We start from the raw sequence: 72,089 nt of genomic DNA, 5'->3' as shown, positions 1-72,089 counted from the left end.
AAGTAATCAGCATAATCAGAAACTCTTCTTGCAGACATCCCTTGCTGCTGAGGAAAATCCAGGCCCTTCCTCTTTGTACACATAACTGGACTTTCATATCTTATGCTGGTGTTATAGCTGTCATAATGGAAGGCAAGGATCTTCCCTCTGATTACAGTAACATCTATCACTACTCAGACAGGTCAGAATCTGGACGCAGGATATGTTTCTTTTCTTTGAATTAGTCCAGAAGTTTGACAGTCTCTTATATATTAAGATCTGCAGAACAGATCACAAGACCTGCGGATACGTTTTAAGAGCCAGCAAGCCTAAAGCTGAGATGTCATTCGCATTACATCAACCCATTCTGGATGTCATTAAACAGAAGGAGTGGGAGGAGTGGATTCTACATTATTACTAGGGAAGGTCCCATCGGCTTTTGCAATAAATTATAGAACTTCTGTTGGAAGATTCTGAGCAATGTATTGTTGCCCCTCAGGCACACACTCACACAAGTCAACCATTTTCTCAGATACCTTAGTTCCCCATGATGCTACTGCCAAGAGAATTGAAGTAGCTCTTCAGAGATTCAATATCTCAATAATTTAGTGACATTGGCCTGGGGAGAAAAATATTCTTGAGAGCACCAGACATTTGCAATTTAGAGTGCCGTACCTTATCTTCTTTCGCTTGTTATTGAGAAGTGGAAGGGACAATAATGAGAAAAAAAAAATCAAAAGTTGTTCCTTATATCACAGCTATCAGGAATAGGACAAGAGTAAACAGAAATTCAGTTACAAATTCAGTAGACAAAGAAAAGCTGTTCCCATTACTGATGTTCCAGAAGTAGGGCACACAGATTTAAGGTTTTGGGAAAGAGGTGGAGGTGGGATGTGAGGAATGACTTTTATACAGTGAGTAATAAAGATCCGGACTTCACTGTCTATAAGGGTTGTGGAAGCTGAGACAATGAGTGATTTCAAATGGGACTTACCTGGACAGATGAGGGAAATGAACTTACAGGGCTACAGGTATGTATCAGGGAAATGGAAGTGACTGGGTTACTCTACAGAGAGCCAGTATGGACTCAATAGGCTGAACAACCTCTACTTGATCGCTTGTAATGACTATGGGCACAATCTAACTAAAAAAAAAGTCTGTTCAGGGTGGGATTAGTGGGGTCGTTCCCAGTGTTTGTAATGTCAGGAATGGCCCCGTTATCTAATGACACTCTGGTTTCTTTACAGCCCCGGCATGGGAATGTCCCTCCAAGGCCACACTCAGCATCATTCCCTGCACTGAGTAACTCTAGCGAGCAGAGCGCCTCCATGCGGGAAGACATCGTGATGTTATTTTTGAATGGTGTTGAAATCCTATGACCCCTAGACGCGACCCCTGGACCCCCAAATGTCCCAACAAACCTATAAGGGGGTCATTGAGCCCCAACCCCAGCACCCCACCTCACACGGGCAAGGCATCCCTGGGCCTGATACAGGTGTGGGAAAAATGTCAGCCTCGCACATTGGCACTGCCAGCCTGGCAGTGCCACATGGGCACCCTGGCAGTGCCAGGCTGGCCCCCGAATGTCACTGCCAGGGTGCCAGGCTGGCAGTGCCATGGTGCCCAGGTGGCACCAGCAGTGCCAGGATGCCACCCTGCCTGGAGGCCGACCACCCAGGGACCTCCGATCACCTGAGTGAAACCCCCCCCTAGGTACCATTCCACCTGGTCCCCGTTTGTGGCGACCGATAATGCATGGCATCTGGCTGGGGTTTCCTCAGCAAGGCCAGTAGATGCTGGGTGGCCCAAAGATCTGTCATGAGCATGGCTAAGTGGCTTCCTAAACTTACTTACCTATGCGAGACTGGAATAGTTGATTAGACCTCATGAGGCGAGATAGCCATTGGAAATCCTGGGGTAGCCTCTGCCAGGATCTACTGGCCGCATCCCACTCCGATTCTGGCAATTCTATCAATGAAGGACAAAATTCCATTTGTCTTCTTAATTACCTGCTGCACCTGCAAACCAACTTTTTGCGGCACTAGATCGCGCTCTACGACTCTAAATTCTATTGCTATTATCTCAAGCAGACCACCTACTGGGATTGCTCAATATGTCGGATTAGTGTCAAAGCTGTGGAAACATATTCCTGAAAAAAAAATGGGTTCTGGATTATCAAAATTTTAATTTCCTTCTGGACAACTTGGAAGGCAGGACTTACATAAGAGCTAGGATCAGGAGTCGGCCATCTGGCCCCTCGAGCCTGCTCCGCCATTCAATAGACCGTGGCTGATTTTTTGTGACTCAGCTCCACTTACCCTCCCACTCACCATAACCCTTAATTCCTTTACTGTTCAAAAATCTATCAATCTTTGCCTTAAAAAGATTCAACGAGGTAGCCTCAACTGCTTCACTGGACAGGGAATTTCACAGATGTGCAATCCTTTGGGTGAAGAAGTTCCTCCTCAACTCAGTCCTAAATCAGCTCCCCCTTATTTTGAGGCTATGCCCCCTAGTTCTAATTTCACCCACCAGTGGAAACAACCTTCCTGCTTCCATCATAACTATTCTCTTCATAATTTTATATGTTTCCATTAGATCCCCCCTCATTCTTCAAAATTCCAATGAGTAGAGTCCCAGGCTACTCAGTATCTCCTCATAAGCCAATCCTGTCAACTCCGGAATCCACCTAGTGAACCTCCTCTGCAGCCCCCCCCCCCCCCCCCCCCACCACCCCTCCAGTGCCAGTACATCCTTTCTCAAGTAAGGAGACCAAAACTGTACACCGTACTGCAGGTGTGGCCTCAACAGCACCCTATACAGCTGTAACATAACCTCCCTGTTTTTAAACTCCATTCCTCTAGCAATGAAGGACAAAATTCCATTTGTCTTCTTAATTAGCTGCTGCACCTGCAAACCAACTTTTTGCGATTCATACAGAAGGACACCCAGGTCCCTCTGCACAGCAGTATGCTGCAATTTCTTACCATTTAAATAATAGTCCATTTTGCTGTTATTCCTAACAAAATGGATGACGACGTTGCATTTACCAACATTGTACTCCATCTGCCAGACCCTTGGCCACACACTTAAACTATCTATATCCCTCGGCAGATTTTCAGTGTCCTTTACACACTTTACCACTTATCTTAGTGTCATCTGTGAACTTTGACACATTCCACTTGGTCCCCAACTCCAAATCAACTATGTAAATTGTATATAATTGCAGTCCCGAAACTGATCCCTGAGGCACACCACTAGCCACTGACCGCCAACCAGAAAAACACCCATTTATCCCCATTCTTTGCTTTCTGTTAGTTAAACAATCCTCTATCCATGCTGATACATTACCCATAACGACTTGCACCCTTAGCTTATGCAACAGCCTTTTGTGCGGTCCCTTGTCGAAAACCTTCTGGAAATTCACATACACTACATCCACCAGTTCCCCGTTGGCCACTGCACCCGTAATGTCCTCAAAGGATTCCAATAAATGAGTTAAACATGGTCTGCCTTTCATGAATCCATGCTGCATCTTCCCAATGGGATAGTTTCTATCCAGATGTCTCACTATATCTTCCTTAATGATAGATTCAAGCATTTTCCCCACTGGTTAAGCGAACCAGCCAATAGTCTACTTCCTTTTTTAAACAGTGGCATAACTTCCCAGTTTATTGCCTTGTAACTGAAACATTGTATGCATTGCTTAATGCATAATCTCTTTTGCTGACCTGAGGTTGGAAAAATTCTAAGTGATGATTTTTCAGCTTTCGTTGCACTCAACCTGATGACATCTCCATTGTCCACTTGTTATGGTGGCCACAATGGACACGAGGGACAATCCTGGCACAATACCTTGTTAAGAAGGAGAGAGAAAGAAACAGTTTACTCACAGCCTTTCAGTGCATCATTCCGATCTCCCATCTCTCTGGCTTGGTAAACAGTGCTTAAAGACCTGCTGGCTGTATATTCCAGAGGAATTTGATTACCATGTCTGCTGTAGTCTTTGATATTTTGGAGCTGGTAATTACATTTTGATATCTCATCTCAAAACTTTTGAAGAGGATAGCATGACAGCCAACAGGAGATGGGGGTCTTTTACACTCCCCAGGGAGTTTTAGGTACCTGTTCCTTTTTCATCCCACTTGAGTGGAATGCAAGTTGCATATTGTGGCTTTACAGCAGTCCTCCATTGTCTTAACAGAATTACAGTTTATTGTTTTTTTTAAACTCAGCCAGAAGCAGAAGAATTAGAAAGCATTTTTTTTACTAAAAGCAGATATTTGTAACACAATCCTACTACTTGTCCGCTGATTCCACATATTTTGACCATAGACATGTGTTTATCATGTTGTAACATATTGCAGGACTTTTGAAAATCCAAATATATTACACTTACTGCATTTCCCAAATATATTATTTTTGTCCCTTCTTTAAAAAATGTAATCAGGTTGGTCAATTCCATTTTCCACTAATCCACTAACTCCAATAATTTCCATTTTGGAACCCATGCTGACTACTCTTTATTATGTTTTCACTTTCTGAATGATTTTCTATTTCATCTTTGAACAAGAATTCTATTATCTTTCTGATCAGTCACTCTGAGCTAATTGGTCCATAGTTGACTGAACTTGTTCTACCTCCCTTTATAAATATTGAAATTGCATTGCTGTTACCAGCCCTCCTCCCTATTCTAGTGATTGGACAAAGTTTGAATTTGTATTTTGCATGTGATTTTTGGAATCATAGAAACCTTGTCAATTGAGCCAAAACTTGCATCGCAGATTCGGTAAAATAGTCAACTCTTAAATCCAGTGAAATGAGTACATGTTCCCATACGAACTTATCAAATGATTTCTGGAAATCCCAGTACAGTACGTCTACGGGCTCCCCTTTATCCACAATGCATGTTACTCGATTAAAGAAGCCCAATAAACATGATTTCCCTTTCATAAAAACATGCTGACTCTTTCTGATTACCTTGGCTTTTTCTAAGTTATGATATCCTCCATGATCGATTCCAGCACCTTCCCCAGGGCAGACATCAAGCTAACTGCCTCCCTCCCTTCTTGAGTAGGAGGGTCACATTTGCTACTTTTTAGTCTGATGAAACCTTTCTGGTATCTAGTGAATTTTGGAGAATTAACACTCACTGTGTCAATAGCCACCTCAATTCAGACCCATTGGATGAAGTTGATCAGAACCCAGAGACTTGTCAGCCCGCAGCTCCATCAGTTTATTCAGTACCACTTCCCTATTCATTGTAATCTCACCAAGTTCCTCTTTGCCTTCCAGCTCTTGATTTACAGACAGACAGAATGTTTTTCGTATCTTCTATATTGAATAATAAAATACTTGTTCATTTCATCTGCCATTTCCTTATTATCTGCTATTAATTTCCCATTCTAACTCTCTGGAGGACCATCACTCACTTGACTTACTCTCTTCCTTTTGAAAGACACGTGGAAACTCTTTTATCTGTTTTTATATTTCTAGCTAGTTTCACCTTAATTTATTTCTGCTGAGTAATCTTTAATCATTCTCTGCCGTTCTTTACATTCCGACAAATCATCTGACCAGCCACTCATCTTTGGGCAGTTATGTTTTTACTTGCCTCAACTTTTGATACTTGCCTTAACTTTTTCAGTTTACCATGGGACCTCCCCTTAGGATTTTTCTTTATGGTAGGAATATACTTATCCTTTCATAGATGGAAGGATGCCAACACTGATGTGTCCATGACTTTTTTTTTTAAACAGGAAAATTGAATCTTGCCCTCTTTAGAGAAAATCATGAATTATCTCTAACAAAATACAGAATTATTTCTGAGTACTCTAACAGTACAGCTTTGATCCATTGCCATCAAGTGCAGCATAGCTTTGCTTATCCCTGTAGGACTCATTCCAGGCCCAGAGATTCTATATAATCATGCAACTTCAAGGTGACTTCATGTGGATTCAGAACTTGGTCTTTTAGCCTTTGAGGGGCACTTCATTATAACTGCCTTGTGTACGCAATGTTTGTGTTCTCACTGTGCTCAGCCATCCCATGCATTTTATCCCCAGATGCAAAGCCCTTTGTTGCTGAAATAATTCCACCTTTCTGTTTAAACAATATTTTTGTTTAAAAAAACGTTGCTGGGTAGGGGGATGGAGAGGATTTTAACCGTGTTCTGCTTCCTGAGTTAGTTTCCCACCCGCCATTGGCAGCAAAAGGCCTTTGACGATTTCAACCATTGGCTTAATTTGAATACCACTTCCCACCCGGAGTTACTAGGAAGTGACTTGCAGGAAAATGGCTGAAGGATGTGTTTAGGAGATCCTCGCAGGCGGTGAGGCAGCATCTGTTGTGATAGAGGAAGTAAGCAAAGCGGTTGAAATACGCGTTAATGCATTTAAACATCAGGATTAGTAGTGATGCAGTCATCCATGTGGAGCTGCAGCTGGAAGAACATGGAAGGATGTTCTCATTGTAAAGCACCAAGTACAAGGGTCTATGTCAGGGGTGGGCAAACTTTTCCGTGCAAGGGCCACATTCAGAAATTCACAATTTTAAAGGCCTGCATAGTATATTAATTAATAGTCCCGGTTGTAACCAATTAGCGTGCGGCATATACCTCAGCGCTCCCCCCGGCGGCATCCTGCCTTTAGCCCTCTTTTTCTCTACTTTTCAAAAATGGCGCTTCACCCGGTTATGATTCTGGGCGCCTCATATAGAACATAGAACAGTACAGCACAGAACAGGCCCTTTGGCCCTCGATGTTGTGCCGAGCAATGATCACCCTACTCAAGTCAACGTATCCACCCTATACCAGTAACCCAACAGCCCCCCCCCCCATTAACCTTATGAAAAAAAATAATAATTTAAAAAAATATATTTAAAAAAAATTTTTTTTTTTAATGACTTGATCTTGGTGGGCCGCATAAAGACCTTTGGTGGGCCGCATGCGGCCCGCGGGCCGTAGTTTGCCCACCCCTGCTATAAACTGTAAAATCGTTCACCTTCTTTCTGACTACAGCGGTAGAATTGGAACCGTTCGACATTCAATATGGGTTTCGGAGAGAAATGTCGCTCTGAAGTTTTCATGAATTCACTGGAGGTCTTGTTTCCTGGTTTTGCTGGGTGAACAAGATTCTGTAGCAGCATAAACGCTGGCCGGGATTCTCCGAGCCCGCGCCAGGTCGGAGAATCGGTGGTGACGCCAGAAATTCCCGCCACACCGTTCCGACGCCGGGACGCGATTCTCTGGCGACTGGAGGATTGGTGCCAGTCGCGCACCTGCGGTCGACACGGTGCCGGTCGGGGGCCGTTGAAAATGTCCCCGTGGCGATTTTCCACGATCGACCAGCTGAGTTCTGCTGGCGTGGTTCTAACCTGGTTCCACCCAGCGGGAGCTCGGACCCGCGGTCATGGTGGCCGTCCTGGTGGTGGGGGGGGGGGGATTAGACACCAGGGTGGGGCCTCTACGATGGCCAGGCCACCAATCAGGGGCTACCGATCGGCGGGGACCTACCTTCTTCCGTGCCAGATCGCTGTGTCGCTACGCCATGTTGTGTGGTGCCGGCACGGAAACGGCCAACACACGCATGTGCTGCCGCGGAAACAGGCATCACACGCATGCACTGGCGGGATAACGGCCACCGTGCGCATGCGCAGACAGGGCAGTGCAGGGCTGCGTATCGGCACCAGAGCTGCGTGCCGGCATGAAACACTCCGGTGTTTACGCCGGCGTCAATACTTAGCCGGTATTTTGGGGAATCCCAGCCGTTGTATGGTCAACTGAGCTCAGAAATATTGTGAGCTTTAGGTACTCCAATGTCTGATTATCTATTAAGAACAATTGGAATCTTTCTTCATATGAATTCCATGTTTCATAACCCTCATCAAACGTGTCCACGGTGCACCTTTTTCCTGCTATTTTTTGGATAGAATCCCTACAGTGCAGAAGGGGGCCATTCAGCTTATGAGTCTGCACTGACCCCTCGAAAGAGCACACTACCCATATCCATTCACCCGTCCACCCCGTCCTATCCCCGTAACCTAATCTGCACATTTCTGAACACTAAGGGACAATTGATCATGGCCAATTTACCTACTGTGCATCTTTGGACCGCGGGAGGAAACCAGAGCACCCAGAGGACACCCACACAGACATGGGTAGAATGTTCAAACTTCACACAGACAGTGACCCAAGGCCTGAAATGCACCTGGGCCCTTGGCTCTGTGAAGCAGCAGTGCTAATCACTGTGCCACTGTGCCATCCTAGCTCTTAGGGTCTACGCTTCCTCTCTTCCGACTGTGTTGGAAAGTATGGCACAAACAATCCCTCGAACAAGCAATTAGGAAGTTGTTCTCTTTTATGCCTGAGTATTTTGACTTTACTACCGAGTAGTGGTCCATACCCAGTAGTTGGGCAGCACGGTAGCATAGTGGTTAGCACAAATGCTTCACAGCTCTAGGGTCCCAGGTTCGAATCCCGGCTTAGGTCACTGTCTTTGTGGAGTCTGCACGTTCTCCCCGTGTGTGCGTGGGTTTCCTCCGGGTGCTCCGGTTTCCTCCCACAGTCCAAAGATGTGCAGGTTAGGTGAATTGGCCAGGATAAATTGCCCTCAGGGTCCAAATTGTCCTAAGTGTTAGGTGGGGTTACTGGGTTATGGGGATAGGGTGGAGGTATGGGCTTGGGTAGGGTGCTCTTTCCAAGAGCTGGTGCAGTCTCGATGGGCCGAATGGCCTCCTTCTGCACTATGAAATCTATGAAAAAAGATCTATGATACCGAGTCGGCAAGTTTTGAAATCCCCATTCCCCACAGCCCGTGTAGCTTCCCCACATGCCTGGTCCCTTCAGCCCAGGCCCCACTCACTTCAATGCAAGCAAGTCTTCCCCGACTGCCAGTCTTCTTACTCGACAGTTTCTGTCGAAAACCTTTGTCAAACCTTCACATCTTTTTTTTTAGAACAGTACAGCACAGAACAGGCCCTTCGGCCCTCGATGTTGTGCCGAGCAATGATCACCCTACTCAAACTCACGTATCCACCCTATACCCGTAACCCAACAACTCCCCCTTAACCTTACTTTTTTTTAGGACACTACGGGCAATTTAGCATGGGCAATCCACCTAACCCGCACATCTTTGGACTGTGGGAGGAAACCGGAGCACCCGGAGGAAACCCACGCACACACGGGGAGGACGTGCAGACTCCGCACAGACAGTGACCCAGCCGGGAACCGAACCTGGGACCCTGGAGCTGTGAAGCATTGATGCTAACCACTATGCTACCGTGCTGCCACAGTGTTTCTGCCGAAATCTGTGTGTGTGTGTGTGAGTGAGTCTGGCCACCAGAATGTTCCGTTATTCCCGATGCTTTCCCGCATTGAGTCAACAAAATCTTCTTTCCAGTGGTTTTTCAACCTCAATGCTCGTCGCCAGTTTCTCTTCTGTTATATTTCTTTGTGGCCGCAAAGAGACAATGTGTGGCGGTGCCCACACTCTGGATTCTTGTAAAACACTAGGAGAGGTTTAGGTGATCTGCACCAAGCCTGTACAAACACTAGGGTGGATTCTCCCCGCCCACCGCCAGTAGCAGGGTTCCCATCTGGTGCAAAATCAAGCGTCGGACTAAAAACAAGATCAGTTCACCGATTCTGTGCCGATGTTCCAGTCCTCCGCTGGTGGCAGCAGCGAGTTACGTGCTCCACGTCAGTGGGAGGTTGCAAATCGGTCATTTACACTCAGTTGAATATTATTAATGTGTTGGAAGCCCAATCTCCATGTCAGTGTGATGCTCCAGGCCTGTCACTCGGGAATCACATAGGTGTGGATTGGTGCAGGTATTTTCAAGAGTGGTCCTGACATGATGGACCCCGTGGTGGGTCAAGGGGATAAATATATAATGTAGGTGCTCCTCAAAGTCCATTGGAGGGCTACCCTCCCCCCAAAATGCAAGTCCTGCTGCCTCAGCTCCTCCATCAGAGTCTCCCCTCCCCCCCATCTGTCCCTCCCATCAGACATCCCCATCAAACTCCCAAAGATCCCCAACAGTGAGCCACCATTAGGCCCCCAACATAGACCCCAAATAGAGACACTCCCCCATCAGCCTCCCTCATCAAACCCCCATTAGAAACCCCCATCAAAGCCCTCATCAGAGACCCCTGCCTGAAAAATTAAGAGCAGTCCAGGTAGCAGAGTGAAAATTACTGCATTTCCAATTACCCTTTCCTAACATCTGCTGCCTCAAACAGAAGTGTTCAAATCAGCAGCTGTTAGAAATGTCAGAGACTTCCTCAAAAGTCCAGTACACTTCATAGGGCTTGAACCTTGACAGCCTTTGAAATGAAGATCTTCCAGTCAATTTCCCACAGAATTATAAATTATATTGCATTAGCCAGTGATAAACAGTTTTATTATCCCTGAAACTGCTGCTTGATGGATTGTTTATTGATATTTCCCTTCACGCTTGAATACATCTCCATTACCCTACTTTGATGCAAACCACAATGTTTGTAACCACTCTCACTATGATTAACAGTCCCTCACTACATCAAAGGCAGTAAAGTGCTTTCTGCTGTGAAAAAGAGGAAGTCAAAGCTTTTGATATGGTGAGGACCTGTCAATCATAGCAAGGATGTTTATAAACATTGTGGTTAGTATCCAAATAGGATAATGGAGATGCATTCAAGTATGAAGGTGAAGATAGATTGGCAAAACACTTTTGTCTAATGCAGCAGATATTAGGAAAATGCAGTGATGTTGGGGTCTCTGATGCAGGATCTGATGGGGTTGGGCCTTTGTTGGGGGGTGCCTGAGGGGGGATTTCTGTTTGAGTCTCTGTTGGGGTCTCTGTTGAGGTCTCTGGGGGAGTCTCTGTTGGGGTTCTCTGCAAGGGGAATGTGATGGGGAGTTGGTGGGGGGGGGGTGGGATCACCTTAATGTGTGCTGTGGGAGGGTGACCTGTTATTCCCATGGTGGTGTTGGGGGGGGGGGGATGATGCCTCTACGTGTTCAGCAGAGGGGGAGGCAGGACTTGCATGGTGGGGAGAGAGAGGCCAGCCGCCGGACCTGAGGCTGCCCACTCAAAATGGTGGCTCGATACCTGGCTTCTGTCGGAAACCTGTGAGCTCCCCGCCATGCATAGATCTGCCTGGCAAAGCAGAGGGCATCACCCCTGGACTCTGCTCCTAGCGCCAGCGGAGACCATGAGTGATTCTGCTCCGGCGGGAACACTTAATCCCCCGCACGGAGAGTCCTGCCCACTCTGCTGATGTCACTACACATCACGTGACGCATAACGAGTGGGAATGTATTCCCAGATATATAACACCTTCACACAAGCTCAGTCTGCCAACTGCACAGAGGCAAGTTCCAGAAATGTTGCTAATCGATCTGCTTTCAATTGCGAACTGCCTTTCTCCCTTCACACCAGTGACAAAACAAAATTCTACAAGCTCAGGAATAGAAAATAATTAAAAAGGCGAATCTGCCTCCGATTTAGAAGAAAGCATTTTTTTCTTGCAGATGCTTTTCAGCTAGATTAAAATAAACACATCGCTCTCAGCTGGAATTTAATTTGGGAAAAGATAGTTTTAATACCACACTTAATCTTCTATAATTAATGTATCTGAGGTACTCAGAAGGAGGAACATACATCAATATTTTTGCGTGCATCATCTTATTGCAAAAACCTATTCATTAAACTTGATGTTCTGTAAACATCTTACATCAATTGTTCATATTCATAATTGGTTTTACTTGGAAGCTCGAGGATTAGGAAGTCAAAGATACTAATATTTCAACAATAATATACAATTCAGGAGGCTACTTGTTAATGAAGACGTTTACAATTTGCCAATGTATTTCTGCTTCAGGACTTCAAGAAAAATTACTTTGCTACCAAATATGCCCGAAGTAAGCAAAAATAGCATAACATGATTTTTTTTAATTGTTAGAGATATTTCTCATTCTGCTTCAACTCATATTTGCCAATATAATTTTCACACCTGAATGGAAATATTTCCAGGCTCTGAATTTGCATCTTTATTAATTAACAATTTATTACTATGCCATTAATTGTTAATACATTTATAGATAAAAGCTCTTTTATCCATCCTGATAAATCCCGAAGAAAGGGACTGCTACTCTTCTGAGTGTAGAAACCAATACCAACAACCCTCAAATGCAGACTTTACCTCCTGGGTGATGATGTGGTGGAAGGAGGCAGGGGTGAAATCTGGCTTGCACTCACAATAGACATTGGGCAGGATTCTTCGTCAGCCGACGCCAGAATCGGTAAACCTGATTGGGCGGAGAATGGGTTCCGACGGAAAATCGCATCAGGCGGCGGTTTGATGCTAAATCACGATTCTCCTTCACCTCCACAGCGGTGAAAATGCATTCTGGAACGCATGTACAGTAAGCACTGGTTGCATGCCATTAGCAGGGCCTGACCGGTATTCTCCGGGGCCTCTGTGATTCTCCGCCTCTGATGGGCCGAGTTCCCAATGGCACGGTTCACGTGTCCTTTCAAAAACGTAAAACCGGCGTGGTGGCAGCTGAGGGGGAGAGGGAGGAGCGAGCATGGCTACCAGACACTGACTGGGCTGGCTGGGGTGGGGTTGCCCTGCCAGGGTCGGGGAGGGTCTGGGAAGGGGAGTGGCCGGGGTGACTCCCCATGGGACTGGGGCAGTGTCCAGGCTCGGACTGCTATTGCCACGGCCTGCAAGGCAGCCATCTTGTTGCACACCCCACTAACACCCATCCTGGCCCCTGGTTCTGCAGAGTGATACTGACCGTATGGGTTCCCCCACCTCCGGACCTCACCCTTCCCCCACCCAACCATCACCCACCAGCAACTCACCCAGGGCAACACCCACATAGATCCCCAGTAGCCTCTACATGAGCAGCAGTGCCTATCCCTGGCAGGGCAGTGCCAGCTGACAGGGTGCAGGGATGGGGAGGGGAGGGACATACAGGGGTGGATCCCACAGTGCCAACTGGGGATTCATGTAGCCTATTGGACCGAGTTCAGCACGGGATTTCACCATGCTAACATGTCGGCCTTTCACCCCCTGCAGACAATGGATATTGGAATACAATCAGCAATGGTGGCCTTCCTGCTAGTCACTGCAGCCTTGGGGGATGCCCTGCAGCAGTAACCAGCGGGCGCTGCTTGAGGAGGAGGAAGCTGCAGCAGCAAAGCAGGCAGCAGAGGGACAGGTGACAATCACGCAGGTTGGAGAGCCAGCTGCACAACAGGCCGAGGAGAAAGAGGTGCCAAGAAGGCGCCACATTAGCCTCGTGTGTACCGGTAGCGCCTGTGATTCTAAGACCTGCTGGACCGGGCATGCCATCGAGAACTCTAACGAGGAGGATGTGGTGGAGAGTGAGGGTGGGAAGAACATGGAGCTCAGGCAAGCATGGGAGGCCGCACGACATGTGCATCAGGGCCAACACGCACAGGACGTTCTTATCGCCTCCAGGTTCACCTACTGCGGGGGGGGGGGGGGGGGGGGGGGGCGAGGGGGGGGTGGACTGGCCAGGGGTACGGACACCTCATTCCAGCCCCACACTCCCTTACTCCCACCCCCACCCCAAGCCCCCCGCAACTCCCTCCGTGATACATACCTGCCGCAGAATCTGGTGTGGGCATTGGCAGTAACATCGTGTCTGGTCCATGGGATGGAGGATGATGACAACCCACTTTGCGATGAGCTCTGGTGCTCCGCGTCATAAGAAGACATCTAACCCCTACCCACGGTAGCACTTTCCACCGTCCACCTGGGTGATCCCTGCATGCAAACTGGCCATTCCATCACACAATCCCACCGGATCCCTGTGGTGGCAGTGGGGGTGACGGTTGGGGGATGGGTTGGGGAACTCCGGCCACCCACAGAGTCCGCCCATACCCTTTCATGCTGTGTAAATAATAGTTATTGTAATAAACCTTTATTTCCTTTCAACAACTCAGTGTGGACTTCCTTCATGGCCTACAAAACTGGCGATGAGGTTTCAACTGGGTTGCTGTCGACACTGCTACTCTGTCGATTAAGCTACCTCCCTAATCCAGCTGGCTAAAGGTTGGAATCCTTTCATTTACCATGCCTCTGTTCAGAAGATTAGATGTGTTTGATGCCAATTTGGAAGATTGGACTCGGTATGAGGAAAGAATGTGCTACTTTTTCCGGGCCAATAGTATCACGGAGAATGATTGCCATCCAGTTATTTTACTAACTGCCTGGGGTGTACATACTTACAGTGTGATACGGAGCCTCACCTGTCCTCTAGCACCTTTCACTCATACTTTTGAGCAGCGAGTAACACAAGTGAGGCAACATTTCAATCTAAAACCATCCATGATTGTGCAGAGGTATCGTTTTAATACAGCAGAAAGGACCCCGTTTTTATCGAGATTACAAAAGATAGCTAATTCTGCAAATAAGGCAAATCCCTGTCAGAAATGCTACGCGACAGTTTGGTATGTGGTATCAATAATGTGGCCCCTCGAAAGGAATTGTTGGCCCAGCCATCATTAAACGGACAGCAAGCTGTGCTAATTTCGCTATCTCGCGAGAGCGCTGAGTTGAGGTTGCAGAAAATACAGGGAATGGAAGAAAATGCCTTAGGACGCGCCCGCTCTCGGCGATCAACCCCTCCCAAGGATAGTATCCATACCTGCTGAGGTTATTCATACAGGCCTGCCTTCTCAACCTTGCCCCTCGCCTGACTTATGGTGTTCCTCAGGTTAAATCACCACTAGTCAGGTCTACCCCTCAAAGAGGAAAGCACCTGGACAATGCGTGAATCACTCTGGCCCCGGTGGTCCTGGCGTTGAAGCCAGACAAGACGGTCTGGTTAAGCAAGGATCACAAGCTGACGGTGAATACGGCTTTGCATTTAGACCATAAGACATAGGAGCAGAATTAGACCACTCGGCCAATCGAGTCTGATCAACCATTCAATCATGGCTGATATTTTTCTCATCCCCATTCTCCTACCTTCCCCCCATAACCCCTGATCCCCTTATTAATCAAGAACCCATCTATCTCTGTCTTAAAGACAGAGGTAGACCGCTACCCGATGCTCCGCATTGAAGACTGTTACGCTAAATTAGCAGGTTGACTCTCATTTACGAAACATAATATGAGTCATGCATATTTGCAACTCGAATTGAACTCGGCCTCACGCCGTTACGCCACGATCAACATGCACCGCGGCCTGTATGAATACACCCGGTTGCCTTTTGGCATGTCATCTGACTGTGCCATATTCCAGCGGGTGATGGAGAACTTTCTGCATGGATTATCAGATGTAGCAGAGTGACCGAGAAGGAGCATTTGGAAAACCTGGGCCAGAAGTTTTTCGAAGTCTGGCATCTGCCTGCGGAGAGCCAAATGTGTTTTTCATGCAAAAGAGGTACCGTAACCCACATGGGACTTACGAGGTGGCAATGATTAAACTCCCCATGAGCCACGCTTAATATGAGCTCCCCCGTTAAAGGGGGTGGGGAACCCTAAACCATATATTGCTATCTTCTGTATAAAGTCAGCCAGTTTGGGTACCGACAGGAGAGACCCGGCTGGAATTTTTCGTGCTGTGTAAATAATGGTTATCGTAATAAACCTTTATTTCCTTTTAACAAACTTGGTGTGCGTTCCTTCGCGGACAGCAAAAAAGATAGGCAGGTTCCACTCATACCTGCAGGCCCAAAAATTGCACTAGATATCAATGGGGCAAATGAATTGCCCCCCACCCCATCTTTCATTGCCAACTACCGGCTTCCTCACTGATGTACCAAAGTTTCCCCTCTGATCAGCTTCTCTAGTGCTTCTTATCCTTTAAGACTCTCCCGAAAAAAACATCTCCATGAAGCTCTTGGTCACCCTTCCTAATGTCTCCTTCTTTGACTTGGCATCCATTGTGCTTCTGAAAAGTGCCTCATAACGTTTCTCCATTAAAGGGGCTGTGTCAATGTAGCTTTTCTGTTGAAAAGCATTTCTGTTTACCCTTCCAATTTCAATTAACATCCATGAGTTTGGCTTTCGCTCTGGCTCCACGTCTCGTTGGTCGATAACTATTGTTTCGGGCATTTGCCTGAGATTTGAGATATGTCATTACATCAGTCGGAGCGATGTAATGTTACAGAATTCCAGATGACATAATGGAATCCGTAAGTGGTTAATAGTCATGTATTCAAAGAATCATTGCATCATTACTGATGGCATGAAAATGACAAGGAATGAAATGAGGCTTTAACTGGCAGGCGCTGTTATTCATCCTGAAATGCACAGACTGTAAAGAATTAAACAACAGTACATTTGCTTAATAAGGCTATAGTTAATGATCCATCAGTTGAATACTGGAATAAGAGCTTGAGCTGATTAAACGATGATGCGACAGCCAATGAGTTCAACTAGGTTGAAGCTCCCTAATTCTGGTGTCGAATTTGCTGCATTATTCACCGTAACCATTGGAATACAGTCATGACAGGTTGCTGATCAGCATTTGCCCTTTTAGCTATCCGTCTTATTCACTTAAGAAGTGTTTTTCGTCTTCTGACATTTTAACTTTACTCGTCACCAATTCAAAATTTGTTATTCAATCTAACTGTGTCCGTTTTAGGGCAGCACGGTGGCCTAGTGGTTAGCACAACCGCCTCACGGCGCTGAGGTCCCAGGTTCGATCCCGGCTCTGGGTCACTGTCCGTGTGGAGTTTGCACATTCTCCCCGTGTCTGCGTGGGTTTCGCCCCCACAACCCAAAAATGGGCAGAGTAGGTGGATTGGCCACGCTAAATTGCCCCTTAATAGAAAAAATAATTGGGTAATCTAAATTAAAAAAAAAAAAAAAAACTGTGTCCGTTTTGAGCTAAAGTGCTGGTCTGCAAAACCCCCCTCCCCCACCCCCCGCCTTGTCAGCGATTTTTGTCTAATTAATTCTATCTTCCTGTTAGCGACTACTTGAATTGATTAGACCATGTAATACATATTTAAATGAACAGATTGCGCTCTGCCGAAGTGAAAGTATTTGTCACTTGCTGATATTAAAAATTAAAAATCCTGTCAGCTTTGTTGTCGAACAAAAGGACAATTGTAAATTGTTAACTGCCATGGTGAGTGGTGACTGACACCAGACGCTATTTCTTTTCCACATTTGGAGCCTGCGCCACAGAGGACTTTAATCTCTTCAACATGATCAGTGGTTTACTGGAGTCAAAGGCTTCATAGTGGTATTTGCACAATGATATACAGTATGTATATTTATTGTTCAAAGGCAAAGACCTTGCTTAATCCCCTTAGTTGCCCGTTTAACTTAGCAGATTTCTTTAAATAGAAAAAAGTGGTAAGGTACAATTATTAATTCATCTGAAAAGAAAATCCCGTCCCATGTAATTTGATAAACCACACCATTCTCTGTAATGAACAATAATCATCCTTCCAGCCTCCCATGCTTCTATAAATTAAATCAGTAATTAATGAAAGGATAGAGAACTTCAATATCCTGTGCATTGATGTTAACTGTCAGCTCAGCAAGTGAATAGATCGTCTAAACATTTTAAGCAGTAGTTAGTGGAAGGGCAGGTGCTGTGAGAATTGAAAATAATTTTAAAGTCGTCCAGTTAATGGCCAAATGTTGTTCATTCTAAAATGTTTTATCTTGCTTCAAAAGATACAAACAGCAGTCAAATACTAGCCGTCATTCACCACTGATCTGTCCCCTCTTAAACTCATCATTTAAATGTTCGACAGGACTTTGTTTCATGCTCCAGATAGAAACAGGCCAGTGTCGGACAAGAATCTGTTTTGGCCCAATCTACATTGTCGAAACCAAAAACTAAAGCAGATGAACACTTCTTAGCAATGAAAGGCAGAATTATTATTTATGTTTGGTGTTTATGCAGTTAAAACATTCTAGATAGAGCTTGTATTGAAGCCCTTTGTTACAACTTTTGGCTTTGTACTAAATATACACTGGGACTTAGCATTGTCTGTCTCTTTTGTAAGTGTCTCTGTATTCTTTCTGATCAGTTTAACTTTAATGCCCAAAAGCTAACAATATAATAGCAAATCAAGAGGGTGTTCACAATGACATGCTTTATTATGTGAACCAAATACTGAAATTGCACACAAATCTAGATTTGAGAATTTCCCTATCTTACATAAGGCTATTAGAAAGAGCGAAATACTTTCAATGGTGTTATGCCTTTCATAACCAGAAGCTGTCCCAATGAGTTTACAGCTAGTGAAATGTTATTGAAGCGTCGTTGCAGTAGGACAGTAGGAATCACAACAGCCAATTTATGCACAGTAAGGTTCCTTCAAACACGTTGGGCGGGATTCTCCTCTACCCGGCGGGGCGGGGGGGTCACGGCGGGATGGAGTGGCGTGAACCACTCCGGCGTCGGGCCGCCCCAAAGGTGTGGAAGTCTCCGCACCTTCAGGGGCCAACCCCTGACATTGAGGGGCTAGGCCCCCGCCGGAGTGGTTGACGCCCCGCCAGCTGGCGGGAACGGCCTTTGGCGCCACACCAGCCAGGGCCAAAGGGACTTCGCCGGCCGCTGACGTCATCCCCGCGCATGCGCAGGGGAGGGGGTCACTTCCGCCTCCGTCATCATGAAGACCATGGCGAAGGCGGAAGGAAAAGAGTGCCCCCATGGCACAGGCCCGCCCGCCGATCGGTGGGCCCCGATCAAGGGCCAGGCCACCGTGGGGGCACCCCCGGCGCCAGATTGCCCGCGCTCCCTCCAGGACCCCGGAGCCAGCCCACGCCGCCAATCCCGCCGGTAAGGTAGGTGGTTTGATAAACGCCAGCGGGACCAGCATGACAGCAGCGGGACCGCGGGCTGGAGAATCGCCGGGGGGGAGGGCGCCGACATTCCCGCCCCCGCCGAATCTCTGGTGCCGGAGACTTTGGGACACGGCGGGGTTGGGATTGATGCCGGCCCCTGGCGATTATCTGACCCGGTGGGGGGTCGGAGAATCCCACCCAATGTGTTAATGATCAGATGATCTCAGTAATGTAGGTTGAGGGATAAATATTGGCCATGACACCATGGAACATTCCCCTTCTTCCAAATAGTGCCAGGGAGTGTTTAGCAGCCACCTGAGTGGACAGATAGGGCCCTGACTAGCAATTCTCTGGAGCCAAATTTGAGAGGGAAGCTGAGTGGCAGAAATTGCTTATCATCATGGGCGGCATGGTGGCTCGGTGGTTAGCACTGCTGCCTCACAGCGCCAGGGACCCGGTTCGATTACCGGCCTTGGGTGACTGTGTAGAGTTTGCACTTTCTCCCCCTGTCTGCGTGGGTTTCATCTGGGTGCTCCGGTTTCCTCACACAGTCTAAAGATGTGCAGGTTAGATGAAATGGCTCTGCTAAATTGGCCCAAGTTGGAGTTTAGGGATAGTGTGAGGTTTGGGCCTCGGTAGAGTCAGTGTAGACTCAATGGGCCGAATGGTTTCCTTCTGCACTGATAGGGATCATAGGGATTCTATGATTACATCATTATCCAAACTGGCTCACCAGCCCCATTGATCTTCGGGGAGCAGATGGCAGGACCCAAGATGAATAAAACCCCCTGTTATAACCCTGCATGGGACCCATCCAGCTGGGGGTGATTGGTCCCTAGTGCTGATTGGGCTATGAGTTAACCAGCACTAGTATAACAGGTCAGCTGAAAGGATTGAGGGCTCTGTATACATACTGCTGTTATATTGAATAAAAGTTTTCTTATGAACTCTTTGGACTCACTGTGCCGTTTACTTCAAAGAAGCTCCTGAGATCCATTCGAAATTAGAATCAACTCCAGTATTTTATCATGGTGTTGGCAAAATGATCAATCTTTGAAACATGTCGAAAATACCAAAAATTAGTCATTAAATAGAAAACTTGGTGTTGATTTTAACTTACGTCACTATCATTAGCAGCAGAAATATGTTCAAACTGAGGAGGGTAGACTTCCTGTCCTGCAAGACGGAATGATGCAGTTGGTGCTATTTTGAAAGGGGCCTGTCTACACCAGGCATTAGGCCCATTTTAAAGTCAGAGTCTCTTTATTCTGCCATTTCAGGTTGAAAAGGTAGAAGCCTGCCTGCCTCTTCTGTTAGAAAAGAAGGAACCCAATAAAAGTAACTGTCATAACCTGGGGTTAAGCAGGTCATAGGTCACTAACAAAATCTTATGGCGGTCATGGGACACTTATGAGACTGGGGGATTGATATTCTCAAAGGACTATGGGGAATATACACTCCCCCACCTGAGGGTTCGTGTGCTCCCTTCTGTTTCCGGTATAAAACTGGAGGGCCATGAACTGTGAGTGGACTTCTGTAGTAAAGTAACTGCTCTGTACTCTTGTTCTGTTGCATCAAACCATTTTCCTTTTCTCAACCTGTCTGGTTCAGTGTGGACTCCTTTCTGGACCTTACGATAATGGCGGCGAGGAGTAAACTCTGGTCTCTGGTCAACGCTGACACCTTCGGCCTCCACCGCCTCCAAAGACCCGAGTTCCGGTTGGGTTCTTCTGCGCCCTGGAATGGCGTTGTTTGGTCGGTTGCATCCGTTTGATGTTGCTCAGGAGAGTTAGGTCCACTACGCTGAGCACGTTTGCTTCTTCTTTCGGGCCTGTTGTGGGAGCCACTGGAATCCCATTTGGCATGGACGGACAGGGAGCATAGAGGCTTTGCCGGGTGCAAGTCACTGATGCGACAGGGCTGTAGTGTCAAGTATATGATCCAGAATGAAAGTGGGGGGTGGGGGAGGTGGGACTGGGTGACTAGCTGTGGGGGAATGGTGAGGGTAGTTGAGCAGTCAAACTCAGGATAACCATGTACCTTGGGGGGTTTGGATGTCAATGAAAGCCTCACCTTGGTGACAGCCTCTGTCTCTCCCCCCGCACAGAAATTGAACTTGGAAGTCAGCCTGCCATGCTAGCTAACTGCCTCGGCCAAGTCCCTCACTGCCTTGGTCATTTTTCTCACCGCCTTGGCCATGTTTCTCACCGCCTCAGTCATGTCCCTAACCGCCTCGGTCACGTCCCTCACCGCCTCGGTCACGTCCCTCACCACCTCGGTCACGTCCCTCACCGCCTCGGTCGTGTCCCTCACCACCTCGGTCACGTCCCTCACCGCCTCGGTCGCGTCCCTCACCGCCTTGGTCACGTCCCTCACCGCCTCGGTCACGTCCCTCACCGCCTCGGTCGTGTCCCTCACCGCCTCGGTCACGTCCCTCACCGCCTCGGTCATGTCCCTCACCGCCTCGGTCATGTCCCTCACCGCCTCAGTCATGTCCCTAACCGCCTCGGTCATGTCCCTAACCGCCTCGGTCACGTCCCTCACCGCCTCGGTCACGTCCCTTACCGCCTCGGTCACGTCCCTCACCGCCTCGGTCACGTCCCTCACCGCCTCGGTCACGTCCCTCACCGCCTCGGTCACGTCCCTCACCGCCTCGGTCACGTCCCTCACCGCCTCGGTCGTGTCCCTCACCGCCTCGGTCACGTCCCTCACCGCCTCGGTCACGTCCCTCACCGCCTCGGTCACGTCCCTCACCGCCTCGGCCACGTCCCTCACCGCCTCGGTCACGTCCCTCACCGCCTCGGTCACGTCCCTCACCGCCTCGGTCATGACCCTCACTGCCTCGGTCACGTCCCTCACCGTCTCGGTCGTGTCCCTCACCGCCTCAGTCATGTCCCTCACCGCCTTGGTCACATCTCTCACCGCCTCAGTCATGTCCCTCACCGCCTCAGTCACGTCCCTCACCGCCTCGGCCACGTCTCTCACCGCCTCGGCCACGTCTCTCACCGCCTCAGACATGTCCCTCACCGCCTCGGCCATGTCCCTCACTGCCTCGGTCACGTCCCTCACCGCCTCGGTCACGTCCCTCACCGCCTCGGTCACGTCCCTCACCGCCTCGGTCACGTCCCTCACCGCCTCGGTCACGTCTCTCACCACCTCGGCCACGTCCCTCACCGCCTCGGTCACGTCCCTCACCGCCTCGCCCACGTCTCTCACCACCTCGGTCACGTCCCTCACCGCCTCTGTCATGTCCCTCACCGCCTCGGTCACATCATTCACTGACTGTCTCGGTCATCTCCCTCACTGCCGGACTGATTCTGCAGCTGCTACGTGAGGTTCCATAACGGTGTGGGCACACGTAACCCACGCCGTCGGCAACTCGGCCGGTCGGGGATGGAGCATCGCGGGGCTGGCCTCAGGTAATGGCCTGAGGCCGTGGATAATTGGCGCAGCTTAACATATCCTTGTTTTAGACGGGACAGAAGGGAAAACAAAAGAGGTGGTGGAGTTGCTGTAACAAGTCCACGGAGGCAGAAGTCCCGTCACCAGAGTTCCTTTTATTTACAAACTCAACAGCTGAACAACCATGACCATTCAGTCTGCCGTCTACACCGAGTGCAAAGGATCTGACACTCCCTGTTATATTCACAGAAAGGGGTTCCCTGATTGGGCCACTAATCAGGGAACTCATTTTCAAATTGGCCAATCTCAAAGGCCTGGACTAAGTCATTTCACCTTTCCCCCCCAAAGTCCGAGGAGCCCCCATGTTTCTCGTGACTCACGGGTCTCCTGCTTTGTTTTTGTGCCGGGTCCAGCTCCTCCACTTCGGCCTCCGACGTAGGAGGGGTATGACGGCTAGGCGGCCATCTTCTCCGATGTGAGTGCCTGAGGGGCGGTTCACCCCCTTTCCTCCGGCAGCAGGGGGGCAGCTGCGGCATCATCCATTGTGTCCATGTCCGAGTCCGATATCCTCACCAGTGGTGCCAGAGATTCGTGAATCGTTTTGTCGGGGAGGACTCTCCACGGTCCTTGGTATGCTGGTCTGAGTCAGCTCCAGAGGACGAAATGAATCTGAGGCCCAGATTCTTTATTACATGTATCCCATATGACACAGGTACTGTCCTGGCCTTGACTGTTCCTGCTACCCATGTGGGACCATTTGCTTAATTTCTGACCCATACATTTTCACCCGCATTGAACTGCCTTTCTTGGCGAGTGTTGTCGTGGTCCCTGCATTGGGCCTCTTGGTGTAGATCTATTCTGCCACCTAAATTAGGGAATAGTAGACTCAGCCGGGTTCGGAGTCAGCTGCCCATGAGTAGCGCCGCTGGTGCTATTCCCGTTGTGGCATGTGGGGTTGTTCTGTAGTCAAATAACCAGCGCGACAGTTTAGTGTCAAATGATGCCTCTGGAAAAGTGAGACTGTGCCTAATGGCAAAGGCTGCTGGCCCACATGCGATCAGCAGAATGACCTGTTGCTTTTCATCTGGAATTATATCGTTTGCTTTAAAGAAGTACTTCATCCTCTCTACATATTGGGCCCAGTCTTCCATTGCAGGGTCAAAAGAGTCCAACGTTCCAAATAAAGGCACTTTGTCTGTCAGTGGCTTAGCCTCAATATGCGGCAGCTGCTGACGAGCAGGTTTCTTCAGGTCGTTCCATTTTCCTCATCGCCACTGTAACAGGTCCACGGAGGCAGAGGTCCCGTCACCAGAATTCCTTTTATTTACAAACCCAACAGCTGAACAACCATGACCATTCAGTCTGCCGTCTACACCAGGAGTGCAGAGGATCTGGCACTCCTTAGTTACTGATTGGGTAACTAATCAAGGAACTTGTATTTTAATTGGCCAATCTCAAAGGCCTGGCCTAAGTCATTACAGTTGCATTGCTGATTAGGGAGCAGGACACAGCTGTGTTGCGGGAGGACACATTGGAGGGATCCTGTAGTGAGGCATTGTTGTGGAGCTCAGGAATAAGAAGGGTGAAATCACAATGTGGGGAGTGTAGGATAGATCTCCCAACAGCCCATAGGAGATAGAGGTGCTGTTGTGTAGTCAGATACTGAAAAGGTGTGAAAAAAGCAGTGTAGTTGTGATGGGTGACTTTAACTTCCCCATATTGACTCGGAATCCCTTACAGCCAGGGGCTCAGGTGGAGAGAAATTTGTTTGATATGACCAGGAGGGCTTTTTTGATACCGTATGGTTTTTTTTCTAATTAAGGGGCAATTTAGCATGGCCAAGCCACCTACCCTGCACATCTTTGGGTTGTGGGGGTGAGACCCAGGCAGACACAAGGAGAATGTGCAAACTGCACACGGATAGTGACCCAGAGCCAGGATTGAACCTGGGATCTCGGCGCCATGTGGCAGCTGTTTTAACACTGCACCACTGTGCTGCCCCTTGATACATTATGTTGACAATCCAAACAGGGAGGATGCCTTACTAGACTTGGTATTGGGGAATGAGCCTGGCCGGGTGATTGATGTTTCAGTGGGAATGCATTTTGAGCTGAGCAACCATAATTTCATAAGATTTCAAGTCGTTATGGATAAGGACAAGAGTGGCCAACAGGCAAAGGCCAATTCCACCCAAATTAGACAGGAACTGGGGAATGTAGATTGACAGCCGATATTTGAGGGCAAATCCACATCTGACATGTGGGAGGCTTTTAAAGGCCAGTTGATTGAGGTGCAGGACAGCCATGTTCCTGCAAAAATGAAGGAAAGGAATGGCAAGGTTCGGGAACCATGGATGACAAGGGAAATTGTAAGCTTAAGTCAAAAGGAAAAAGGAAGCATATGATAGGTCTAGGCATCTAAAAACTGATGAAGCACTTGAGGAGTACAGTGAAAGTAGGAAGGAACTTAAAGGTGGAATTAGGAGGGCTGAAAGGAGCCATGAATTGGCTTTAGCAAACATGGTCAAGGAGAATCCCAAGGTTTTTTAGGCAGACATTAGGAGCAAGAGGGTAGCAAAAGAAAGAGTAGGCCCACTCAAGGACAATTATGTGTGGAACCACAGGAAGTGGCTGAAATCCTTAATGAGTACTTTGTATTGGTATTCACCAGGGAGAAGGACATTACAGATGTTGAGATCAGGGTTAGGCGTGTGAACGCTCTTGAGAATGTCAATATATCAAAGAAGGAAGTGTTGAGTATCTTAAATTGCATGAAGGTAGACAGGTCCCCGAGGCCGGATGGGATCTATCCCAGGTTACTGCGGGAAGCAAGGCGAGAAATAGCTGGGGCATTAACAGATATCTTCACATCTTCTTTGACCACAGGCGAGATTCCAGAGGACTGGAGAATAGCCATTGTTGGTCCATTGAAAGGAAGCAGGAATAATCCAGCAAATTATCGGCCGGTAAGCCTGACATCAGTGGTGGGGAAGCTTTTGGAAAAGGTACTGAGGGATAGGATTTATGCACATTTGGAGGAAAATTGAAAGTTACTGACAGCATGGTTTTGTACGGGGAAGGTAATGTCTCACCAACGTGATTGGGTTTTTTGAAGAGGTGACAAAGAAAATTGATGAGGGAAGGGCTGTGGTTGTAGTTTATATGGACTTTAGTAAGGCGTTTGACAAGGTGCCACATGGCAGACTGGTACAAAAACTAAAATCACATTGGATTCGGGGTGGGTTGGCTAGATGGATACAGAACTGGTTTGATTATAGAAGACACAGAGTAGTGGTGGAAGGGAGTTTTTTAGAATGGAGATCTGTAGCGAGTGGTGTTCGCAGGGATCATTGCTGGGACCTCTGTTGTTTGTAATATAAATAAATGATCTGGAGGAAAATGTGGGTGGTCTGATTAGTAAGTTTGCGGATGACATGAAGATTGGCAGAGTTGCTGATAATGCTGAGGATTATCAGAGGACACAACAGGATATAGATAGGTTGGAGACTTGGGCACAGAAATGGCAGATGGAGTTTAATCCGGACAAATGCGAGGTGATGCATTTTGGAGGATCCAATCTAGGTATGAGTTATACTGTAAATAACAGAACTCTTTGGAACATTAACATGTAGAGGGATCTGGGCAGTCCACAGTTTCCTAAAAGTGGCAACACAGGTGGCCAAGGTGATTAAGAAGGCATATGGAGCATTGAGTATAAGAGTTGGGAAATGATCTTGCAGCTGTATAAAACCTTGGTTAGACCGCATTTGGAGTATTGCATGCAGTTCTGGTCACCACAATATCAGAAGGACGTGGAAGCTTTAGAAAGAGTTCAAAGAAGGTTCACCAGGATGTTGCTGGTCTCAAGGGTGTTGGCCATGAGGAATGGTTGAATAAACTATGATTGTTTTCATTGAAAAGAGAGGCCGAGGGGATACCTGATAGAGGTCTGCAAAATCATGAGAGGCATAGACAGGGTGGATAATCAGAGACTTTTGCCAAGGGTGGAAGTGTCATTTACAAGGGGGCACAGGTTCAAGGTGATAGGGGAAAGTTTAAGGGAGATGTGGGGCTAAGATTTTCACAATAGCAACATTTAAGAGGCATCTGGATCGGTACATGAATAGGGAGGAAATAGAGGGATATGGACCGAGTAAGGGCAGAAGATTATTTTTAGTTATGATATCATGATCGGCTCGGGCTTGGTGGGTCGAAAGGCCTATTCTTGTGCTGTATTTAAATGAAATGAAATGAAAATCGCTTCGTGTCACAAGTAGGCTTCAAATGAAGTTACTGTGAAAAGCCCCTAGTCGCCACATTCTGGTGCCTGTTCGGGGAGGCTGATACGGGAATTGAACCCGCGCTGCTGGCTTTGGTCTGCTTCACAAGCCAGCTATTTAGCCCACTGTGCTAAACCAGCCCCAGATTGTTCTTTGTTCTTTGGGTCTTATGCTGTACTGTTCTTGTTCTTGCGTGTTGCTCTTCATAATGAGGCTGCCAGCACTCACAACATCTATCACCTCATTCCAGGCTTGATTCATTACAGCTGGCTGTTGTCTCCGCCCCACCCTGGTAAAGAGGGTGTCCTCCTCTCGTCATCGGTGCCCAACATCCTGTGGATGTTCGCATCAAGCAAGCGTGGTGCAGGTCTTTTAGCAGCCATCTTCTTGGCTGGAATGAGAGTCTAGGGTGAGTGGAGCGCTTAAAAGTTGCTCCAGCGAGTCAGCTTCTCAATGGGATTCCCCAGTGAATCACACCCGGGAAATCGGGACTTGGGCGGGATGCACCTAGGTCGTGTGCTGGCCCATTTGCATAGACGGAATCACGCCTCCCCGGCGCTCCTAGCGACAGCAGGAAAATGTTCTGATTCTCTGCTGGCGGGAGCCCTCAGACTCTGGAATGGAGAATGCTGCGCATACAGTCAAAGTTTTTCAACCTTCACCCATCAGGACAATGCCTCTACCAATCAAAGTTCACTTGCCAACCAATCAACACTCTCTTCTCATGCAATCTAAATTGTTGTTTCCTTTTACTATTGGTGTATCTTACCTCTGATGAGTGCAAGATGAAAATCTTTGATAGAATGGTATCTTTCAACTATACTTAAGTTTTGAATTACCCACAACTGTTTGATAATGAAATTGTGTTTCAAAATTCAATGCAACATTTTAAGAAAAAAGTCATGATAAAAAAATCTCTGTCCGAATCTAGAATTGACCTTGAAAACTTCTGATACTCTATTTTTTCAGAAATTGTCCCTATCTGCCCACTCTCTCACTGTTATTCACCTGTTTCCTCTCTCTTCAGCAATCTGTCCAATTGATGCTTGAATGGATTAATGTTGACTTTGATGGTAACCTGCTCCAGAACACTATTATCCTTTGGGTGAAAAAACTCTTCTTGTTCACTTTCCTTCTTAATTGTTATGACTTCCTACCATTCCCTTGGCATTTGAACTCTTAGGTAGGCATCAATTTAGTCAGCTTCTTTCATATTATTGAAAACTTCAGCTCAATCATCTTACTGTCTCCTTTTATTCCCTTCCTGCCTAAGGAAAAGGCCCAATTTCTTGAACCTTACAACTTAAGTTCCTGCTGACCTGAATGATCCATGTTTCCCTCAACAGCAACATGTCCTTCTTTAATGATCAGAGCAGTAGAACTGTACACAGTTGTTACAGTCCGCACAGGTCTTACGGGGTGGGAATGATTAACTACCCCATGGAGCTTGCAGAATACGAGCTCCTCCGGTAAGGGGTCAGGGGGACCTCGAACAATGTCTGGCTGTGTGTGAATAGAGTTGACCAGTAAGGCACCGACTAAGGAAGACCCAGTCATCAACTACTGGAGCCGTGTATAATAGTACTTGTAAAAGAAAGTAAGTTTTGTTGCTACAAAACTCATTGTGGACTCTTTGTGGTCTTATAAAAACAGTTCTCCAGATGGGGGCTGGCCACCTCCTATCACAGAAACCATCATACATCTGCTTTGATTTGATAGAAGCCCCGTTTCTAGACGAGACCCTCGAGACGGTTTTAAGGGCTGTGATGGAAAAAATGTGAGCACATTTCTGCCGGGAGAGAACGGCCTCAAATGCGCTCAGCAATTTATTATGGAAGCTGCTCACTGTTCCCTATTCAAAGTAGCTCACCCGAGGTCCAAAACAAGTTGTGCAATTTTTAATGTGCACAAAGGTTGTTGTTACATTGTAACAGGGTAGGAGTGAAAACAGAAAAATTGTGAAAATTACTTCACACAGGTGCAATGGGAAAAACAATCCACTCCAATAAAAATTGCTTGTGGATCCAATCAAATGCCTCAAACAACGTTCATTTTCGTGGTTAAAGGCAAAAAATTGACAAAAAAATCAAAGGGAACAGAATAGACCATATAGTTGGGCAGCACGGTAGCATAGTGGTTAGCACAGTTGCTTCACAGCTCCAGGGTCCTAGGTTCAATCCCCGGCTGGGTCACTGTCTGTGCGGAGTCTGCATGCTCTCCCCGTGTCTGCATGGGTTTCCTCCAGGTGCTCTGGTTTCCTCCCACAGTCTAAAGATGTGCGGGTTAGGTGGATTGGCCATGATAAATTGCCCTTAGTGTCCAAAAAGGTTAAGTGGGGGTTACGGGGATAGGGTAGATACTGGGCTTGAGTGGGGTGCTCTTTGTAAGGGCCGGTGCAGACTCGATGGGCCGAATAGCCTCCTTCTTCACTGTAAATTCTATGATCTATGATTTATGATCTTGACCTTACAATAGATGAGGAAAGAACATCTGTAGAAATGTTGTGCTGTTAAATGACAAAAATGATCATTCAATGGCTTTGGTAGCATTGGGCAATGTTATGGGACTGGGCCAATGATCCATTCCCACCCCAGCACCTGGGGAGTTTAAATTCAGTCAATTAATTTTTTTAAGTGTCCATTTCTGGGATGTGGGCATCCCTAGCTCGCCCAGCATTTATTTCCCATCCCTAGCTGCCCCTGAGAAGGTATTTTTGAGCTGCCTTCTTGAACTGCTGCAGCCCTTGAGATGTAGGTACATCCACAGTGCTGCTAGGGAGGGAGTTCCAGGATTTTGATCCAGCGACAGTGAAGGAATGATGATATACTTCCAAGTCAGGAGGATGAGTGACTTGGAGAGGAACTTCCAGGTGCTGGTGTTCCCAGGTATTTGTTGCCCTGGTAGCAGTCATGGAATAGGAAGGTATAATAGCTCCATGGTGCCTCCGGGATGGGAATGATTATCTTCCCCATTGTCCTTGCCGAGTATGATCTCTTCCACTAAGGGTGGGGGGTCTCTAATAACCTCTGTATAAAAGGTTGGCCAGTAAGATACCAGCCAGGATAGGAAATAGATTCCATTTCCGGCAATAGACTATCCACTAATATCCACTACAAGCCCATTGACTCCCACAGCTATCTGGACTACAGCTCTTTGCACCCTACACCCTGTAAGGACTCCATCCCTTTCTCTCAACTCCTTTGCCTCCATCGCATTTGTTCCGGTGATGCCACTTTCCAAAATGGTGCTTCGAAAATGTGTTCCTTCTTCCTCAACCGTGATTTCCCGCCTACAGTTGTGGACAGGGCCCTCAACAGTGTGCGGTCCATCTCCCGCGCCAATACCCTCGCCCCCTCCACTCCCTCCCAGAATAAGGATAGAGACCCCTCGTTCTCACATTTCATCCCACCAGCCTCCGTGTGCAAAGCATAATCCTCCGCCATTTTCGCCAACTCCAGCGTGATGCCACCACCAAACACATCTTCCCTTCACTCCCTCTGTCAGCATTCTGCAGAGACCATTCCCTCCGAGATAATCTAGTCCACTCCTCCACCATACCCAGTACCTCTCCCATGGCACCTTCCCATGCAATCGCAGAAGGTGTAACACCTGCCCCTTTACTTCTTCCATGCTTAACATCCCAGGCCCTAAACACTCATTCCAGGTTAAGCAGCATTTCAATTGGTGGACTTCTGCATCTCTTCCAATTTGGTCTATTGGATTCGCTGCTCCCAATGTGGTCTCCTCTATATCGGAGAGACCAAACGCAGACTGGCTGATCGTTTTGCTGAGCATCTTCGATTTGTGCGCATTCAGGACCCTGACCTTCCTGTTGCTTGCCATTTTAACAAAAGACCCTGCTCCCATGCCCACATGTCTGTTCTTGGCCTGCTGGAATGTTCCAGTGAAGCTCAACGCAAACTGGAGGAACATCTCATCTTCCAGTTAGGCACGCCTGAACATCGAATTCAACAACTAATGGAGCAGGGTAGCATGGTGGTTAGCATAAATGCTTCACAGCTCCAGGGTCCCAGGTTCGATTCCCGGCTGGGTCACTGTTTGTGTGGAGTCTGCATGTCCTCCCCGTGTGCGTGGGTTTCCTCCGGGTGCTCCGGTTTCCTCCCACAGTCCAAAGATGTGCGGGTTAGGTGGATTGGCCATGCTAAATTGCCCGTAGTGTCCTAAAAAAGTAAGGTTAATGGGGGGGGGTTGTTGGGTTACGGGTATAGGGTGGATCCGTGGGTTTCAGTAGGGTGATCATGGCTCGGCACAACATTGAGGGCCGAAGGTCCTGTTCTGTGCTGTACTGTTCTATGTTCTATGTTCTAACTTCAGATGATCAGCTGTACCCCACCTCGACCCATTTTTTCTCATCCCATTTCATTTCATCTGTCTTTTACCATTTCTTTCTTTCTTAATATATATTAAATCCCCTCCATCTTATCCACCTTTGCTTAACTTTTCTCCTCTTTGCTTCCCCCTTCCCCTCCCCCCACATCTACAGTTCATCCTCTGATGTTAGTTTCTCTGCTGTTTGGCCTTTCACGTCTTTTCTTTTCTCTGGGGACTGCCATTAGCACTCTTTCCCCTTGGTTTCTGTGGCCATTAGCACCCAGTTTCCCTGGGTGTCTGTGGCTATAACTCATCATTCATTCTCACTCCACAGTATAAATATTTCCCACTTTCTCTGTCTGTTAGCTTTGACACCGAGTCATCGGACTCGAAACGTTAGCTCTTTTCTCTCCCTACAGATGCTGCCAGACATGCTGAGATTTTCCAGCATTTTCTCTTTCATTGTGACCAAGACAGGAACCCGGTAGGCATCTACCAGGCAGTGTATATATTGTGGTGTAAATAAAACAACGTTTCTTTATCTTAATCGGTGTGGACTCCTCATGTCCTTATTACAGATGGTGCTGCTTAAGGAGCCTTGGCGAGTTCCTACAGTACAGCTTGTAGAAGAAAGACTCTGTTGCAACTGTGCGTACGTGATGGAGGGAGTGAAAGAGGAAAATTCTTTTTACACAGAGGGTGGTAATGCACTGCCTGGGAGGGTGGTAGAGGCGGGTTGCCTCACATCCTTTAAAAAGTGCCTCAATGAGCACTTGGCATGTCATAACATTCAAGGCTGTAGACCCAGAGCTGGCAAATGGGATTAGGTAGGCAGATCAGGTGTCTTTAATGCATCGCTGCAGACTCGATGGGCCGAAGGGCCTCTCATGCACTGTATTATTCTGTGATTCTGAATGTTTGTGGAAGGGGAAGCAATCAAGTGGACTACTTTGTCCTGGATGATGGTGAGATTATCAATGTGCACTGAATTAATTAAAATATGGTAATTCTTATGATTATTTTACAGTCTGTGATTCATTCATTGTGCTGAAAAGAAAGCTTGACTTGTATAAAAGATGACCATTTGAAGCATAAAGTTGCTTTCAGGATTCCGTGAAGGGGAGGGGACAGTGATGCTATTTCCTCGCCATTCAACAACATCAGCTAGCTTGGGGGCTTTGAAGAGGACTTTGTTGATCAGAAATGGGGATTTGAACGAGCAAGAGGTGGTACTCATGATTGGGATGAACTTTGATGGGACAAAGGTTAATTGAGGAGCTGAAAAGAAATGTTCAGTGTCCAGATTCGTGCAGTAGCGAGCTGGGGGAGTGCGGGGGGGGGGGGGGGGGGGGGCAAATGCCATAGAGACACAGATGTTCTCAATCTTGGAATCGAAGAAACCATAAACATTTTGCAATTAATTTTAGAAATGAAGTGGGGATGTCAGGGGAGCGGAGTTTAAAGAAAGTGGCTTGGAGCAAGAGAAAAAAAAAGTTTATTCTGAAATAATTGTGGGTATTGTTGTGGTTGGAGAGTAAATGATGATAATTCTTGATGTCATCACGCTCGATGTGGTAATGGATGTTTTCCCGAAAACAGTCTTTTCAGGTAACATCATAAATATAGACTTACTTAAAAATCAGATTCCACCTTGGTATATTTGCCGTGTACTATATTCACATTTTCTATTAAGCTTTTTAGATCAGAAGGCCAGCCAACCATTTATCAAGGAGAAATAAAACGTTCAGGCAGAAATAGAAACCAAAAATATTTTTAAAAAGTGTTTAGATACTTGTCTGAAATAAATATCGGTGTCCTTAATACATTTAGTTATTTGCCTAATCCTTTTATTGCTGTGCAAAGCTACTCAAGGGACTCATGTTGGTGTTATAAAACAACAGAGTGCATTGTATCTCTAAACATAATACATTTTCACTAAATAGTCATCAGCCTTCTCGAAGTTAAATCTGTAAAGGCAGTTCTCTTAATCTATATCGATGATGCTATTTGAAAGCAGATGCCTCTGATTTTACTTCACATATAAATTTCAAGTTTAAGTATCTAATACTCATAACCTTCCTCAAAGCCACATGGTAAATATATATGTATATACATTAAAAAGAGCTTTGAGACAAAAAACGAGTTCAATTAATCTGCGGGACTGGTATAAAAATATCAAACGATCTCTAATATTTTCATTGTCTCTTGAAACTATTTCAACTGGTTGTTGAGTCAATCACCAGAGGCGTCCAATTATAACATTCCCCACAGGACAAAGTGAGCTGTTAGGGAATTATTTGGATGTGAGATGCTTTTCCAAAACAATGTTGGATGCGGAATTCATAATAGGTCTTAAAAAGGAAAGAGGCAAGTATTTGAAAATTTTGCAGAAACATAGAGAATGTTCGGGGACTAAATTGATAGCTGTATCAGAGCAGCAGAAAAGTTGAATTAATTTTCTAGCAGCAAAGGAGTGCGATCAGGCTTGTGATGTAAGAATGCAGCCAGAATTAAGGTCAACTAATTTCCAGAGCAATCCTTCCCAAACTATTTTCCACTGTGATCTCATTTTAACGCTTGAAAATTATTGTGACTGTCCAGATACCAGAAAGAAAAACATAACAGCAGCATTGTAACATCAATATTTAACTGTTAAAGGTTGCATATTAAAGATAAATATACATATATCTCTGTTTATAAAGTACTTGTAAAAATGTTCTTGTTTGACGTGCTCACTGGGCGCACCAAGACAAATGGGCATGTGTGTTGTGGCATAGTGGGTGGAATCTTCCGATACTTCGTCAAAGTGTCAGTTTCAGTGGAGAGTCCCCACAAGCATCGGGGTAGCCCCCCCCCTCCCCCCCAAACACACATAAGGGGGCCCCACCCCCCATAGGGTTCCCCAGAGGGCCCCCCCGATACTGCCATCCTGGCACCGCCAGGTTGGCAGGGTGCCAAGGGTGAAGTGCCAGGGCATGTTCCTCTCACTTTGGGGGCTATACGTACCTTTGCACACCTGGTGGGTTCCCCTCGGATACGTCAAGTTTTTAAATACCTGTTGTAAACTTCACTGACGTGATGTCACATTGGCGAGGTATGAATATTAAGTAAGGTGGGGGGTGTCAGATTGCAGGGAAGCCTACACTGATATTCAAAACTATTAACATTTATTGAAATGCGGTTCCCGCCTTTTGCAGCCTCATTACGTTACAGATGAGGGGCTTGGAAAATCGGGAAACAAGATCTTGCCAGCAAGAATCTCATTTCCCGACTCTCCTGAGATTTTGGATCTGCGTCTCCGTTTACGCTGACAGCTAACTCAGGCTCAGAATCGCCCGCATTCTCTCGGTGGAATGTCACAGAGATCAGTGTTGGGGCCTCTGATATTTATGATCTATGTTAATGCCTTGGATAAAAGAATTAAGTATATTGCACCCATATTTACTGACCATACAAAGATAGGTGTTGTGAGGAGGATAAAAATAACTTGCAAAGGGATATGTGGCAGATGGAGTGTACAGTGGGAAATGTGAGGATGTTCACTTCGGGAGGGGGAGACAGGAAAGTGGAGTTAAGATTACAATCAGAAATGGGAGGACGACCTGGGGATGGAGATAGGGTGGGGACTCTGGAGCGAAGCACTGCATAGGGTCAACTCCACCTCCACGTGCGCAAGGCTCAGCCTGACGCAACTAAATGTGGTACATAGAGCCCACTTAACGAGAAACCGTATGAGCAGGTTCTTCCCGGAGGTGGAGGACAGATGTGAGCGGTGCCAAAGAGGCCCGGCCAACCACGCCCACATGTTCTGGTCTTGCCCCAGACTTGTGGAGTACTGGACAGCCTTCTTCGAGGCTATGTCCAAAGTGGTGGGGGTGAGGGTGGAGCCATGCCCGATAGTGGCGGTCTTCGGGGTTTCAGACCAGCCAGATCTATTCCTGGGGAGGAGGGCGGACGCCCTTGCCTTTGCCTCCCTGATCGCCCGCCGTAGAATCCTGTTTGGCTGGCGGTCAGCAGCACCGCCCAGAGCTGCAGACTGGCTGTCCGACCTCTCGGATTCTCTCCAAATGGAGAAAATCAAATTCGCCATCCGAGGGTCGGACGACGGCTTCCACAGAACGTGGGAGCCATTCATGCAATTCTTCTGGGACCTGTTTGTGGCCAACGTACAAGAGGAAGAATAGTCGGGGGAAGGTAGCCGGCGGGGAGGGGGGGGGCTACGGGCTCGTTACGGGGGTTTGATGGCTAGCTAAGGCCCAAAACCAAACTAAATAAATGCCAATAAACATGTTGGGGAATGTAAAATATGTATGCCGGCAAAGAGGGGGAGGCCACAGTTATTACTACGAAGATGCTCACCTGTAAGTATATATGTTAATTTTTGCGTGTTTTTTTTTCTCTCTCTAACAATTTGTAATTTGTTCAATATAAAACATGAAAACTGAATAAAAAAAACATTTATAAAAAAAAAAGATTACAATCAGAACAACCATGATCTTTCTGCATGATAGAGCAAGTTTAAACAGTCAAGTGACCTGGCCCTGCTCCTATGTCTAATGTTCGTATGGTTGCTTCTGCGACACTCACCTTTTCGATGTTGTTGGGAGCTGACTGCCGTGACAACAGTGGTCTCGGCTCCCGTTGGTGCTGCTAAGACAAGATAACTATAGACCATTTGATTGGCCAGGAGCTCACAGGGGTGGGACTTACCCTGAGATGGGGGTGAACGTTAAACGGTTGTGGCACAAGCCTACCAAATGCAGGTGGCCTCGTCCCCGACTTTTACACCGTGAAGGGAAGATGTGGCCACTTACTCCACAACATGAGGAACAGCTCAAAGTGTGACTGACCATCCAAGTCAGACCATCACCTAAACACTGAGCTTTTGCCCTGGGAGTGCCATTTTGCGTGACCATCTTCATTGTATCAGCTGGTGCCATTGAATGGATTGTTCACCAACAAACTAACAAATTCCCTGATATTGGATGTAAAAAAATTGAAATCAGTGACAATCAGGGTAAAACTTCCCATTGGTTGGAGTCAGACCTAGCACAAAAGAAGATGGTATTATTGTTAGAGGCCAATACTTTTAGTCGCAGGACATCGCTGCAAGAGATGGTAAGGGCTTGAGTCAAAGGTCCAACCATCTCCAGTTGCTTCATCAATTACTTTGCCTCCATCATCAGGTCTGAAGTGGGGACGTTCACTGATAATTGCACAATGTTCAGTTCCATTTACAGCCCCTCTGATAATGAACAGTGTGCCCCATGGTATTGTCAGAAAATTGAGTCACCTCAGAGGAAAGAAAACAACTCTAAGGTAAGCCATTAATGAGGCATGACTGTATCTTTCACAACGTTGACTGTTGGTGACAATTTGTAATTATTGGACATAAATAGCACAGACTTTCAACAGAAATATTAAATGACATGTAAAACTGATTAACTCCATTTGAAGCATTTGAATAAATATCTGGCTACAAAAGAGAGATGAACTGTTTCCCAGATAGCGCTGGTATCAAGTATTCAAGAATGAGACAGTTAATTTCCTATGTCTGACCATTGGAATGTCAAGTGGCAAACAGCAACTTTTGGTCAAAAAGTTGTACAGTTTATTATTCTCTAAGTCTTATTTCCACATCTCCTTATTGGGTTAAGCGAACCAAGGAAATGCCATGATTCAACTTATTGTACATCATTTGCTGTAAAGTCCAAGGTGAAGGACCCAAAACCCTCCTCATGTCCTTTACTGTCTGATGTTCTCAGACACAAACTCCACTATTGCATATGGCACATTTTAATGTTCTCATTTTTGCATTTGTTAACATATTGTCCAACTGTTTAAATGTAACTGAAGAAATGTGTATAACAAGACATCAAAGTATACAACGTCACAAATGTGACATGACAGCAAACATGGGAAGCCTGGGTTTTTAGTACGAATTCAGATACATTATGAAGTAGTGTAATATTGCACATCACAATTAATTAGTTAATGCAATTTCTTATAAATATCTTGAAAGATAAGCAGTGGAAGATCAGTGGACCAAAATACTTGCCGGAATGGAAGGAAATAAAAATAAATAGTTATTCTATATATTTGAAAAGTATTTGATCTGGGGACAAGAGACCTGCACTCCAGTCACCTCCTGCCAGTGAAAAAACAAATGCAAAACCTTCACAAGATGTGGAAAAGAGCAAAATTCTCTCAATGCAGTTGATGCAACGTAAGTCACGACCTTTTTAATGTCAAATCACAAAGCAAACCAACATGAAGCTATTGAGATTGAGTAATTAGTGGGAAATGTAGCTTTCTCCAGAGTCCAAGCTGTCTGAAATTCAAGCTGGCTGATATAAACAGCCAGGAACCTACTTATTTTTACTCCGTGGCCCCAAAGCGTTTTCAGCATTGATGACTTCTGTGTGGCGCAAATGTAAATGTCTGGCTTGTGCATTTCCCTAATTACAAGTACTTCAGTCGTTCCCATCAGGACTATCATTTTACGAGGTACATTAAAAAAGCAAAAGCTGATACAATGGCTAGTCGAGGCACAAGTGAGCTGCCGTCAGAGCACATACAGCCGAAGATGATCGTAACTCAAGAGCACACTGATAAAGGAGTTTGACAAGAGTCCTCCATTTCCAGAATATGGTGGATGACAGGTTAACCGATGAGGTCATTAACCAATCTGCACTTACCACAAAACTTCTCTGTGCTGGAGGAAGGTTTCAACATATCACTTTGCAAGATGCATTGAAAGCACACTCTCGCCTCCTATTGAAGAACTTATTTGGGTACACCAAAATGTTCACAATAGTTGGAAGTTTAAGATACATAATTTTTATTGTGAGTTTAAAACCGTATGCTAAACACAACTTGCTTAATCAGCAACTGGACTCCCAAATATTGTTACAGGGCAGCACGGTAGCACAGTGGGTAGCAATGTTGCTTCACAGCGCCAGGTTCCCAGGTTCGATTCCCGGCTTGGGTCACTGTCTGTGTGGAGTCTGTACATTTTCCCCATGTCTGCGTGGGTTTCCTCCGGGTGCTCCCGTTTCCTGCAACAAGTCCCAAAAGACGTGGAGTTAGGTCAATTGGACATTCTGAATTCTCCCTCCGCATAACCGAACAGGTGCCGGAATATGGCAACTGGGGGCTTTTCACAGTAACTTCATTGCAGTGTGAACGTAAGCCTACTAGTGACAATAAAGATTATAAAATGACTTGCAATCTGTTTGTTTCTTTAGCATAGGCCAGAATTCTCCAGCTGTCTTTTTTCACAGAGGCGTACAAAATGCGCCCACGGGTTTCCCGGTGGCGTGCGGTGGTTTCAATGGGAAATAACATTGACAAGCAGCAGGAGGATAGAATCCGGCCACCTGCGAACAGCGCAACGCCAAGAAACAGATGCCTGGGGGACCGGAGAATCTGGCCCTAAATACTTACCAATTCAAATCACCCTATTTTTCTGTAAATATAATATTTTAGAAAGCAACAAAGCTCTTAAAAGCACTCTGACTGTTATAACTGGAATCATTTATTACATATTTGTGGTTGGTATAACCCATATATTACTGTACGGCTACAGTGTAACTCGCATGACTACAATAGGGTGTAAGCCACTTCATCACATATCCCTCTTTTCCATTGTAATTGCATAAATTTAGAAAATTCAACCAGGCCAATATTATTATATTGTAAGCATATATTTTGCTGCAGTGAAGCAAACACTGATATAATCTAACTAATGATATGCCAAGAGCAGGAATTACTGCAATAATTCATCCATGCCCATAATTCACCCATACCCACCATCACAGTTTCCGAAGTCAGATCAGCATTCCTGAAAGTGAACCCAGGAAGGCGATGGGCCCAGACGGGATCCCTGGTCGTGCACTCAGAGCCTGCGCATACCAGCTGGCAGAGGTATTCACAGACATCTTTAACCTATCCCTACTCCACTCCGAGGTCCCCACCTGCTTCAAGAAGACCACCATCATACTGGTACCAAAGAAGAACCAGGCAATATGCCTCAATGACTACCGCCCGGTGGCCCTGACGTCAGTTGTAATGAAGTGCTTCGAGAGACTGATCATGAAGCGCATCACCTCCATACTCCCGGAACGGCTTGACCCACTTCAATTCGCATACCGTCGCAACCGGTCCACATCAGACGCCATTTCCCTGGCCCTACACTCATCCCTAGAGCATCTCGAAAACAAGGACTCCTACATCAGACTCCTATTTATTGACTACAGCTCCGCCTTCAACACCATAATCCCAGCCCAGCTCATATCAAAGCTCCAAAACATAGGACTTGGCTCTCCACTCTGCAACTGGATCCTTGACTTTCTGACCAACAGACCACAGTCAGTAAGAATGAACACCAACACCTCCTCCACAATGGTCCTCAATACCGGTGCCCCGCAAGGCTGCGTACTTAGCCCCATACTCTACTCCCTGTACACACACGACTGCGTGGCAAAACTTGGTTCCAATTCCATCTACAAGTTTGCTGACGATATGACCATAGTGGGCCGGATCTCGAATAACGACGAGTCCGAATACAGGAGGGAGATAGAGAACCTAGTGGAGTGGTGTAACGACAACAATCTCTCCCTCAATGCCAGCAAAACTAAAGTGCTGGTCATCGACTTCAGGAAGCAAAGTACTGTACACACCCCTGTCAGCATCAACGGAGCCGAGGTGGAGATGGTTAGCAGTTTCAAATTCCTAGGGGTGCACATCACCAAAAATCTATCCTGGTCCACTCACGTCGACGCTATCACCAAGAAAGCACAACAGAGCCTATACTTCCTCAGGAAACTAAGGAAATTCGGTATGTCCACATTAACCCTTACCAGCTTTTACAGATGCACTATAGAAAGCATCCTATCGGGCTGCATCACAGCCTGGTATGGCAACTGCTCAGCCCAGGACCGCAAGGAACTTCAGAGAGTCGTGAATACCGCCCAGTCCATCACACTAACCTGCCTCCCATCCATTGATTCCATCTACACCTCCCGCTGCTTGGGGAAAGCAAGCAGCATAATCAAGGATCCCTCCCACCCGGCTTACTCACTTTTCCAACTTCTTCCATCGGGCTGGAGATACAGAAGTCTGAGAACACGCAAGAACAGACTCAAAAACAGCTTCTTCGCCACTGTCACCAGACTCCTAAATGACCCTCTTATTGACTGACCTCATTAACACTACACCCTGTATGCTTCAACCGATGCCAATGCAGTTGCATTGTAGTTACATTTTATATCTTGTGTTTCCCTATTATGTATTCTCATGTATTTTCTTGAAATTTGTTTAATTCCCTTTCCTTCCCTGTACTGAATGATCTGTTGAGCTGCTTGCAGAATAATACTTTTCACTGTACCTCGGTACACGTGATAATAAACAAATCCAATCCAATCCAATATTAGCCATGTTCAATTGAAATTTACACTAAATCACTCATTTTCTCTTTAATTTTGTTTCAACTTTATACCTTCCAACTCCGTCCAAGCTATTTCATCAGTCATTTGTTCGGCTGAATTAGACCTGATTCTGTAAAATTTACTCAGGCTGAACTTAACCATGACTTGATCAATTTTGGAAGTTTCTTTTCAGTGGTGTGCGAGTGGAAGAAGATGGCAGATGAATGCTGAGTAATAGGATGCATTAGTTAACTGGCAGTTCCGGGTCAGGCAAAGTACAACCTGCAAAATAAATGGTGAGATTCTCCATCACCTGACTCCGGAATCGGGAAAGCTGATTAGGCGGAGAATCGGTTCTGACGCTGAAATTGTGGCGGGCACCACTTTCACGCTAAATTCCAATTCTCCGGTGCCTCAACAGCGGCGTCAATACGTTCCACTCCGCACATACAGCAAACACCCTTGGCATATCATTAGCGGGCCTGACCTGGTATTCTACGGGGCCTCCGCAATTCTCCGCCTCCACTGGGGGGAAATTTCCGACGGCGAAGTTCACTTGTGCTTTTACAAAATCGAGAAACAGGTGCCGTGGGTGATGAGGGAAAGAGAGCAGGAAGTGATGTTTTGGGCCGGCTGGGTCGATTTGGACTGCACTTGATGCAGTGTAGCGAGAGACAGACTTCCAACACTTGATGAGATGCAACACGATTGTATTTAACATCTAAATTATTATACATGTTTAACTGTGGGTTGACACTATGCTGACTTGAATGGGGACCTGACACTAGCCTGACCAGACTAACTGACTGCCACATGGTGTTTGCACTGGTTAGCTCACGGGCTCTGACTGTCTCAGAGGCTTGGTCCCAAGAGAGCGGGAAAACTGGTGCCCTCTGGCTTTATAGTGGTCGTGCCGTGTCTGGTGATTGGCTGCTCTGTTCTGTGTGCTGACTGGTCATCCTGTGTGTCAATCATTGCCTGTCTGCACTCCATTATATACATAGATGTATTTATGACAGGAAGGATACAGAAAGGCACAACCGTGGGCTGTCGAGCTGGACACAGGCCGGGCTGGCTGGTTAGGGGTGGGCGGCGGTGATGGGGGGATGGGTGTGGGGCCAGGGTGACCCCCACGTGACTGGAGCGACGTCGTGCCTGAAAGGCAGCCATTTTGCTGCACACCCCACTGACCACCCAACTTGGCCCCTTGTTCTGCAGAGTAACACCGGCTCTATGGGTGCCCCATCTCATCATCACTGCAACTCAGTCCCCACCCCACCCTCCGCCATACCAACTGATGTGTTGGGTATGCTGGGTCTGTGAGGACTGCATTTACCATAGCAGTGAGAGACACAGGCTTCCAACACTTGGAGAAATGCAACTGGCCATTCCCTAAATACAAAATGGAGGAACGCAAAGCATATAGGATAAAATGGACAATGTTTGCAGCACCAACAGGCTGCACCAAGCAGGTGTGGATTCTGTCTGCTAAGAGAGCAGACAGCACCGAAACGAACATTCCGCATACTAATGAAGCAATCTCCGGGATAGTTAGCATGTTAATGGAACGATTCCAGAGACAATGGACACAAATGGGGAAGTAACTGCAACATTGTAAAGAATACCAGACACCCAGGCACCAGCAGGGTTCGAAAACAAAGAGCCTAAAGCCCGCCCAGTAGCTAAGGAACAGCCTCAGTATTGGGGGGATTCAAACATATCGATTGGGAAGAGACCCAATCGATTCCAAGCAGGTAAGGGAGTCTGCCCAAAGGGGCGCAGATCCCTGGGACCTATAAAGGACAGGTCCCACACTTGGTTCATTCTTCTTGTCCAGCCCTCCTCTCTCCTTGACCAGCCCTCCCTTGTGGACCAGCACCTCGACCAGTTTTTGCCAAGAAGACCTTGAAGGAGAGAGAGAGAGGTTTGGGACAGCAGCCGCCAGCAAGTAAGTGTCTCACAACGATTGCTACCAGAGATAGACACTCATGACCCCTTTTAACTTATACCAACCTGAAGTCTGCAGACCAAAGCAGAGCAAGAGGCCTTGTTCCCTGACCCGGCAGTTCCTTTGAGATAAGTATTAGTTTATTTAGCGGTAGGAATAGTTTAATCCTTTTAGCGTGTGCATGGGTAGTTATTATAATTGTATTATAATAAACTCAGTTGTTTGAACTTACTAATTGGTGTATGGTTTATTGCTTTGAACTTCACCTTGAACTTGTGGCGGTGTCTTAACGCTACCTGGCGACTCCAGAGCTAAGTAAAGAAACAGCCAAATTGAGTGTTAAGCACACTCACCCAGAACGAGCAACAGTTGGGTATGCTGGGTCTGTGAGGACTGCGTTTACCATAGCAGTGAGAGAGACAGGCTTCCAACACTTGGAAAAATGCAACTCAATTTTATTGAACTCTTAACTGTCATACATACTTTAACTGTGGGTTGACACTATGCTGAGTTGACTGGAGACCTGAGGCTAACCTGACCAGACTATCTTACTCCCACATGGTGAATGTTCTAGTTGTTGCTCACAGGCTCTGGCTGTCTCAGAGGCTGGATCCCAAGAGAGCGGGAAAACTGGTGCCCTCTGGCTTTATAGTGGCCGTGTCCTGTCTGGTGATTGGCTGCTGTGTTCTGTGTTCATTGGTCATCCTGTGTGTCAATCAATGTCTGTCTGCGCACCATCATATACTTGTGTATATATTATGACACCAACTCCACCCCCCAACCGGCCGCCACGCATCATATGGACCACCCAAAGGCAATACCCACAGTAGCCACACCAATTGGGGGGACAGATGGGGGCCGTGGAGCGTACCACTGGCATGGGCAGCCTCAGCTGGCAGTACCTCGGGCAGCAGAGAAGGGCACCAGGGCCAGTGCCAGGCACCGACGGGGCCAGGGGTCTGGGGATGGGGGAGGGGGAAACATGCAGGGGCAGATTCCACAGTGCCAACCGGGCCATTGTGTAGCCTGGTGGAGCTGGAGCTGCTCGACGAGGAAGACCTGAAACTTTCCGCGATGGGTTTCTTCCAGGCACCAAGTGGTGATCTGTCCGGGATCTCACAGAGCTCTGTGCAGAGGTGCATCCGTGCCATCACGGAGGCCCTATATGCCCAGTTGGCACAATACACCCATTTCAATGTGGACTAAGCCCACCAGGACAACCGGGCTGTGGGATTCTCCGCCTTCACCAAGATGCTCTCGGTCCAGGGGATGCATGTTGCTCTCCGAGTACCTGCGGATAACAGGCCACTACACACCAACCGACAAGGGTTCCACTCACTGAATGTGCAACTGGTGTGTGATCATCAGATGCGCATCATGCATGTATGCGGCAGATATTGGGGCAGTGTATGATGGCTTCATGACACAATTGACGATTCCTAGCCTCGTTGAGGTATACCCCAACTTGGGGGGTTCCTGGGCGACAGGGTTATCCAATGCAGTCGTGGCTGATGACTCCTTTCCAGAGGCCATAGACCAACATGGAAATCTGCTACAACGGCGCCCATGCAGCGACCAAGCATGTGATCAAGCGGTGCTTCAGGATCCTGAAGATGCGGTGCATGTGCCTGGACTGCTCTTGAAGGGTCTTCCAGTACGTCGCTGGGAGAAGCGGCTGCATTGTGGGACCTGCTGCATCCTCTACAACATCACACAGCAGAGGGGCGGCGTGCTGGAGGAGGAGGATGAACGCCAGGCCTCATCCGACGAGGAGGATGCAGGGGAGGTGAGGTTGGATACGACATGGGACCAAGACAGGCGAGGCTGCACAACGTTGTACCAGGGCTAAAGTGCATCGAACGCTCTGATCGTCTCCAGGTTCACCGATTGGAGGGGACAGGCCATGGGCACGAACACCACATCCCCCTTCCCACCAACCCGGCAACCACCCTTCCACCCCCCCCCCCCCCCCCCCCACCCCCGTGGAGGTGGCCTGCTTCGATTCCCGCCCTGCGACCTGATTTCCTTTGGCGGATGTCTTCGAGGGCAACCGGGCCTGGATGGGCCCGGTTGCTGCTTGGCTGTCCCAGGTGGCGTGGTGCCTTGTTCTGCCCTCTGTCCACCACATGCATCAGGAACATGTGAGGCAGTAGTATTGTTATTGGACCACAGTAAACCACAGACCCAGAGTAATGTTCTGGGGACCCAGGTTCAAATCCCGCCATTGCAGATGGTGAGTTAAATAAAAATCTGAAATTAAAAGTCATGAAACCATTGGCAATTGCCAGAAAAACCCATCTGGTTTGCAGATTGTCAGCTTCCTGAATGTCAATCGTGAATCCGGCACAGTTTCTCATTGGAATCGATTGTGTTCCAAATGGCGCCGTTTCTAGCCACGTAACAGTCATTGAATCGGCCCAGGTGCAGCACCAGTTTGCTGTCGTAGAACTCTGAGAAATCCTGCCCCGGCGTCAACACTTAGGGTGGGATTCTCCCGTACCCGGCGGGGTGGGGGGGTCCTGGCGGGACGGAGTGGCATGAACCACTCCGCCGTTGGCCCGGCCCAAAGGTGTGGAATTCTCTGCACCTTCAGGGGCTAAGCCAGCGCCGGAGTGGTTTGCGCCCCACCGGCTGGCGTGGAAGGCCTTTGGCACCATGCCAGCTGGGGCCGAAGGGACTCCGCCGGCCGGCGAGTGTCCGCGCATGCGCGGGTGCGTCAGCGGCTGCTGACGCCATCCTTGCGCCTGCGCGGGGGGGGGGGGGGTTCACCTACGCATTGGCCATCGCAGGGGCTGACACGGCCGATGCGTAGGAAAAGAGTGCCCCCACGGCACAGGCCCGCCCGCGGGTCAGTGGGCCCCAATCGCGGGCCAGGCCACCGTGGGGGTTACCCCCCCCCCGGGGCCAGATCGCCCCGTGGCCCCCCCCTCCCCAGGACCCTGGAGCCCGCCCACGCCGCCAGGTCCCGCCGGCAAGGGACGTAGTCTGATCCACGCTGGCAGGACCAGCAAAAAACCCGCGGGCCAGAGAATTCGGGCAGCTCCGGGGCCCATTGAGTCGCGCCGATCCCCGCCATTCTCCGAGGCGAGCGGCTTGGCGCGCGCCTCGCCGACTTTTGGAGGGCTGGAGAATTCGGAAGATGGCGCGGGGGGGGGGGGGGGGGGGGGGGGATTCATGCCGACCCCCGGCGATTCTCCGACCCACCTTGGAGTCGGAGAATCTCACCCTTGGGGTGCGATTCTCCGCACCCGCGAAAAATCGCGAAATTGTCGTAAAAAACGGGCGCGTTTTACGACGGTCGGGAAGGGTCCATTTCCCGACGTATTCACTTCCGGGAAATGGGCTAGTAACGCGGCCGCGTCAATCACGTGCGCGATGACGACGGAACGCGGCGACGACACGATCATGCCCACGTGACGCCGCCCGACGCCGTAAAAAGGCGCGGGCGAGCACAGAATCTGTCAGCCATGATGTCGGAGCCCAGGAGAGCTGCACCTCGTTTTGTGGAGGCCGATGTGGATACGCTGCTCGATGCTGTCGAGCAGAGGAGGGGCATCATCCGCCCGCGGAGAGGGCATCGCCAACCTGCCAGCGCGGTACGCCAGGCCTGGCGTGAGGTGGCTGCTGCCGTCAGTGCTGTGGGGCAGACTCCTCGCTCTGCAGAGCAATGCAGGAAAAAGCTTCACGACCGCACCAGGGCTGCCAGGGTAAGTGCCAAGAAGGTGCCCCCTAGTCACAACCATCCCCCCCCCCCTTTACTTAATCACCCACCTCCCCCCCTGGCACGGGGGGGTGGAGGGGGATTGGGGCAGAGTTATTTGAGGGTGGTTCACAAAGTTGTCACAGACCCAGCGCTCTGGCCCCGTGGAGAGATGCAATCGTCTTATGACAACTTGACCCCCAAACTGTGCCAGCATCTGAACGGACTGCTGATACTTGCCGTATTGTAATGATCTACCTATGTACCCTCCCCCAACAGGCCAAGTCCGCTCACAACACCCGTGAGCGGCACAAGACTGGAGGGGGTTCGCCCAACCTGCACCCCCTCACCACCTTTGAGCAGAGGGCACTGGACCTTGTTCGGGGGTCTGCCACCCGGGATGTCGCGCTATGCGAGGTTGGCGGAGCTGCAACAAGTGAGACAACCCTCCTTGACAAACACCCACCCCTCCCCCATCCTCTGCCCCTTCACACACCCTGCCCACTGGGATACCTCCCCCATCCTCTGTCCCTTCACACACCCTGCCCACTGGGATACCTCCCCCATCCTCTGTCCCTTCACACACTCTGCCCACTGGGATACCTCCCCCATCCTCTGTCCCTTCACACGCTGCCCACTTGGACCGTCCAGTGGCCTGCCGAGCAAATCGAATATTAACCCGTCTCATTCTCTTCCCTAGGATGTGATGCCGAACGACCAGGGCCGTCTGGCTGCAGACAGGCACAGGCATCTGCCACCACCTCACCCGGGGCCGCACGACAGAGGGTTCCCGATCAGCGGGGAGTCCCATCCTCCCCAACCCAATCTGCGGATCAGGACGCCCAGAGGGTGGCGAGACCACAAGCCACGGAAATGGCCAGCGATAACCCTCCGGACTCTGAGCGGCCCCACACCATTGAGGAGGCGCTAAATTGCGACAACATCGGGCTTGCGGGACTGCTATCTCCCACAACATCCATCATCCCACAGACACTCACCCCGGTGGGCCTATTTAATGATGAGTCTCCTGGGTCACAGTCTGGTTGGCACATCACAGCTGAGCAGGTACAGCAGGTGGAGGTAGGAGCAACAGAGGGCCCGGACTCGCGGAGGCCAGACCAGGCCCAGGATGCAGCTGGCTCCCAGACGTTTTTGGAGTTCCTGGAGTTTCTCAACCCACCCGCACAGCCGATGCCTCAAGAAACCCAGGGTAACAATGACGGGATGAGGGCTGTCTTCCAGATTCTGCAGACGCTGTTAGAGGAGTCGAACCGCGTCCACGAGCAGGGAGTGGTGCCGCTCTTGGCAGTGACCCAGTCCGACACCGCACGGATGGCATCCGCGGTGGAGGCAATGGGTCAGGTGATGCAAGGCATTGGGGTTAATGTGCACGCGTCATCCTCGGCCCTGGACAGGGTTGCCCTCTCAGAGGCAGCAATGTGCCAGAGGCAAAACGACATTGCCGGCGCGCTGCGGGCCTTGGCCGAGACTCAGCAGGTCATGGCCCAGTCGCAGCAGTCAGTCGCCGAGAGCATCAACCGCCTGACACATGTGCTGGATGGCGTCGTGCACACACAGGTTGAGGTCGCACAGTCCCTGGCGGGAATGTCTAACTCCCTGGACTCCGTGTCTGCAAACCTTCGGATCCTGGTGGATACCGTTGCAGGCCTCCAGGACTGGCAGCGCCAGGTGTCGGTGGTGCGACGGGGCACCTCCCCGCTCGCACCTCTGTCCCAAAGTGAGGCCCGGGGGCCACCGGGCTCCCCGAGGGAGGAGGAGGTTTCGGGGCCCGTCCCATTAAGTCCATCACGGGACGTCCCGGAATTCTCGGCCTCCCCCCGTCCCATCCCTGGTGCATCGGGTGGGCAGCAGGCAGAGCAGGGTGGCACAATGTCACCCGAGACGCCCGCAGAGCAGCCTGGCCCATCAAGGCCGGGTCGCTCCAGGAAACGCTTGGCCAAGGAGAAACGAGTCGAGGGGGGCGATTCGCAGCAATCCTCCTCCACTCCTGTTGTATCATCTGGGGAGTCACTTAGACGTAGTGTTAGGGCCCGTAAGGCAACTAAGATAGACACTGAGTAAGTTGGCATGGGTGACGGGCACAGTTAAGTTGTAGGGGCTAGGGCACCTGTAAATAATTGTTAATATTAAACGCACTATTCCACCTTACTTGTAATACCGTGTGATTGTTCCACAGCCACAGGAATCGTGATGGTGACCAAGTGTCGCTGGGGTTGACGAGCGGTGAAACTTCGGTGCCGGGTGTGCAGTCCCTGCCCCTCCCCCCACCCCCTCCCACAGCTAGCCCACGCGGGCACGTGATAGAGAGTCAGTGACGATCTCAGCGGCCACCAAGGTGGATGGTTCAGCTATTGCCATGGGTCAGACTCTCTCTAACGATTCTGAGCTCACAGCTCTTCGCAGAGCGGGCTGTCATCATTCCACATGGCACTGATCACACCCGCTGACACAGCCATCAATGTTGTGCCATTCCGTCTGCACCCAGTGATATGGGTGATGTCAAAGTGGAGCAGTGTACACTGAGAGGGGGTTGGGGGGGTTGTGGTGGTGGAAGTTGTGTGTTGACCCTCTGCACGACTAGCGATGCAGGTGGTGGTTTGGTGTTCAGCGGGGACCTCACATGCGACGCGTGAACCGTGCTGCCACCAAGGCGTCGCGTGCCCGCCGCCCTCGCCGGGTCTGTCGTGCCGCCTCCTGGACATCACCAGCACCTGGGTCGTGTCTGCGTGCTGCGCCTGCCACTCCACCAGCCTCCTCCTCCTCCTCCTCCTCCCTCTCCTCCTCCTCCTCCTCCTCCTCTGTGCTGGCACCACTGCCACTGGCTTCTCCCTCCGCCTCCTGCAGCAGGTCATCTCCCCTCTGCATCGCGATGTTGTGCAGCGCACAGCAGACCGCAACAATGCGAGCAACCCTGTCGGCCTGGTACTGCAGGGCGCCTCCAGAGCGGTCCATGCACCTGAATCTCATCTTCAGGAGGCCAAGGCAGCGCTCCACCACACCCCTGGTTGCTGCATGGGCCTCGTTGTATCGTGTTTCCGCATTGGTCTGAGGCCTCCGTATAGGCGTCATCAGCCAAGACCTCAGCCGATAACCCCTGTCGCCTAGCAACCAGCCCCTCAGCCGGGGAGGGCGCCCCTCAAACATCGCAGGGATGAACGACTGCGCCAGTATGTAGGAGTCATGCACACTCCCTGGGAACCTTGCAGAGACGTTCATGATCCTCATGTGGGGGTCGCATACCACCTGGATATTCATGGAGTATGTCTCCCTTCTGTTTGTGAACACGTCTCTGTCCCCTGCAGGCGGGCGCATGGGGACGTGAACACAATCGATTGCCTCCTGCACCCTTGGTATCCCGGCCACGCTGGCAAATCCACGAGCTCGTGAGTTTTGACTTGCTTTGTCCTCGGGAAAGGTGATGTAGCGGTCGGCGATGGCATAGAGGGCGTCGGTCACATCCCGGATGCACCTGTGCACCGATGACTGGGAGATCCCGGAGACGTCCCCGCTCGGAGACTGGAAGGAGCCGGTAGCATAGAAGTTAAGAGCGACCGTCACCTTGATGGCAACCGGGATCGCGTGTCCTCCCCCCGTTCCACGTGGGGCGAGGTGCGCCATGAGGTGACAGATATGTATCACCGTCTGCCTACTCAGCCGGAGTCTCCTCCTGCAGGTGATGTCCATCATTGTTCGGAAAGAGACCCGGACACGGTACACCCTCGGCCTTGGTCGTCACCTCTGGCGCCGTGGCTGCACCCTCACTCTCTCCTCCTCCCCCTCCTCCTCCACCCCCCCATGCTGCTCGACGACTGGCAACTCCTCAGCCCGTCCCTCTGCTGCTGCAGCTGGCCCTGCATCCACTGCGGGTTGTGGGTGTGGATGCTGCTGCATCGCCAAATGCAGTGCAGCGGCCCCAACCACTGCGCAGAACATAGGCGTTCTGTTCACAGACATTGTGCTAACCTACAGAAGGGTGGTGGGGGCAGAGAAACGGGACATGTTAGACGGAGGTTAGTCGACAACTCGGCAGCCGCCAGCCATGGGATACCTGTGTGTCCCGGTGGCCTGGTCGCGCTGCTGACACGCGGTCAGCCTAACCCCTGGTCACTTTTTGCATCCAACGGCCAGTAAACTATGTCCCCCTCACCGGTGCGTCAGTGGCCTGTGGCCGTAAGCCACAGGGCAACCAGCGGCCTTGTCCTCGTGACCGGCACGCCATGGCATGGTGGCAGACATTTTGTAACCGGGGTTGGACGGCTCACTCGCTCACTCTCTGCCCACCCCCCCCCCCCCCACTCCCACTCCTACTCCCCCCCTCCATCTCCCCCACTCCCCCCTCCATCTCCCCCACTCCCCCTCCATCTCCCCCACTCCCCCCCCCCCACCCGGCTCCCCCACTCCCCCCCCTCCGTCTCCCCCACTGCCCTCTCCATCTCCCCCACTCCCCCCCTCGTCTCCCGCACTCCCCCCCTCCGTCTCCCCCACTGCCCTCTCCATCTCCCCCACTTCCCCCCTCCATCTCCCCCACTCCCCCCCGCTCTGGACCCCCCCCCCTCCCATTCTCAGGGATGCCTTCCCCGTTGTGGCCAGACTCGAGCGGTGCGCTGAGCGGTGCACTGAGCGGTGCGCTAACCTCCTGGAAGCAGTTGTCAGCCAGCACAACTGGTTGACGAACTTAAAAAGCAGGTGTGTTTGACGCCGTGTAAATAGTGCGCGATGACGTCGGGACTTCGGCCCATCCGGGCCGGTGAATAGTGGGGGGGGGCAACTTGTAGCGATTCTGGTCGTGTTGGGGGCGTAATGGAGGCGTTTGGCGGGAATGGCAACTCGGAGTTTGTGCGGGGTTCGGAGAATAGCGGGAGGGCGTCGGACCAGCGTCGCCGTAAAAATTTGCGACGCCCGCTATTCTCCGACCCGTCGTGAGTGCGGAGAATCGCGCCCTTAGTCTCAGGAAGAGAAAATTCTGCCACATTTTATTCACAGCCATAGCAGAAGAACAGCAAAATGTATTTTTGTGCCTCCCACACCAGCCACTCTGCTGGATATGCTGAGTGAGGCAACCAAACTTGGGCCAATTTAATGTTGTTAGGTCACATGCACTAAAAATAACAATAATAACGTGTAGACTCCACACAGACCCGAGTGACCGTAGCCGGGAATCGAACCTGGGACCCTAGTGCAGTGAAGCAACCATGCTAACCACTGAGCTACCGTGCCGCCCGATCAAGGACTGAATAGGTCAAGGACTGAATTTTCCAACCCTTAACACCAGTGGGATCTTCCGGAACCACCGATGGTGACCATACATATCCCGAAGTGGCACCACCTTCACACCTCCTCCTCAGCCTGGTGGGCAGTAAGACTCACTGTCTGACCCCTGTTGCTCTGGAGCTGGTTCATGTTGTGCAGGGTCATCCCTGGCCTGGCCCTGGGGCTCTCGCAATTGTGCATCCATGAGGGCAGTAGTGGACAGGTAGATGGCTAGCATGGCAGGCTGACTTCCAAATTCCATTTCTGTGCAGGGGGAGAGACGGAGGCTGTCACCAAGGTGAGGCTTTCCTTGACCATCCAAACCGCACCCCCCCAAATAACAGGGTTATCCTGAGTCTTAGTGCTCCGCTACCCTCACCATTCCCGCTCCTCCCTCAAACTCCTCCCCAGCCTTGTACCCTGCTTTGATGTGCAAAGCTTCTATCTTCTCCAAATGGAGTACCGGTGCCTACCACGACAGGTGTTAGGGCTGGGCTCCATGTCCCATGTCTTGGTTCTCCCAGTGGGATTTACTATGAGTGTTCCTATGGAGTGAACCTTGGAACATAGAACATAGAACGATACAGCGCAGTACAGGCCCTTCGGCCCACGATGTTGCACCGACATGGGAAGTCAAAAACTAAAGGCCATCTAACCTACACTATGCCATTGTCATCCATATGCTTATCCAATAAACTTTTAAATGCCCTCAATGTTGGCGAGTTCACTACTGTTGCAGGTAGGGCATTCCACGGCCTCACCACTCTTTGCGTAAAAAACCTACCTCTGACCTCTGTCCTATATCTATTACCCCTCAATTTAAGGCTATGTCCCCTCGTGCTAGTCACCTCCATCCGCGGGAGAAGGCTCTCGCTGTCCACCCTATCTAACCCTTTGATCATTTTGTATGCCTCTATTAAGTCACCTCTTAACCTTCTTCTCTCTAACGAAAACAACCTCAAGTCCATCAGCCTTTCCTCATAAGATTTTCCCTCCATACCAGGCAACATCCTGGTAAATCTCCTCTGCACCCGTTCCAAAGCTTCCACGTCCTTCCTATAATAGGCGACCAGAACTGTACGCAATACTCCAAATGCGGCCGTACTAGAGTTTTGTACAACTGCAACATGACCTCATGGCTCCGGAACTCATCCCTTTACCAATAAAGGCCAACACACCATAGGCCTTCTTCACAACCCTATCAACCTGGGTGGCAACTTTCAGGGATCTATGTACATGGACACCGAGATCCCTCTGCTCATCCACACTACCAAGAATTTTACCATTAGCCAAATATTCCACATTCCTGTTATTCTTTCCAAAGTGAATCACCTCACACTTCTCCACATTAAACTCCATTTGCCACCTCTCAGCCCAGCTCTGCAGCTTATCTATGTCCCTCTGTAACCTGCAACATCCTTCCGCACTGTCTACAACTCCACCAACTTTAGTGTCGTCTGCAAACAGCAACGGTCCCAGAACAGATCCTTGTGGTACGCCACTCGTAACTGAACTCCATTCTGAGCATTTCCCATCAACCACCACTCTCTGTCTTCTTTCAACTAGCCAATTTCTGATCCACATGTCTAAATCACCCTCAATCCCCAGCCTCCGTATTTTCTGCAATAGCCGACCGTGGGGAACCTTATCAAACGCTTTACTGAAATCCATATACACCACGTCAACTGCTCTACCCTCGTCTACCTGTTCAGTCACCTTCTCAAAGAACTCGATAAGGTTTGTGAGGCATGCCCTACCCGTCACAAAACCATGCTGACTATCCCTAATCATATTATTCCTATCTACCTTGTGCCTTCCCACCTGAACGGTTGCAGCTGGTTATGTGGTGGAGGCATGCAGCTCTATGCTTAGAGACTGGTGTGTGGACACAACCTACAGATGTGAGTCACTGAGGAATGTGTGCCTTTGCTGGGGGTTTGGGCGCAGTGTGATGTGGAGCCTGGATGTAACACAAAGGTTGTGACAGGGAGCTGTTCAGGTTTCCTGGGTGGGCACGGGATCCATACACTCTTACTGTGTGATACCAATGGGGCACAATTGATCTGTGGGGACTGGAGCGGTCATCTGATCCTTACGAGCGGGTTAGCTGATAGCCTCACCAGTGAAGCTGTTACTCTGAGAGGCGCTGTGTGCCAGGTTCTCACAGCCACCAGTGTACGTGTCCTTTGTGTGGAGATTTGGGCTTCCAGCCCGTTAATCACATTCAAATTAACGCCACGTTTCTACAGTTGGCACCTGTCCTTCAAAGAGCTGCAGGACTGCCTCTGCTGCCGTTGACTCTGCCTCATCAAGGAGACCGTTCACCACCTGTGCCGGATGATAACACACCTGGCACCGTGAGGGTTAGGTGGAGGACACCTGCTCCAGGTGGCAGCTAAGTTGATGGCTGCGTTTGACATCTATGCCTCCAGCTCGCTCCAGGATCCGAGCGAGGAACTGTGTGGAATCTCGCACATGTCCGAGCACAGGTGCATCCGGGATGCGACGGGTGCCCTATACACCCGGGCAGCATTCTACATCCACTTCAACCTAGGCCAGGCCCACAAAGATGCCCGGGCAGCTGGACTTGCTGCCATCGCCAGATCCAGACTTTTATTGATGGCAGGCATGTCATCTCGACAGGGGGTCCCTTCATTAACAGGAAGGGCCGCCACTCCCGGAACATGCAGTTGGTGTGCAATCAGCAGCTGCACATGATGCACGTCTGTGCACGATATCGAGGCAGCCTGCACGGCGCATACATCCTGGTACAGTCAGAGGTTCCCAGCATCTTTGAGGCGCTCCCTCGGGTGCTCCCTTGGTCAGTGGGCAGCAAGGTCATGGCTGATGACGCTGTGCAGAGTCTCAGGACTGAGGTAAGGAGGTGTTATAACAACACTCATTCAGCAACCAGGAGCATCACTGAGCGGTCCATCCGTGTCCTAAAGATGAGCTTCTGCTGCCCGGATCGCACATGTTGGGCTCTCGAATATAGCCCCAGAGGGTCGGACACATCGTAATGGCCTGCTGCGTCCTGCACAATATCACGCAGCAGCCGAGTGACATGACAGAGGAGGGGAAAGGGCAGCAGGCCTCGTCAGACGAGAATGGTGTCCAGGATGAACCAGGCGAGAACCCGAAACTGGCTCGACAGGCCGCGCAACAAGTCCTTTTGGGCCGTCGAACCAGGGAGAACCTGATCATCTTGTGATTTGCCAATTAGGAGACCAAAAGACCGGTAACTGCATCCCCATCTACCCCAACACGACCCCCACCCTCCAAGTCCCATTGATCTCCCACCCGGCCACCTTACCCATCGCCTTTTACCCCCATCTCCCCTTTGCCTTTCACCCAACCTTCACCTTAGCAAAATTCCCCCCCCCCCCCTCCCCCCCCCAACGCCGCGGGTCAACACAGCATCACAACAGGCCATGGGTTGGCAGAATAAGCGGGTCTTGTCTGTGGAACGGAGGATGATGACAACTCAGCACCACTCCACCACAGCCCCAACACAACCTTCCCACCTGCGGGACAGAAGTGAGAGGCGGATAGGACAAGTGGTGGAAAAGTGTTTAGTGGTGCATATTAACAGATTGTGTCCCCTTCTCTCTGTCTAACAATGTTCAACTACACCTATGCCAATTTTGCGTCCTCTATCTTTCTGATCTTCCATTGCCTCCCGCTCCTTCTAGGTGTTTCCCCCAGATTGCACATATGAACTGGAGGTGTCCTGTTGCCTGTCTTGCCCTCTGATCTGTAATACCCTTGGCAGCCATCCTGTGGAGGGCCGGGACTTCGATGCGCCTGGCCGGCTTTTGAGTGTCACAAGTGACCCTGCTCTGCCCACTGTCCAGCAGATATGCAAGTGTCGGGTGGGGTGGTTTGAGTAGGGCTGGAGTGTTAGAAAGCCTCCCATTCAGGAAGGGCCCCATCCCTTCCTCCTCCCTCAGGTTGCTCGCTAGCCCCCGGGCTACTCCATGGGATGGAGAGCCAGCTGGGGCGAACTCCGGAAAACTCACTGTCATCTGGTGTTGCCAGTCTTGGTGCCCCATCCTCATGTGAGCCATGGTGTCGATGCCCTCAGCCATGGTGCTCTGTGACTGGGCCATGTTCCTTACCCTCGGTCATGTCCCTCTGTGATAGAGTCATGTCCTTCTATGTCTGGGTAAGGTCAGCCAGCGCCCGCCAATGCTCTTGATGCCCTCAATCATGACCCTTCGTGAATGGGCCAAGATCTGGTGTGCCGCAGCAATGTCCATCTGCGCCTGAACATTACTGCCTATGGTTGGGCCCTCCTCAACTGGGCCTCAACCATGGACAGCACAGTGTGTCCCAATCTTGGATGCCCTGACACATGGCTCTGACCTCTTGTCTAAGCCTTCCACAGTGGACGCCATCTTTTCAGTGTTGGCTTGAGGATCATGCATTGTCAGTAACATATCCTGTACCTGAAGGCAATTGGACTCCTCCAGATGTTCTTGCAGGTGTTGGAATGTTGCTGACCCTCCATTGTGGAAAACCTGGCTCTGAATCCGCATCTGCGCCATTGATGGGATAATCCTTTCCAGAGGCAGCTTTTCCATGGGACCGGTCATCCCTTTGCTGGCCTGGCCCTGCCTCCACCTGATGTGCTACAGTGTGTGTATAGTGCCCACCAAAGGGTGATCTAGGAGGTTGACCACTAATATCTTCCACTGAGGTGATAGTCTCTGTGCTGGTGAATGGTGCTGGTGAAAGCCGTGCCGAGAAGTCGGTGTCTTCCCCAGTGGTCTGCACCAGGGTGTTCTGAGGGTCTGGAGGGGCCACTGCGGTGCCAGATGGCCCAGCCTCATCTGATGGGGAAGACAAAGGCCATGGTTTCAGCTGGTGGGAAGGGCTGGATTGTGGGAGATGAAAGACTCACTTGAGATTAGACATCTGGATAAAGTTGCATTGGACCCTCACTTCTTCGGCGCATGCCGATCTCCATGTCAGTCACAGTTCGTTCCTTGGCCTCTGCAGTGAGTTCCATGGCCCATCTTCAATGGGGGTGTGCACCTGTATGGCGGGCATGACACCACCCATCTTTTGACATTCCCTTTGAGTATTATCCTTGGGGCACAGCAAGGCCCCAGCATATGAGTTTCAGGAGGAGGGTTTCTAGCTCGTGGCATATGTGGGCAAAGCACCTGGTCAAAGAGGGCAGGGCATGAGTTTGGGTTCTTGGTGCGAGAAGTTGTGAGGGGCATGCTGATCGGTGGAGTGTCACTGGCATATAAGGATTTGGGGCCAGATGCCAGGGGTCAAGGACTGGAGTGATGCCAGCATCTCACAGGTGGTTACTCACCCAAGCTGCTCGAAGGAGGTTATACACCTTCTTCCTGCATTGCACGCCAATCCTGTTGGTGAGGCTGCCAGCCCTCACTGCATCTGCCACCTGATTCCAGGCTTGATATATTACAGCTGGCTGGCATCTCCACCCCACCCTCGGAAAGAGGGTGTCCTTCCTCTCCTCAACGATGACCAACATCCTGTGGATGTCTGCACCAAGGAGGCATGGTGCAGATCTTTAAGCAGCCATCTTCTTGGCTGTAATGAGAGTAATAATAATAATAATCTTTATTAGTGTCACAAGTAGGCTTACATTAACACTGCAAGAAGTTACTGTGAAAATCCCCTCGTCGCCACACTCCGGCGCATGTTCGGGTACACTGGGGAAGAATTCAGAATGTCCAAATTACCTAACAAGCACGTCTTTGTAATCTTCTCTGCACGCACGGATGGCAAGGTCTTTGTGGTTGAAGTGCTCAGAGAACATACGGCTTTGTAAATGAACAAAACTGTTTATCAATTGTTTCTAACTCACTAAAGGGTTTCTATGATGTAGGATTGCAGTTGGATAGTATGGCTATATACAAATAACTATGGTTAACTCTTATTAATAACTATTGTCTCAGAAGCTGCTCGATACCCAACTGTTCTCTGTGCTTGTTGTCCAGATTCTTTGTCTGTGTGTTGTTCAAGAGATTACATCCCATCACCAAGAGGCCTGCCTTCTAGTGACCTACTCCTGTCACCACGCCACCTGTGGTCGGATGCTAGAATCTCAGTCTATGCATACGGCACCTATCCGAACTTACAGTTCGGTTATTAAAGCATGCACAAATGATATTCTACATATCATTAGTCTTTTGGGACTTGTGGGCGGTAACCCACGCAGTCTGGAGTGAGTGGAGATTTTAAAATCTGTCCAGCTTGTCAGTCTCTCAATGGGATTCCCGGCCCTAGCGAATCACATGCCTGAGGAATTGGGGTTCGTGGGGGATGCACCTGGGCAGTGAGCTGCCCCATTTACATAGATGGAATCGCGCTTCCCTGGCGTTCCTAACGGCAGCACGAAAATGTTCTGATTCCCTGCTGGCGGGAGCACTTAGACTCCAGAACCAAGAATCACACCCTCTATTTTGAGCTTTGTTTGTTTTTGTGTAGCAAAAATTTGTGCAACACATTTCAGATATTTGCAATTTGAGTGATACTCAAAGTAATATCCGCGGGGCAGGTCACAAATAGCGCTGCTACACTATACCTCTGTGACTTTTTCCACATTGGCCCCAGATGTTTTTAATGGTGCAGGCCATTGGGTTATCAAGGCTACAGGTCAGCCATCAGCTCAGAGTATTATTCAAGTTGCATCTGCTTCTGTGCCAAACCACTACCCAATTAAATCATAACATGAAAGCAGAAAAACAGTGTACGAGAATAGTTATCATTTAGAAAATAGCTCCTGACCTGTAATTGTTTCTGGCCATTGATTGCTTTATCGGAAAAAAACAGCCAGGGTTGCACTCCTTAAAATCCCTTTGAATTAGAATTATTTGAATTTTAAAAAGGACAGACATGGTTTTCTGATTTTCATCGCTGTCCAAAATCACTGCAGCAACAAACTCGTACAGATTCTGACTGAGCTTTTGGTTTTATCTTTTTTTTCAGCTTTTTATATCAAAATTTCCACAGCCCATCTAAATCAGCGATTGCTCCCTCAATCAGCCGCGTTCTCAGCTTTCAAATGGCATCACTTACATTATGAAGCTGTCTCTAGCATTGCCTCTGATTGAATCCAAATTGAATGTTAATGAACACGAATTGCATTTCAAGATAACGCACTTTCAAAGAGGGGGCTATTCATCAGGAATCCATCTGCAAAATAAATCTGGAATGAAAATTATTATTTTGCTGATTATAAAATCCAAGTATGTGATCAAAACAGATAATGGATGATGATTAATTTAACAATTTTATGTATTCAGTGCAAAGCTATTTTAATTATATTATGACTGAGTTAAAGAAGTTCTGAACAAAGGAATAGGAGTGGGAATTAACTGCCTTTGACCCAGAATGATGAAGACCTTTCCAACAACTATCAATTAAGCAGAATTCACAGCATGTATCTTTTAAACTCAGTGCCGAAACAGAAGGGGGCTTTTATCAGTGCTTTCAGGTTTAATGACTTTGATTGCAACTCCTAGTCCACATTTTAGGGTTGTAATGTCACTCAGCAAACTATTATGGGTGGCACGGTGGCATGGTGGTTTGCACTGCTGCCTCACTGCGCCAGGGACCCGGGTTCAGTTCTGGCCCAGGTTCACTGTGTGTGTAAGGAGTTTGTACGTTCTCCCCATGCCTGTATGGGTTTCCCCTGGGTGCTCCGGATTCCTCCCGCAATCTAAAGGTGTGCAGGTTAGGTGGCTTGGCCATGCTAAATTGCCCCTTAATGTCCACAAATGTGCAGGGTGGGTTGGGTTATGAGGTTACAGGGATAGGGCAGGGGAGTGAGCCCAGATAGGGTTCTGCTCCTATGTTCTTTAGAGTGGAATTCTATGGACTTTTTTGATCACTGTTGTGAGGTAACATCAACATTACGGCGATCGCTGCATTAAATGAGCAAGTCTTTACCAGGAGCATTTACCATTCTTTCGTGTAGTTTGGGCACTCAAAACTGGGAGATGGAGGAGAGCTTTCAACTTGAAACAAATGGTTTACGTCCAAAAAATGAGTACAAAGATACAGAACTTCAGGCCTTGCGTTGTGTTTTGGATTTGTCAGTCGACATTTTGGGCAGAATCTCATAGTAGCGTCCAGAGTCCCGATGACAAGATTAGAAACACCTGGGACTTTGGCTCCGAGGTGGTACCGCTGGCCACCTGGTCATATGGTGGCCAGCCAATTAGATATTCAGAGACGTGGGTTGTGGTCAATCCTGCAGCGGGAGCAGGCAGGAGGTCGACGACCCTGCCATTGCTCACGATGTCGGAGGTCTGAGCATCATATTTGAAAGGCAGCCAGATAGACACATGCCCTGCAATTCCAGGGTGTCGAAGTTCGGAGCTTGAGCTGTGAGGCAAATGTCGTCAGCATTTATGAATTTTTGGGAGGTAGTCTTTGGAAGATCATTTGTATACAGGTTAATCAGGGTTGGTGTCAGCACTGAGCCTTGGGAGAGTCCATTGGTTTGGCTTTTCCATGTACTTTTTGCCTGTCCAAGGTGAACTCTGAACCTTTGATTGTTCAATAGTGTTCTGCTCCTTTCATTCGCCTGGGGGTGGGACGGCCCGGGGTTACAGGCCTGTGACAGTTTCAGGAGGAGGGCTTTGCACCAAAAGGTGTCGTAGGTAGCTGCCCGGTTGAGGAACCCAGCACCTGCTTCAGGTTTTTCTGAAAGCCATTTTCAATGGAGGTGGTGAGGACCAGTACCTGATCCCCTGTGCTGCAGTCCTTCTGCAAACCAGCTTGGTTGACCATGATTGGGGATATGCGCTGAAGGAAGAGGATTTAAATGGGAGTGACAGGAGAGAGATTGGATGGTAGCTAGGTGCAAGTATGGGTGTTTTCCAGGATTTGGAATGTTGATGACTTTTGCTGTCTGCCATTTCTTTGGAATGGTGTTGGAATTTATGACCATTGTGTAAAACTGGGTTAGCTAGGCAAGAGTTCAGGTGTTTCATAAATTCTGCCATGATATTGTATCCTGCTGCCTTGCCACACTTCCTGGTGAATGTGTCACAGACACATTGTAGCGGCTGACAGAGGATGTGACGGCAAAAACGTCACTGACAGTCAGAGGACTACTGGAGACCAGGCCCCTGCTGAGCCCCTTGATGATAACAAGCCTCTGGGAACGGCAGCAAGAAACCTACTTGGCAAGGCCAGCGCGGAACATCCGGCAGAAATGCCAGATGGGCAGCCTTTAGTGAACGATGGAGGAATCCATCTGAGTTCTCTACATTTACAATATCAAAATGATCATGATTTTGTCTGCCTCTATTACATCTCCTCTTAACCTCCTGCTCTGAGAAGAGCAATCCCAACTTTTCCAGTTTCTCGTAACCGACATCCCTCATCACTTGGTTAAACTTCTTGTTAAACTTCTGCTGCACCTACCCTAAAGTTGGGACATTCTTCCTAAAGTGTGGTGCCGAGAATTGGCCGCAATGCTGTGCTCAGCTGAGATCTATCCACTGTTACTTTAAGGTGATGAAGAGGAGCAGGAAGAGTAGGAAATTGTTGCTGCCAAATGAAGAGATAGAAGAGAACAGCCGTGAGGAGGCCCCAGCCCGCTTGTCTACAAGCCCAGGACTTCTTTATTCAGCTCACTGTGAGCAACCTGTTTTGCTCTCTCTAGCCGCTATCACCAAATACAAAGTCATGTACGTTCTTGCCCGTGTCTATCAAAGTCACTGTGGCCTTGGGTTTTTATGCCTTGCTGCCATTCCAGTCAGCAGCAGGTGATGCCAGCAACATCAGCCAGTCAGCTACACAGGCCTGTGATCTTGAATGGAGGCCATCCATGGTGTCCTCCATCCACAGGCAGGAGATGTGCCTCGACACGGTCGGAGAGCTTTGACATCCAGGAAACCTGACTCTCTCACATTTAAAAAAAATTCATTTACGGGATGTGGGGGTCGCTGGCTAGGCTAGCATTTACTGCCCATCCCTAGTTGCCCTTCAGAAGGTGGTGGTGAGTTGCCTTCTTGAACTGCTGCAGTCCCTGAGGTGTAGGTACACCCACCGTGCTGTTAGGGAGGGAGTTCCAGGATTTTGCCCCAGCGACAGTGAATGAATTGCAATATATTTCCAAATCAGGGTGGTGAGTGACTTGGAGTGGAACCTCCAAGTGGTGGGGATCCCGGGTATCTGCTGCTCTTGTCCTTCTAGATGGTAGCGGCCGTGGGTTTGGAAGGTGTGCCTAAGGAGCTTTGGTGAGTTACTGCAGTACATCTAGTACGGCTGCCACTGTTCGTCGGTGGTGGAGGGTTTGAATGTTTGTGGAAGGGGGAGCAATCAAGTGGGCTACTTTGTCCTGGATAGTGTTGAGCTTCTGGTGTGTTGTTGGAGCTCCTCTTATCCAAGCACGTGGAAATTATTCCATTACACTCCTGACTTGTGCCTTGTAGACGGTGGACAGGATTTGAGGGTCAGGAGGTGTGTTACTCACCATAGTATTCTTAGCCTTTGACCTGGTAGCCACAGTATTAATATGTTTAGTCCAGTTCAGTTTCTGATTAATGGTAACCCCCCCCCCCCCCCCCCCCCCCCCCAGGATGTCGATTGATTTAAAGCAGGCACAAAACTGAATGGTGCAACTTTTGAGCAAGCAATCTGAAAATTGGCCACACACTTCATACCAGATTTAGGGGCTGGTTTAGCACAGTGGGCTAAGCAGCTGGCTTGTAATGCAGAACAATGCCAGCAGCGCGGGTTCAATTCCCATATCAGCCTCCTTGAACAGGCACCAGAATGTGGCAACTAGGGGCTTTCCACAGTAACTTCATTGAAGCTTACTTGTGACAATAAGTGATTATTATTATTATTATTATTTGGGCGCAAGCTGAAAATTCTTCCCATTGTGTCCACTTAGAGTTCATTGAGGTTTGGCAGACTTGTTCCTCAGCTTCTCAATCAGTTTGTGGCCACTATGAAGCCTATTGCAATACTCAACCTGAATCTTTGTTATATTTATTTGTACAAAAAATGTATTTACTACTTGCATTACTTTCTACATGTTTCAAGGCAGCATGGTGGCACAGTGGTTAGCACTGCTGCCTCACAGTGCCAGGAACCCAGGTTCAATCTGACCTTGGGTGACTGTCTATGTGGAGTCTGCACGTTCTCCCTGTGTCTGTGTGGGTTTCCTCCGGGTGCTCCGGTTTCCTCCCACAGTCCAAAGATGTGCTGGTTATGTGGATTGGCCATGATAATTGCCCCTTCGTGTCCAAAGGTGTAAAGTTTGGGTGGGTTTTGTGAGTACCACAAATAGTCCAACACGAGCTTGTGAGTCAAACAAAACTTCACTTTATTTACACTAATATTTACACAGCACCAGTAGTTCATGAATGGTCTTCTTTCTGGTCCATACCTAATTGGCCGGCTTTATTTATACAACAGAAAAGATTAACGGTTTCCCCACCTCCTTATCGAGGGAGCTCATATTCGCCGAGATCCATGGGGTAACCAATTGTCCCTATCCAATTGGATCTGTGCAGGTTAGGTGGGGTTACTGGGATAGGACATGGGAGTGGACTAAGGTAGGGTACACATTCAGAGGGTCGGTGTGGAGTCGATGGGCTGAATGGCCTCCTTCTGCACTGTAGGGATTCTATGGATTCAATGTGATTAATGTTGTATTGCACGTGGAATTGTGTGACAAGATTATAGACTCAGTAATGTTCATACAATTTCAGCACCTCTGTTTTTCCACTCAGTCAAATGTTTAAATAAATAAAGTAAGGTAAAGTCGCCATAGTCCCAGATGACCAGAGGCTGCTTTCCCCTTTGAGGGGGAGAGCTGACTGGTGGTGATTTAACCTGAGGATCACCACACCTTAGGCAGGGGGCAAGGTTGAGAAGGCGTGAATAGCTTCGATCTGCATGTACTGTTATTTAAAAAGCCCTGATAATCAATCACCCACCTGATTTCAGGAGCGATTCTAGTTGGGACTGTGTGTATTGAGCTGAGTTGTGTCAGCCTTGGTTCAATCAGTTCCATTCTTTTATTCGAATCCCAGTCCCAAGGTGATTGATTCAAGCCCTACTCTGGAGACTTCAGCACGTAATCTGAGCTGCCACTTCAGTGTACTGTTGATGGAGTGCTGCATTGTTGGAGCTGTCTTCTCTTACTTGAGGAATTAAATTTTGGCCTCCCAAGTGAGTGGAAAAAATTTGAATGCCTCTATTCAGAGAGGAATGGGGCAATTCTTCCAGCATCCTGGCCGGCATTCATCCCTTAACCCACAAGTTTGAGAAAGGTTGAGGGTGCTCAGCCTTTTCTCATTAGAACGAAGAAAGATGAGGGGCGACTTGATAGAGGTTTACAAGATGATCAGGGGAATAGATAGAGTAGACAGTCAGAGACTTTTTCCTCGGGTGGAACAAACCATTACAAGGGGACATAAATTTAAGGTGAAAGGTGGAAGATATAGAGGGGATGTCAGAGGTAGGTTCTTTACACAGAGAGTAGTGGGGGCATGGAATGCACTGCCTGTGAGTCGGAAACATTAGGGACCTTCAAACGGCTATTGGATAGGTACATGGATTACGGTAAAATGATAGGGTGTAGATTAATTTGTTCTTAATCTAGGACAAAAGTTCAGCACAACTGTTCTGTGCTGTATTTTTCTATGTTCTACGTTCTATTCCTAAATTGAATTGTCTGGTCATTTATCTATTCTATTTGTGGCCCTTTGCTGTGTGAAAATTGATGTCACACCATTCCACGCGTGATTACTTTTCAGCGTACTTTATTCGTTATGAAGTGCTTTGGTGTATCATGAGGATGTGACAGTTGATATATAAATAAAAATGCCTTCTTTAGCTGCAATCTTATAAATTAAGGAATCATCTGCATCTCATTTGGGCTAAAAGCAGAACATGCCGGGAGCACTCAGCAGATCCAATAACATGTTTAGGAGAGAAACAGAGTGGATATTTCAGCTTCTGACCTTTCATCACAACTGCATTTGGGGTCATATTCAACCTTCAGTTCTGTTCTTTGGTCTTTAGCTAGAAGTGCAATTTGGAAATTGGACCGGGTTGGGGGGGGGGGGGGGGGGGGGGTGGTACGTCGGTCCGGATGGGATCGGACGGGAAGAGTCAGGTTGGACCGGGAGAGGAAGGTGTCGGACCAGAGTGGGTGGGGGGGAGATCGGATGAGGGGCAGGGAGGGAGGTGGGAGGTCAGAGTGCAGGGGGCAGCCAGACCGTAGTTGGCAGGTCAGTTTGGGGGATTAGGCTTGGGACGTGTGTGTGGGGGGGGGGGTGTTCGGGCAAGACAGGGAGGGAGGAGGCCGGGTTAGGTTGATAATGGGGGTGGTGTAGGAAACCCACTGAGGGGTCTTGTGTGTGCAAATCTTTTCCAGGGTGTTTAAATAGTTGCTCTGGAGATGGAACTAATTTTTTTCCTTCTAACTCTTTCAGAGGAACTATCAGGGTAAAACTGGCAGAACCATCCAAAGTTAGTGATTCAAACGGCTTTGCCAGAAGACCATAAGACATAGGAGTAGAATTAGGCCACTTGGCCCATCGAGTCTGCTCCACCATTCAATTATGGCTGATATTTTCTCATCCCCATTCTCCTGCCTTCTCCCTATAACCCCTGATCCCGTTATTAATCAAGAACCTATCTATCTGTCTTAAAGACACTCAGTGAATTGGCCTCCACAGCCTTCTGTGGTAAAGAGTTCCACAGATTCACCACCCTCTGGCTGAAGAAATTCCTCCTCATTTCTGTTTTAAAGCATCGTCCCTTTAATCTGAGATGGTGTTCTCTGCTTCTAGATGATTCCCAGCCCACCGCAACTGTCCAGGGAAGTTAACACTTCTGGGCAATTTCAGGGAACCTCCTTGAGGGATTCCCGCAGTGCATCATTGGGGATCCCTAAATATGACACTGGCAAACCAGCAAGTTATGGGCCATACTATACAAAGAAACACGGGCGGTATTCTCCGCCGGCTCCAAAAATCGCAGAGGCCGTCGTGAACCCGGCCGAGTTTCACGACGGCCTCGGGGCCCGCTCCCCGCACCTAATTCACCCCCACCCGGGGGGCTAGGAGCGGGCCCCCGTCGTTCCCGGCCGCCGGAAATGACGCCCGAACGGCGCTTCGCGGATGACATCAGCGCGCAGACGACGTGAACCCGCGCATGCGCCGTGCTGTCTTTCTCCACCGCCGCCCGGCAAGACGTGGCAGCTTGATCTTGCCGGCGGCGGAGGGGAAAGAGTGCGTCCGTTTTGGACGCAGGCCCGACGATCAGTGGGCGCCGATCACGGGCCTGTCCCCTCCGGAGCACAGTCGCGGTGCTCCCGTCCCAATCGGGCCCCTGGATGCCCCAAACGGGCATCCGGCGCCCGTTTCACGAATGCAGCGACCAGGTGTGGTTGCTGCCGTGGTGAAACGGGCGTGAAGGGTCGGCCGCTCGGCCCATCGGGCTCGGAGAGAGGGGGGGAGAATCGCGGGGGTGCCAGGGGGGGGCGTAAAAAATGTCGGGAGGCCCTCCCACGATTCTCCCACGCCGCGTGGGAGCAGAGAATTCCGACCCACATCTATGTAGTGGTGTCTGATTTTAGTCAACAGCATTTATATTTATGTAGCATTATTCTGAATGTTTTAACTGCAGGACAATGGACAGCAAGACTCTATCATTGTTCCTGTCCATCGCAATCTCTTTCACTCCAGCCCAGCGAGTGGCCCTCACTTGAAAGTCCTCCTTCGACGTACTTCATCAGCTCTTCTTTGGCCAGCACCATCTTCTTTTTCCATCTGGTGGTGTCCATCCTACTACCACACTGGCAGTGCCCACGCCTGGGAGATGAAATATGTGTCCTGCCAGTCTTAGTCACCTCTCTGTCACAATGTCCCGCAGGCGCCTTTGAGCAGTTCTCTGCAGCAATTTGTTGTTGGTGATGTTGTGTCTCCACAGTATGCTCAGGATCTTACAAAGACAATTCTCGTGAAAGACGTCCAACTTCTGTGACATCTTTGCTGTTCTCTTACATGCCATTCAGGCTTGGTTGCAGTTGGCATGATTGCTGTCCGTTAAGGCAGGTGGCTGGCCGACTGGTTCATGATGTGCAGTGATGCCAGTAGCACATGTGCGGCCCCTGTACTGGTTGAGGTTATCCCTGAAGGCACAGCCTTCTCAACCTTGCCTCTCGCGTGAGGTTTGGTGACCCACAGGTTAAATCACCAGCAGTCAGCTCTCCCCCTCAGAGGGGACAGGAGCCTATGGTTCTCTGGGGCCATGGCGATTTTGACTTTTCATTAGTGTCATGTAGTCTCAACTTCATGGTCATGTTGATGGTGCTGGATGTCAAGAGTGTGTGGAGCATTGGGTCCAGTGCAGGAACTGGATTAATGACCTAACCAGGTCAGTCAGAGTGAGTACAATGATGCATTCACCAACATCCTGCTGTGCTACTCTCCCACCCACTCATGGAAACAGATGACAAGAAAATAACTGAGTGTCACATGTTTATTGTAAGGCCCGATTAAACAACCTTGTCGAGCCTGGCTTGGCCATTAAATTCCATGAGAGACCACACTGTGTGGTATCCAAATCTGTAAATTTAAGTGAACAGTTAAGATCACTTCAATATGTCTGTGCCGGATACTTCCAAGGCCCGGGATCGAATGCCCGTGCCTGGGAGACCTCACCATGGCACCATTTAGCACTGGTGCACACTAATGTAGACCAGGTGAATGACACCTTGAGGGTTCTCCCAGGCTACTGCAGGCCTTCACCCGGGTGGTCAGGCTCCAGGCAGGATGGCACTCTGGCATTTCTGCTGGCACCCAGGCACCTTGGCACTGCCAACCTAGCAGCTTGGCACTGCCACTCAGCCACCCCAGCATTGCCATCCTGGCATTGCCGGGGTACTTGGGTGGCACTGCCAAGATGCCCATGTTCCAAATTGGCAATGCCTGGGGTGCCCTGTTATTATGAGGTGGGGGGGGGGGGGCTCGAGGGCCCCAACAGGTAGGTTGGGGTGTTGAGCGGGTCCGTAGGCCAGGGTGGGGAGTCCGAGGGAGGTCCAGTAATCAGGGAGATCAGGGCGGTATTTAGAAATGGCCCCCCGATCTCTTCCTGCAGGAAATGAAGGTAAGTGCAGCCTCAGCTCGCCGAGGCCAAAAATAGTCCTTCTGGGTAGAGGCGTTGTCCTTGGCATTGTAGGCGCTGAGAATCAGCCCGCTATATGCTCCCAAAATGGGACTCTTTTTTTTTCCCCGTTAAATTGTGCCGTAGTATTTCCATGAGTTTTAATCAGCTCCCTCAATGGCCCATGCATTATTGCCTTGCTTTCCATAGTGAGTTTCAGGAAATTCAGGAGCCTTGAATCCAACATTAATTTCAAAACTGTGTTGCATTATCACTCCAATTAAGCCACCAGTATATATTAAAAGGGTTCATGCCTCTCCCAAGTAGATTGCATGTAACCAGCCAGTTAAACGTTGGCCTGTTTGAGCCAGGTTCCCCAGGTGCTCATATTTCACCCAGGTTTACCAACCTGCTATATTTCTTTGTTGCTGCAAAGAGAACAGGAATGGAGGTGCCCACGCTCTGGATTCATGTAAAACACGATGAGAGGTTCACTCAGGGTGTTGCTCATACAATCAAGGTGGTGACCTGCCCAAAGCCCGCATAAACATTCTGCTGACGTCACTACACATCACATGACACATAACCAGCAAGAATGTATCCCTAAATACTTAACAACCTGTCACCCAATCCTGTACCCATACCCATGTAGTCCTTCAGGTTAAAATTCACCCCCAACACTCAGGAGAGTCAAAAATGTAGGTTGCTCCAAAGTGGTACATGGTGGTCAGATATTGCAGATTCATGGCACAGAAACTAATTTAGACCAATTGTCAAACACTGTATGGATACATTGTTGCTATATTTATTTGGTTATAAATATGGCAGTCATTATGGTCGCCTTCCTTAATCCTAATTATGTTTGCTTTAGAGTCGCCAGGTATCTTTCGATACCGCCACAAGGTTCAAACCCGAATACTGATCAAAGAGCCAATACACCAGTTAGTTAGTTCAAAGTCAATACTATTTATTTACACACACAGGGGCTGTTTAGCACAGGGCTAAATCGCTGGCTTTGAAAGCAGACTAAGCAGGCCAGCAGCACGGTTCGATTCCTGTAACAGCCTCCCTGAACAGGCGCCGCAATGTGGCGACTAGGGGCTTTTCACAGTAACTTCATTTGAAGCCGACTCGTGACAATAAGCGATTTTCATTTCATTTTCATTTCATCTCCTCATGCACAAAATACCATGAACTAAACTATCTCAACTCTAAGGCCTATACTTAACTTCGGGTGCCCTAGTCAGAGGAACAATGGCTGTTGTTCGGAACTGAGGCTGTTGGGTTCGAAGAGGTACTGGAGAACAGCTAAGGTCGTCCGTCTGATGGCGAGTGTTGACCTTGGACTTACTTGCTTCTGGTGCAGCTGGTGGACGGGTCTCTTCGCTGTGAGAGCCGAGTCCAAGAGAGCGATTCTCTCTCGGGGCCTTCTTCTTATAACCGAAGGGGCTTCGCGCGCTTTTGGGCGGGCCTTGAAGTTGGCCCCGATTAATTGGGCCGTATCTTGATCACTTGTATTGATCTTGACCAATAAAGGGGTGGGTGCCCTAATGACTGGGCGTGGCCTAGGTGGCCGTTGGCCTTGTTTTGTTTACGCTTTCGGTTTGGAGAACTGGCGCCGGGGTGTCTGGAGCTGGATCGGTTGCTTGAGTGTCTTTCCTTTGTTCCCGGAGATGGGCCATCAATATGTTAATTGACCTACAGTTTCAGTCTCGTCTGGGAGCTGCCTTCTCCAATATGCATAAAGGCTCTGTGACTGCCTGCTTTCCTAACATTGTCCATATTTCCCTCCAGTTATTGCGATCATCCATTTTGTATTCTGGAAGTGGCCATCCCAGATGGCTACACTCCCTCCTTGTGATCCTCAACGCGAAGTGGGAAGGATCAAATTACTGCATCTTCTTTGTTGTCCTCCTAAGTCGGGCACCCAAAAGTAAGGACAGGCCCTACACTACTCTGTCCTATGAATTGAGACTTTTATCTAAATTCCTTTATGTACATACATCATTATAAAATTCTACGGGGCACAATGACATTTGGGCATGCATTACAAAATAAATAACTGGAACCTCGAACTGTCCTTAACTAAACTATCCTTACTCAATCAAAGGAATTTACAACATTTTAAACTGTACAATAGCAGCAACACAAGTCTCTCTGGCTTGGCAGTCAAGCACAGAGTTTCACATTTCTTTTATTAGAACAACAAACAAACAAAAAAACGCATGCACTTTAATTCAGTTAAAGGGGTTGGGGGGTTCGTTTAAGTCCAAAAATAGGGGATCTGAATGTGTATACCGGAGTGCAGGAGGCTTTCCTCCGCCATTTCCTGAGTCTTAGGGTCTGAACGACACTGCAGAGTATCACAAGTACTAATAGTGATTCCACAACATAGGATAGGGAATACCAAGTTATGAACTTGTCACACCAGGTTGATGTATCGGTTACTATCTCAGGGTACAGTGTATGCCAGGGGTGGGAAATGTTCACGGCCTGCGTGGTAGGGGTTTTCCATCTGCGGAAACGAATCCTCTCGATTCCCACAGGAGTAGGAATTCTGTTAAACTATTACAGACATATAAACTGTCAGAATATATGTCGGCTGGGGTCAGGAACGAGTCGGGGTGGTCTAAAATGTACGCTACGGCTGCCAGTTCTGCTGCCTGTGAGCCTAAATGTCGTGGCAATTTTAATGAAATCTCTTCTAATGCGCGTCCCTGTGCGTCCTCTACATATATACCGCAACCGGTAATCCTTTTGCCATTTAAAACTGTGGAGGAGCCATCCACATAGATTCTAAGGGGTGCGCATGTGTCTGCGGGCTGTGGTCTCTGGGGTGTAGTTTTCGGGGGAGCTGACTTATTTATAAAGGATCCTGTATTGTGCCTAGTGGTTATTATTTCACACTCATGTGGGGTGCCTGCATATAGTAAATTGTCAGTAAGGAAAGTGTGGGTCTTTGTCCTCTTAACTGCTTTGTCCCGTCCCTGTAAGAGAAGGGTCCAACGGGCCGCACGGATTTGGCTGACTGTTCCATCTTTAAGTCTACCATCAAGCAGGAGTTGTGTTGGGGTGTGTTCAGTTAGAATGATGATGGGGTTGAGTCCTGTAATGTAGGTGAAGTATTGTACTGCCCAAAAAACTGCGAGCAGGTGCCTTTCGCAGGCAGAAAATCCTTGCTCGACTGGATCTAATACACGTGAGGCGTATGCCACAGGGCCTAAACGATTATGTCTTTCTTGGAGGAGCATGGCCGAAAGGGGAGAACAGATCTGGGACCTGTAACGCGGGGGCTGTGCTGAGGGCTCTTTTTAATGCATCCACGGCATCTGTGTGCTGTGGAAGCCATTCCCAAGGTGCCTGCTTCTTGAGAAGTTCGGATAGGGGCACTACCTTTGTGGCAAAACCGTCAATGTGGTTTCTACAGTAGCCAACCAGTCCTAGAAATGACTGGAGGGCCGTGACATTCTGGGGCAGGGGTAATTTGACGATCGAGTTGATTCTTTTCTGCTCGATCTCACGTTTGCCATGTGTGATTACTGTTCCTAAGTAAATCACCTTTTCATGTAAAATCTGGGCCTTCTTGGGGTTCACTTTACAGCCAATTTGTTGTAGGAGTCCTAATAGTTCGTCGAGAGGCAAAATGTGCTCTTTCTTAGTGTCTGTCTGCAGAAGCAAGCCATCTACATATTAGACCAGACAAGCGGGTCGGGAGAATTTTGCTAAACCATTTGCCAGCTGTCGGTGGAAAATGGAGGGGGAGTTGTGGAAGCCTTGTGGAAGGCACGTCCACGTGTATTGCTATCCCTTGAACGTGAATGCAAATTCACGTTTGCTAAAGTCAGTTTGCGGAGCTTAGAGTCACAGACAGACTCTCGGAGGTTGTGGCAAGGACTAAACAACATAACGGGCTACAAAGCGAAGCCGAGCAGTATCTCTGGCAGCAGCGCACCCCTCCCCGATGAACTTAATGCATTCTATGCTCGGTTCGAGCAGATAACCAACAATCCGCTGTCGAGTGCCCCAGCAGCCGATAATTCACCCATACCCACCATCACAGCTTCCGAAGTTAGATCGGCCTTCCTGAAAGTGAACCCACGGAAGGCGATGGGCCCGGACGGGATCCCTGGTCGTGCACTCAAAGCCTGCGCAGACCAGCTGACAGAGGTATTCACAGACATCTTTAACCTGTCCCTACTCCACTCCGAGGTCCCCACCTGCTTCAAGAAGACCACCATCATACCGGAACCAAAGAAGAACCAGGCAACGTGCCACAATGACTACCGCCCGGTGGCCCTGACATCAGTTGTAATGAAGTGCTTCAAGAGGCTGATCATGAAGCGCATCACCTCCATACTCCCGGAACGCCTTGACCCACTTCAATTCGCATACCGTCGCAACCGGTCCACATCAGACGCCATTTCCCTGGCCCTACACTCATCCCGAGAGCATCGCGAAAACAAGGACTCATACATCAGACTCCTATTTATTGACTACAGCTCCGCCTTCAACACCATAATCCCAGCCCAGCTCATATCAAAGCTCCAAAACCTAGGACTTGGCTCTCCACTCTGCAACTGGATCCTCGATTTTCTGACCAACAGACCACAATCAGTAAGAATGAACACCAACACCTCGTCCACAATAGTCCTCAATACCGGTGCCCCGCAAGGCTACATACTTAGTCCCCTACTCTACTCCCTGTACACACACAACTGCGTGGCAAAACTTGGTTCCAATTCCATCTACAAGTTTGCTGACGATACGACCATAGTGGGCCGGATCTCGAATAACGACGAGTCAGAATACAGGAGGGAGATAGAGAACCTGGTGGAGTGGTGTAACGA

At 49.1% G+C, this 72,089-nt stretch overlaps 1 long non-coding RNA gene across 1 annotated transcript; it reads right to left on the bottom strand.

Annotated features, from left to right (window-relative positions):
* Positions 1-37,621: 37,621 nt before the first annotated feature.
* Positions 37,622-57,088, bottom strand: LOC119962368. The gene is made up of 3 exons (XR_005459847.1): positions 56,838-57,088; positions 56,444-56,685; positions 37,622-37,828 (listed from the first exon to the last, which is right to left on the bottom strand). It is a non-coding gene; the product is annotated as an uncharacterized LOC119962368 (long non-coding RNA).
* Positions 57,089-72,089: the final 15,001 nt, after the last annotated feature.

Source organism: Scyliorhinus canicula, chromosome 2, assembly GCF_902713615.1.
Source record: "Scyliorhinus canicula chromosome 2, sScyCan1.1, whole genome shotgun sequence".
Classification (NCBI taxonomy): domain Eukaryota; kingdom Metazoa; phylum Chordata; class Chondrichthyes; order Carcharhiniformes; family Scyliorhinidae; genus Scyliorhinus; species Scyliorhinus canicula.
The sequence above is the reverse complement of the archived record's forward strand: the minus strand, read 5'-3'. Positions and strand labels throughout refer to the sequence as shown.